The sequence below is a fragment of the Triturus cristatus genome, chromosome 9 (genome assembly GCF_964204655.1).
Source record: "Triturus cristatus chromosome 9, aTriCri1.1, whole genome shotgun sequence".
Lineage (NCBI taxonomy): Eukaryota > Metazoa > Chordata > Amphibia > Caudata > Salamandridae > Triturus > Triturus cristatus.
Window position 1 is genome coordinate 412,935,464 of NC_140592.1, and position 72,089 is coordinate 413,007,552.

The window sequence follows — 72,089 nt, forward strand, 5'->3', positions numbered from 1 at the left end:
TCCTGGTGTATGTTATCCCCCTACTTGCAGTCGGGAACTACAACTCTGGGTATGTGGACATTCTTTTCAATACCGTACATGGTACGCTTGCTGCCCCCATCTGTGCTGGACTCAGGCCTCTTGGACTCCAAGTCCAGCTTCCTTAACTTCAACTTGTGAGCTGAAAACATTTCCTTTTTCTTGGATAAGGCTCCGTCTGCCTCAGCCCTCTTCTCCTCCACCAGGGCTTTGCTAACCTCAATGCTTCTCTCCTATGCAGGTGGTTGAGCTGCAGCTCCAGGTTTCTCTCATCCTGTCTGTCCTTGAACTCCTCAGGGGACAGGATGTGGTAGGCAATACTGCTCCCATCAGCAGATCCAGTAGGGGACTCCCTCTCTGTGGGCTCCCCTCTCTCCTCTGGAGCCTCTGCAAAATACGTTTTCTCCTCATCTGCTTCCTTCTTAGGGACATTGCCCTCTTGGTATTCTGGTTTGGAATCCTCCTGGAGGTTTCCATGCCTTACATCCTTTACACTTCCAGAGGGGTCCTCCCCCTCAGCGTCCTCCCCTCATGAGGAAACAAGCTGGGTAGTAACACTTTATGATGACTCTGGAGTCATCATAAAGTGTTGCCACCCAGATTGTTTCCTCATAACAATACAGGGATGTCTCAAGATCACTCCTTGTGGATTTCCTCTTCACAGCCAGCACCATCACCTTGTAGAAACCTCTCAACTCCTTCACAGTATAGATGTTTAGGTGCCAGAAGTTAATTTCCATTCTGTCATGGTCTCACAGGTGCAACAATCAAACAGAGTTCAGAGTAGATCAGGATGAAGCAGGAGTAAATTTAGAGAAATTACCAATTGAGAGAAAAAGGAGAAAACAGTATACTGGTACGTAATGATCTGCGATATGAACGTAGTGTACACCAATCACTGTATGCAAAGTACAAACACAAGTCCTATCCTACCGCTGCCACCAATGTTAGAAATGGGAGGTCTAGTTGGCAATGGTTTGCACTATGTCCAAGTAGGAACCCACACTCTAGTCAGGGTAAGGGAATCACACAGCTGAAATAACCCCGCTCACCCCTTGGTAGCTTGGCACGAGCAGTCAGGCTTATCTCAGAGGCAATTTGTAGAGAATGGGTACTCGAAAACATCTTCCCAGGGGCCAAAATGTTGGTCTGTGATGTGCCAGAGGGCTGCATTGATGCCAGTGAGGTGGCGGTTGGGCGAGAGGTTTGGGGGAAGGTATGTGTATATAATCAACAGGAGAGAGAGGGATACCGAGTCACTCTTAGACCCCTACTTGTAATATCAATTAAACAACAGAAGAGTTCGGTCAACAAACCAGAGGAAAAGCTAAGAAAAAGTTAAGGTAAATTCAAGTGAAAGAAGCCAGACTAGATTTTGGGAGGTCTAGTTGTTTAAATACGAGTCGCACGTCGCAGCTCTATGACATCACGACGTTTGCGTCATGACACCTTCGAACCTGAAGGAAATGTTTGTTGTGCTATTTAAATGGCGTGACTCCAACGAGACAGCATCTCCGGGGTCCCGAGTGTGGGATAATGCAGGTTTACTGCGGGTGACGAACTTTGGCGTAGTAAGTAGCAGTTCCTTCTTTCATTCGCTGTATGCTATTCAGATCAAACCAATCTGTTACTAATCCCTGGTATCCCATTTTTCCTGGCACAGAGTGTGACTATAAATTCGCACCCCCCACCAGAACCCATGGGGTGTATTTACCAGATATACTAACTAAGCCTAGTACATTACTTGCTCGTCATTGTTGCAAGCTTGTCATGCGACTCTTAAAATTATCGATACAAGCAAGCTGCATTTTTTTTGTTCAGTCAAGTCCGATAAATTATTTTAATCTTCTTTTTAAACTGAAAACTCTCAGCACTAGCCGGTTCGGCACATTTGTTTTAAACGCTCTCTTTCACATAAACTATGTTGTGACTGAGATAGAGCAAAGTTTTTCAACAATGATACAAATATATTACGAAGTGCCTTTACCGCTCTACCGCCAATTGTTTGGTATTCCAATCCTTCACAGTATAACTCCAGTGGGATTGTAATGAGCATTGTTTTAAAACGGCTTGAGCTTAATCACTCAGGGGATTATTCAAGTATCACTAACTAATTGTATGTCTGTTTGTGTAACTTGGACTGTCTTTGTGTTTTTGTTTCTTCTGTTTTACAGATACACACAGCTTTCAATAATGTTGAAGGCTCGACAATAAACCCTAAGAATTACTGGGTTTTAGGCACCACAGGTTAGGGTGCGCCTTAGCATGCGCAGACCGCCGTGGTGCTTCTGACTTTTTGGTCCTGACAAAAGCCCCGCAAAGCAGCGATTAGAGGCAGAAACATGTTGACCACATCTTTGCACTATGGATGTGTCTTGTCAATCTAGCCAGTCTTTGGAACATCCGCCACACCGTTTTTAACAGTGCTCAGTTCACCGCGAATAAAGTTTGTTTATGGTTGAACCGATCGCTTTTTAATTCACCACTTCACTCAGTCACATTTGGATGTCACAAAAACCTGCTCCGCTGTAACACACCAGGGAGGCATTCGGCCTCTCTGGTGGGAATCCAATGATGAAGCATGTCACCAACTAGGATGGTGAGTGATGGTTCTTTTAACTCACAATGAGTGATGCTCTCTCGCCGTTTTTCTTAGCTTTTTCTTAGCTTTTCCTCTTGTGTGTTGACCGCACTCTTCTGTTGTTTAATTGATGTAAGGTAAGTGTAGGCAAAGCAAAGGATATACTTCTAGTGGCTGAATTGAACAATGTGAAACCAGAAAACCTGGTAATAATACCGGCTTTCCCACTTTTCCAAACTGTTTGATCCTAGGCAATTGTTTAATTTAACGTTCCCTCCTTTTTCTTCAGTGTCCCATATAAGAGTATCTAGAAATATATGACATCAGGATGTCTGCTGTACAAAATCTTTCTCCTGTGTTTGATTTAATAAACTATAATGTTCATGTATAATAGGAACCCAGGCCACCCTCAAAGTGCACATAATAACTGACTTGCCTCTTTAGTTCACTACTGGCATTGTTGTCAGCGTGGGGGGAAGAATTCATGTTTCTAAATTTATGTTTGAAAACTATCACTTTTAAATTATTACTTCTCAATGCACTGATATAATCAATTGCACTAAGGTGAAAAGGTTTTGCAAGTTAATTAAACACACATTTTGAATTTTGAAGAGACTGTCATACTTTGACACTTTTTCTGCAAGCTGTCTTTAAAAATGAAAGTGTTTCTAAAGTTAAGCGCAAGACTCCCTAGCTACTTCCTTTTTTTAACATCAATTAATATTGAAATAAATGATTCCCTGTCTATTTAATCTTTTTATTGTTGGTACTGAGTCAGTAAACAGCAGGTCAGTGCTTCTGTTGACCAGGGGGCTGCATGTAAAGGTCAGGAGGACCGCATGTGGCCCTGAGGTGTACTTTGAGTATCCATGGTGCAAAGCATTTGTACACACATAGAGTAACACAGTGAAAACACTACAAAAGGAGTCCACACCATTGTAGAAAAATATTCAATATTTATCTAAAGAAAACAAGAAAAATCCAACATACACCAGTCAAAACTTAACTTTTAAAAGATTAAGCAAGTTTAGTCTATTGAAATCAATGGATGCATTCGTTTTAGCACAAAGTACTTCAGATGCGTTAAAAATCAAAGACGGTGCACGGCAGGGCTGGTGATGCATCGGTTTCTTACTGCTAAGCAGGGGAGGCAATGCATCGGTTTCTTACTGGCAGGGTAGGTGATGCGTCAGTTCCATACTGGAAGTGGAGGTGATGTGTATGTTTCTGCACACGTGGCATCAGTTCCTCAGTGCAGCGCGTGTCAATGAAGAGTCGGCGTCGATGGACGATGCTTTGAAAATGAAGATGCGCTGTGTCAATGCTGCACAGGTGAAGCAGGTGCTGCGTCGATGTCACAGCCGCAAAGTAGGTACTGCATCAATTCTTCAGCTGCAAAGCAGGTACTGCATCAGAGTCAGAGCAGGTGCCTCAGATGTCGGTGACACGGTGCTCCAGATTCACCCTGCAGTGATTTTTCTGATGCACTGCAACGGTGAGCTAGGGCCTATGGTAAAAGCTGTGGTTGATACTTCCAGCAGGAACCACGCTTCGGTGCAGGCAGCGGTGATGCATCGTACCTTTGCAGTGGTGCAGCGAGAAAACAGGCGCTGGGGTCAATGCGTGAATTTTTCTTCAAGACCACCAGGTTACACTTCCAAGAGTTCAGTAACAGTATGTGGCACCACATGGCAAGTCAAAACTCTCAACATAAGAGCCCAGGCACTGGTAGGTGAATTCCTTGATGGCCCTGAGACTTTTTAACAGGAGGCAAGCATGCACAAGCCCTTGGAGAACCTTGAAAGCAGGATGTAGAAAGCAAAATCCAGTTATTTTCCCCACAAGGATAGAAGCCGCAATCATCAGGTCAGCACAACAAAGCTACAGGCAGAGTGGCAGCCCCTCCTACAGCATCCATCTCTTCTTCCTGGCATAAAGTCCTCTGTGCAGAAGTGTTCTGATTTTGGGGTAACAGATATCCAACACTTATAGTCCTTTCTTCCTTTGAAGTCGGCAAACTTCAAAGGCAATTTGAAGTAGGCAAACTTCAAAGGAAAGACTTTGTAGTGCACAAGACACTGCCTTTCCCTAACCTGGCTCCAGACACACTACAGGGGTGTGGAGACAGATTTGTGTGAGGACAGGCACAACCCTATTCAGGTGTCAGTGTCAACTCCTCCCACCACTCTAGGTCAGGAATACCCATCAGCCTCGTGGTGGCCCATCAGGATATGCAAGGCACACGTCAGCTCTCTTTGTGTAACTGTCTAGAGTGAATGCACAAGAGCCCAACTGTCACTCAACCCAGACGTGTATTCTACAGACAGGCTGAGGCACGGAATGGTTAAGCGAGACACTGCCCACTTTCTAAAAGTATTTATATAGAAATGGGCAACCCAATACACCCTTGTGGGCTTGGGTAGATAAGTATCGTGTAAAGGTACCTACAAGGGATTTATTTGAAAGGTATTTAGATACAAATTACTAATTACTTACAGGACAACTAATCATGACATCAGAAGACTAATTCAAAGCACAATGGTCTACATTATTTAAAAAGAAGAAATAAGTCAATGGAACCCGGTGTATGTCTTAAATCATTATATTTTACTCAGAAGAAGATGGTTTCTGTAGGGGTTCAAAATGAAAAAATACTTTACATTGATAACAGAACAGACAGGAAATTCTTGACAGTTAGGTTTTTCTAGTTATCAATGCACAACAGCCCATTTCCAATCACATACAGTATGGAGACTGTCCTAGGCATAGGAACAAGGTGTCCAGACTAAATCTGGGGCTAAAAGGAAAATGCCTTGTCCTGATGATGGTCTTGCAAATTGATCTCAGAAGAGACTGGAACATTGACGCCTTAACCCATTTTCCTTTTAGTCTCTGTTAAGATTTAATATGGGGGACCTTGTTCCTATGCCTAAGACAGTCTCCATACTGTATGTGATTGGAAATGGGCTATTGTGCATTGATAAGTAGAAAAACCTAACTGTCAAGGATTTCCTGTCTGTTCTGATATCAATGTAGTTGAAGTTTTTTTTCATTTTGAACCCCAGAAGAAATCCTCTTCTTATGAGCAAAATATAATGATTTAGGAAATACACCTGGTTGAATTGATTTATTTCTCCTTTTTAAATAATTTAGACCATTGTGCTTCGAATTAGTCCTCTGATATCATGATTCGACGTCCAGTAAGTAATTAGTAATTTGTATCTAAATACCTTTCAAATAAATCCCTTGTAGGCACCTTTATCAGATACTTTCTGAAAGTCGCATTTTCAAAACACACAATTTAAAAAACAACTTCACTAAAAGATGTATTTTTAAAATGTGAGTTCAGAGACCCCAAACGCCAAATATCTATTTGTTCCCAATGGATAATTACACTTAAATATTATTTCAAGGCAATCCCCATGTTACCCTATGGGAGAGATGGTCCTTGCAATAATGAATAACTAAATTAGCAGTATTTCTCTGTCAGGACATGTAAAACACACCAGTACATATCCTACCTTGTACATACACTGCACCCTGACCATGGGGCTGCCTTGGGCCTACCTTAGGGGTGACTTACATGTAGTAAAAGGAAATGTTTGGGCCTGGCAAGTGTGTGCACTTGCCAGGTCGAAATGGCAGTTTAAAACTGTACTAACAGACACTGTAGTGGCAGGTATGAGACATGATTACAGGGCTGCACATGTGGGTGGTACAACCAGAGCTGCAGGCCCTCTAGTAGCATTTGATTTACAGGCCCTGGGCACACTTGATGTACTTTACTAAAGACTTATTTGTAAATCAAATATGCCAATCATGATAAACCAATCCCCAGTACATTTTAGACAGAGAGCGTAGGCACTTTTGCACTTGTTAGCAGTGGTAAAGTGCCCAGAGTCCTAAAGCCAACAAAAACAGGTCAGAGCAAATAAGAGGAAGAATGCAAGATGTTTGAGGATAACCCTGCAAAAAAGGGCAGGTCGGGGGGGACGTGGCCAACCAAGATGGCTGGGTGGAAATGATCCACGAGTGCTCCACATCAATACTTCGGAAAAGCCAGGAATTTTCAGCCTAAAGTGAAGTTACAGACAGCAAAACAACATGTTGCAAACAGCACGTGAGTAAGGGGCTTGTTACAAGAGCAACGCAATCCTACTCCCTCTGATGAAGGAGGATTGCGGTCGACTCGAGGCCCAGCCGAATACGTGATCAGGCCGCCAGCACACCCTAGAGAAGAACACGGGCAGCTGAGTGTGGTGGCTGCACTTGGAGGTGCTGTGCCAAGTCTGGAGTGTCACTTGTGATTGGTGGAGGTGTGGTGAGGACCCCGAGACACACTGCGGGTCTCTGAGGCTGCGGGCAGTGCAACGGGGGGCTGATGACCCACAATAACATCTTGTCCACAAGATAAGGAGGCTGACGGGTGGACTGCTAGCTACCGTCTCCCACACAAGATTCAAGTGGTGTGGCTGTGCTTCGGCTACATAGAGGGGTCAACTGACCTGATCTGCAGTGAGTGTCATGACTGGAGCCCAGTAAGAGAACGGCAGAGAGCAGGCCAGAATGGGACCACAGCACCTTGGGAACGTCTGATGACTGACTTTAAGATGGTGGCGTGGTGAGGCATGGAGGCACCAGCGGGCCAACAATCATGATAATCAGGGACTGCTGGAAGGTATGTGATCTGGATGCCCTTAGGGAGCATAGCAGCTATGGAACACCCGAAGTTAGTAGCCACGCCAATCGTATGCATGAAAGCTCCATCAGCGATGGGTGTGCTGTGATGAGAAAACGGATCAGAAGTCAGGGGGAGAATACAGTGACCACTACTTAGAGCATATGTTCGTTCTGTCATACCTTGAACAGTGAAGCACCTCAAAACTAGGCTGCAGCCTGGCCCTGTCCTTTAGCCTCTATGCCTCTTAGGAAGACCCAAAATAGCAGTGTTTTAAGATACTTCATTCCAGTGGAATCCCGAGCCTTATTTACAGAATCCCCTCCAACCGATCCCATGGCTTTAACCAAGGAGGACTTTCTGGCCTCCTTGAGAGATTTCAAATAGGAGCTCCAAGAATAGCTGAAGCCAGATGTGGCCTCTTCCCTTAAGACACTTAGAACGGACATTTATAACCGCCTAGTGACACTCCAGCCGGATGTTGACTTAGAGGGTGCTAGAGCCCTGGACCTAGAAACTAAAGTGCAAAAGTTGGAGGGTTGCGCAGATCGACTGGAGACTACAACGAACCTCCTCAATGGTCAACTCAAGGCTACGATTCTGAAATGTGAGGACCTTGAAAAGAACTGCGGAATGGGAGTGGAGGATCGGCCAGAGCAGCTGACTCCTGAGCGCGGAGCTCACAGTTCAATCCCCGGTATCGGCATCATGTAACCCTGGCCAATAGCTTACTTAATCTCCCTGATCTCCCTCAGCGCCTGGATAACCTTAGGGGTGATAAGTTGCGCTTTACAAATCTGGAATTATAAATCTAGAATTATTGAAAATAGGTCTTGAAGGGACATTGTACGAATTCGTAGTCAGGTCGAAGGAGCCGAGGGGCCAGATCTGGATGCCTTCTCTGAGCTGCTCGGCGAGACTCACTTAAAAGTGAAGACTGATAGGGTACACAGGGTGGACCCTCTAATGACGGGTGAAAAGCGACTCCCAAGAGGTGGTGCTGTTCAAGCATCATACCTTCATGCAATTCTTCAAGCTGCATGGAAATTTGATGAAGTGACCATTCAGGGAGCATCATGTTCCATTTTCCAGGATATTGCCCCAGCTACGTTGGCAAGATGCAAGCAATTTCGCCCCGTGACTGATAAGCTACAGCAGGACAGCATTAAATATCACTATACATATCCATATGGGCTAGCCTTTGAGTTTCACAATAGGCTGCACCATGTTACAGAGTTTTAAGAAGCAGTTCAGCTTCTGGGACTGTCGACTACATTGGAGCAGCCTACGGGGAGGATGGGGGTTACCGGGCTCCACTCAAGGGTCTAATGACGACAGGCAATGACTGACCCAATCTCACCCAAAATCACAAAGGATACGCTGAAGGTCTCCAACTGTTTGTTTTCTTATGCTTCTTCTGGAGGCTGGGGTATTCTCCAGTGGAGAGCGGCATGGAGGTGTCTTCTGAGGCTGTGGGTGGTCGGTTGTTGGTATTGCTCTGACATTGGAGTATATTTGCTAACAAGTGTTTTCATCTGTGGCATAACCTCACTCATCCTCTTTTCTTTCTTCTTGTCTCTTTAAATTGCTGTATTTCCCGCTTATCCTCTGCTATGCACTGCGTCTTAGCAGGTTTTTGACCAAGACACCAGTGAAGAGGTAGCGCAATGTTGGTAATCTTGTATTTGAAAGAGAATGTTTGATTTTTTTTTCTTATTGAGGGGTTTGTTTTGTTTTATGTAATGGTACATGGGGCTTTTTGCATACGATCTGGGGCGATGAGAGGAGAGGATGAAGGCAATGTATTTAAGATTTCAGCATGGGGGCAGTGAGCAGGCGATGGTTGATGGGAAGGCTACAGGGTAACATGTCAATAGAGTATTCCTATTACAGCAGCTGAGGATGGACGTTAACATATGGGCGCCTATGTGTTTGTTGTGGCTAGGGTTCATTCATGCAATCAAAATGATTGTTTTACCCAAACTGCTCTAGCTGTTTTAAGACCTCCTGGTCGAGATAGATCGGGGATTCTTTTCTGGTCTGTGCTCGGTGGTGATCATCTTTGTATGTCAGAATCACAGGGCTCACCTTTCTTTTAAATTGTTGCATTTACCCAACTCCTCGGGGGGCCTAGCTTTACCAGATTTTAATGCTTACTATAAGGCAGCCCAGTTGAGGGTGATTCTGGAGTGGTCCTCCCGTGAGTCGGATAAACAGTGGCTCCACATGGACAGGGCAGTGGTAGGCAAATATATCTGGGATTTATTGTGGAAACCTAGGGCAGGTCGGCCTCCCAATGCATACCTAAGTACCCCCACACATAATACCCTTAAGGTATGGAATGAGGTGACCAAGTCAACAACATGGATGACTTTTCCCTCACCTCTCACACCAATTCATTGTAACTTAGCATTCCCTCCAGCATTGCATTTGGGACCCTTTGAGGCCTGGAGGGTGGGAGGTTGTCTCACTATCTCCGATTTATTTCATAATTGGGATACATGGACCATTGAAAACTGTCAACGGGATTTTCAACCCACCTCCACAGAATATTTCCTTTATAATCAGCTACAACACTGGGTGCTTCAACTGGAGATACGAGGAAGCTACTTGGGATCTTTCCCCTATTGAACAGTTGGCACGAATGGGCAGTGGCATAAAAGGATGCATCTCCTTCCTCTATACTCTTTTATTAGACACTCTACTCCCCCAAAGTCTGCATCACATGGAGCATTGGGAACAGACTCTGGGTGGCCCTAACTCGGAGGCTAATTGATCTAAATTATGGAGAGATATACCCTGGTTCAATCATTTGATGGGCATGAGGGAAGCTCATTATAAACTCCTAATTGATTAGTACCTATACCCCAACAAACTTAAAAGAATATGCCCTCAGACATCAGACCTCTGCTGGAGGGGTTGTGGACTGCTAGGAGACTTTAAACACATCTGGTGGGACTGTCCTATTATTCGTCCTTACTGGCCTGAGATTATGGCCCAGCTCAAAGAAATCGACCCGATCCCTGATGACCCTCGCTTTATCCTCTTGCAACTAACGAATGAATCCCTTAAATATCAGACAAATGGAGATAAGTCAATGATATGGCTCTGCCTGGGGGCAGCAAAGATGGCGGTGGCCGCGGCATGGAAACTCACAGATGCACCCTCACTGACACAATGGCATGCAAGCTTGTGGCATGCGGTTACGGTGGAGCGCATGGCAGATATTCTCTCAGATTCTTATAAAAATTTCAAATATGTTTGGGGCTTCCTAGTGAATTACCTGTTGATAGCTCCGCCTCTATGTGCATGCCCTACCAGAACAAGGGCTTTGCATTTATTTACATTTTGAGAGATTTTCTGCCGGAAGGATATGAGGGGGGAACAGTTAATGTCTGGATATCTTCATGCACTTTTTGACGTCCTTTGAGGGCAGCGAAAATGTACCTATGTACCATTGGTTGGTTTGAGAGATATGGTTTGGGGGAAGGGAGTGGGTATGTGTTTTTTTGGGGCTCTTTTCGTTCTTTTCTTCTATTATGGGTCATATGGTTGAATCTAGCAATTGATCAATTCCATTTTGTGAAAATTGTACCATTATAATAGCTACTGGGAACTCTGGAGGAATAGTAACAGATGCATTATTGTATTATATACCTATCTGGAAAACAATAAAGACAGCTTTAACATAAAAGGGCCCAGGTCCAACAAGGATAGTTGCACAACTCAAGTTCCAAGCCTGAAAAGGAGCAATAATTCCAAAGATTCCCCTCAAAAAAGACAAAGTGGCGATGACCTGATACAAACACACTCCAATTCTGGCATTTTGTACCAAAGGAGGCCAGGATAATGGAGAATTCACAGCACAAACCCAGCAAGAGAAAACAAGAGAGACAGAATGGTCAAGGCTGCATCTACAAGCTTTATTAATTGCAGGGAGCATAGAATAAAGTCAGAATGGATAGGGCCTAGTTTACATGATCTAAGCAAAGTAGGGAGCACTAAAGGATGTGAGAGCAACAAAGGTCTAATCCACAAGTCTGAACTTAAAAGGGAGCACAAATGTATACCACAATTGTCAAGACCCAAGTCACACACTTCAAGCACACCGTGGGATCAGAAGAGGAAACCAAAATGGTGACGATCTTATCTACAAGTCTCAAGCTCAGCATGTAGCATATCAGTACGTAGTGAGCCATCTCAAAATCTAGTATGGAGCATAAGAGAAAGTAGGAAATATCTAGACCTAACCATCAAGCGTTAATTTCAGCAGGAAGCCAAAGAGGAAACCATTGCAAAAACACCAAGTCCAGCATGGAGTACCTGAAGGAGTGAGGGTGGGGAGGCCAAATGCACTACACTCCATGCCCAGCAGAGACTACATGAGAAAGCCAAAGTGAATAGGGTCTAACACCTCAAGACACAAGACCAAAAGGATGTAGAGGAGAAAATTAAATTGACCTAGGTCTAATACATGAATGAAAGAACCAGCAGGAAATGTTCACAGAAACCCCAGTGGCTTTAGCTTGATGTCCCTTGCTCCATGCTCAGCAAGGAGTAGAAGAGGAGGCCAAAGCAATGAGGGTCTACCACCTTAAGCCCCAACACCAGTAGAAAGCCATGAGAAAACTAGAGGGACAAATGCTTCATCCATACAACCTAGATCCAGGATGAAGAACTTACAACTATCAATGCGGGGATGATCTATCACTGGTATAGTCCATGCCCAGTGTCTGGTCATTACTCACCTGTGCATCTAAATGTGCTATTGAAATTACATAGAACCTACCCTCCTCCTTACCCATTACCATTTCCAAGACTGTGCTCTACACCGACAGCAAAGAGGGAAAAAAGGGAACGAAAATATGAGAAAAGGCATTAAACCACTGCAAGGGAAAAGGAGGATTGGACACCTCACTGCCTCCTGGGACAAAATATTAAAACACAAAATGTGAAATGAATCTATTTGTTGAACAGAAGTTAGCATTTCATAAATCCCGGCCTCCAGGTTCTCAGGCACCTTGCGAGACAAAATAAGATTTGGATAAGTTGGTCTCATCCACATCATGTGGCATGCTTCATCATTGGCCACCTCATCCCACCCTGGCAGGATAAGACTACCAGGTTACACTTGACACAAATCTGTGGCAGAGTTCTTGAGATGTATTCGTTATCTGTACAGTACTGGGATCCAGCTAAAGTTTAAAATATCTCAATGTATATACCACAGGGTATCATTTATTCTTTGGTACCCTAGGTGTGATGAAAAGTAAACTTCAAACTAAGAGTCACCCTTTCCAACCAAAAGTGGCGTGGTAGAATATACACAAAACAAAAATGTCTCTTCTGTACGAATCAAATCTATGTCTAACCCACACTTATATCTCTATAACCCAGTAAGGATGCACCAAACATATGTTTCCATTTATTTATAATGATGGTATTACCCCAGTGCATATATTTGATTCTAATTCTGTCAATAACAATCGTATTGGTCAGTTATGATCCAATGTGTGCACGCTAAAAGCTATGTCACGTCACGTGACATAGCTTTTTGCACGAACACATTGGCTCATAACTGACCAATGAGATTATTATTAAGGTTAAGAATATATGATTTTAGTGTGAAAATGTTTTTATATGCATATTTGTCCTGATGGGTATGGAGATATGTGTGAGTGACACATAGATTTAATTTGCACAAAGGGAAATGTTTGCCTTTGGTCATTAAAAGTAAATACATTACTGGATATCTAGGAGTACCATAATCCCACCATCCTTAGCAAGCACCAACATTTTCTGCCCGCTCAAAATGCCAGAAAGTTGCTCAAGGGCATTCCTCAGGGCTATCAAAGGACTTCAGGTTTTTACTCTGCATTCTGAGACTTGAACTACTAGTTCTACAATGTGAAAAGAAGTCCAAGAATGGCAAGTAAGAACCTGTAATGAACGAGTTGATCAAGTACAGATTTCAGAAACTTGAAAGCTCTGCTGTCCTAGGTACTAAGATTGTTGAAGCAGCGGGTCAATGTGTGTGATGAGACACGTGAAAAGAAACCTGATGTGCAGACGCTCCTCTTACCGAGCCCAGGCTAGACATCTGGCTCCATATTTATCATTTGTTCATGCAGCCCAATGCAGCAAGCCAACTTGCTGCGCTGCGTGAAAGGCAAAGGTCAGGAATGTGCAGTATTTAACATTATATGGCACATTCCTGTCCTTACCTGGCGCTGGCGCACTTTTTGCTGCCTAGTGCAAATGCAGACCCCCTTTCGTCATGGTGCAAGTGTGTCTGCATTGTAGGCAGGATTGTTTTCCTGCAGGAAGGGCCACCTTCCTGCACATAAACGATCCTGAGAGGCATTTACCTCTTTCTATGTGTGCTGTAGAATGCGTGCAGCACACGTAAAAAGAGGAAATATGAAGATATTTCTCCTGATTACGCCTCATCTGAGGAGGCGTAGCATTTTGATTCCCAGGCCTACCACTAATGGTAAATCTGGGAGTGCACCAAAACCCACTGGTGGGTGCGTGAGAACACCCACGCTCCACCCATGGAACGCCTCCCTGGGACAGAGTACCGCAAGGCAGCGATTTCCACTTGTGTCATGAAAGTGGTCTTGCGCGGCTTGATAAATCTCACTTAGGTTTTGCGTCGCCCTTGCGCCTCCTTGCGTGGCAAAAGGGCGACACAAAACCTTCATAAATCTGACCCACAGTTGCTTTCCATGCCTTACCATAAACAGTGCCTATACATGCCGCACGTGCCACACAGCAAGGGTTCACAAAAGTCACTGTTGGCATTTAAGCCTACAAATGTGCTCCTGCGCGTTAAGCATATTACAATGAATAATGCAACAAAACAATGTCCTGGGGGGAAATTCCAGCATCTTGTAACTCAGGCACCAATGTTTGCAGAAGGGGGTGGGTGTGGAAGGAGAGAGAGGCTTTGATTAAGGGCGTGCAACTCCTCCAGAAATGCCCCAGGCCTGATCCCCTCAGGGCAGGGCTGCTTTATCTCTTTTACAGGAAGGGGGATTTCTTAACCTGTGTTTGCACGACAATTACCGAAGAGAGCTAATTTTTTCTGTCTCTAGGGGGACATTTCAGCACAGCTCTTCCTGGACAGAAAGGGCTATAAAAGGGGCGAGTGATGCGTGAAGCGGCGCAGAGCGAGTCCGAGGGCAGTTTGGGTGCTCAAGATGCTGCCATACCTTCTCGTCGTGTTCCTCCTTCAAAGACTTGCCGTGAGTATTACTCAAGCTAGGGCGCCGTGCCCCTTCACGTGCGTTACTTCCAAGCATTACACGTTTCTCGGCTCTTCCCACTTTCACCCTGGTCCTATATGTTTGATTGCAGCCTTCATTCGAATGCACTTTCCAGAGCTACCGTGTTTCTTTATCATGCCTAAATATCTCATCCGAGTCCGTTTTTTCCCCCTTTGGGGTCTGGGACACCTAGTTCTCACTTTCTAATGATAGAATGCAATGACTGGGATACTCACAGCTGTATCTTTGAATAAAGGCGCTCATCTTTTATTCAGACTGATATTTACACATCTCCGCGCCTGAGGTGTTTTTAAGTGCGTGTCCCGTTCGCTCGCACGAACTCGAGGATACCTCCATTGCAACAAGGCGGCCTTGGGCTGAGATAGCTCCTCTGGTTAATGCACCAGCTCGAGAGATCTGTGTGCAATCAACAGGTTCACGCTCTGCCTCCGGACCAAGCCTGTCATGCCTCCAAGGTAGACAACGTGAATCTTGCCCTATCAGTGTCACGTGCCAGTGTCAGTTCGTGGTGACTACATATCAATCTGACTAGCAGGTTTCATTTTTAGGAACATGGCTGCTTAAAGCTCAAGAATGCAACATAACTTTTTGGACCACAGTGTTCGCGTTGTATTTGGGTTTCTTTCAAAACTGGGAAAATACTTTTAAATGGCTTTGGATACCAATCTTGCACAGCTACATTAATACCCTATAATAGACGTGTGTGTTAACTGTGCCTGTTACACTCTCTTCATTCTATTGTATATCAAGTGTAGAACGGAAGAGGTGTGGCTCCGCGGCCAGGGCGACTGACTCCGGAATCTGGGGATCACGGTTCGATCCCCGGCGGCGGATGAGTCCAGCACCATGTGACTCTGGGCATTAACTTGTTTAATCATCCCAACGGCCTCCAGCGCCTAGAGACCATGGGTGATTGTTCGCGCTTGCAGGGAATGATTGTTTTGTGCAGAATGGGGCGCGCAAAGAGTGTTGCTGTGGGCGGTTGACCTCAACATCCATTGCATTTTGATGATTCCCCCAGATTTACAAGGATGTGTAAATCTGAGGCAGCACCAAAAACTAATACCATGCAATAGAAGGTGTTAGAATGGTGCTACAAGGAGAAATACGTTTATTTCTCCTTGTATTTGCTTTTTCTACGTGTGCTGCATTTGGAAGCACAACCTCACAAATAAAAAGAGCAAAATTCCAATAATGATTGGTATTAGTTTTTGGCACTGCCCTAGATTTTCACATCCTAGTAAATCTGGGGCAGCATCAAAATGCAATCGATGTTGTGGTCAAACGCCCACCGCTACACCCTTTGTGCGCCTCTTTCAAACTAAGGGGCATATTTACAAAGAAGTAGCGGAGTGAGGCATTAGCCATCATGGCTTAACGCCTCACGCCTCAGTCCGCCGCTTCAGAAACGAAAGGTTGCACCATATTTACAAGGATATGGTGCAGCCTTGCGTTTCCGCCTGCGCTGGCGCTGCAGTGTAGCACCAATGAAGCAGGCTGCGTGGATGGGAAGATTGTTAATGTGTAGGAAAGTGTCCCTTCTTGCACATAAATAATCTTTAAATGCCATTTTGTCACTTTTATGTGTGCTCCTTAATGCAGCACACATGGAAGTTACAAAATGTAATTGTTTTTTAAGGATTGTTTATGTGCAGAAAGGGTCACCTTCCTGCACATAAACAATCCAAGGCATTTTGCACTTTCCATGTGTGCTGCACAAGGCAGCACACATGGAAAACCGGAGAGAAATAAATCCTTTCTCCTCGTTTTTCCAAGTTAAGACCAGGTTTTCCCTGGTCTTAGTTTTGGTGCTGCCTCCTATTTACGCTGCCCTTGTAAATAGGGGGCAGCGTCAAAATCAATGGGTGTTGCAGTGGAACGCCCACCGCAACACCCACTGCCCAACCCTTTCACGCTAAGCATAGCGTGAAAGGGAGCCTTATTTACGAGGCAGTTTTTTATAAGTTTTTAAGAAGATATTTTTTAAAGCCTATCTTTTTAAAATACAATGTACGGACAACCAGGAATGCAATGCAGTTAATGTTTAACCTGGAAAGCGCAGATATATGTTTTTATGTAGCTACTTATATCCTAAAATGTATGAGCGCCAGAAAATCCATTGTTATCTAATTTTCTAGGATTTTAGCAAGTTGCACTTGTCACTTTCTAGTGCATCGTAGAGGTTTCTCTTGCAATGCCCTGTATATGTCCCGATATGGGAATTGCACTTTATACTGCATATTTTGCACATTACTTGGCACTTTAGCAACTAGGATATGTAAAATTATCGAGTTTATTAGAACCCTCATCATCTGTATTTACACCGAATATCTTATTATGAATTGGCTCTTTTATGGGGACTGTAATGTAGTTAACATGCCCTGTACATACCCATGCAATTGGTCTATACATTCTGACTTTTAATAGTTTCATTGTATGATTGCTGTATGTTTTATATTTTATGTCTGCTATATGGTTGTATATACAAGCCGAATAAAGCATTTTTGAACTTTTGAATGAGGCAGTGTTAAGCCACGTTAAGTGGCTTAACGCTGCCTTGTAAACAAGTCAAAGCCCCTATCGCCACGGAAACCTCACAAAAGTGAAGTTCCCGTGGCGATAGCGGCTTGTATGCCCCTAAGTGGTGTGTGCACAGGGGCTGTATTTACAAGGCAGCGTTGAGTCACTCAAAGTGGGTTAGTGCCACTTTGTAAATATGGAGAAGGGCATAGCACCACTAGAACGTCACTAAAAGTGATGTTCTGGTGGGGCTATCCTCTTGTAAATATTACTCTTAGGAGTTAACATTGGATTTTCAGCAACCAGCTCTACTGAGCTTAACACTTTAATGCACCCAAAGAAGTTAATTACTGAGTAGCTCTAAACAACATGTCCCGAGACCTGTGACTGCACACACCTCAAGATGCTATGTAGCTGCATAGAGCAGAAGGGCCCAGCATCATTGGGGGTGGTCGGCAAGGAGCAATTGAGGAACCCGGAGGTGCGGCAACTGAACATCTGCTTTGGAGTGCGCGACCGCCTGAGGCATCGTGAGTGCGGCGGTTAGGATATGCAGTCTGCCTGCCCCAGCGGCCCCTGTTAAATGTCAGCCTGAGGGGTAAAACGTCTATAGAGGTGGTTTGGAAACCTGGGGGGGGGGCTGAAAAGTGTAGCAGCCCTGCCCAGACTCAACTTGCCTGACTTATTTTTATGATTGAGTGAGAGGGATAGAGGAGGCTCCCCCGCCTGACCCTAAAATGGCTTCTCCTCTGGAGGCTAGCTGTCACTGGCTCTGACCTCTAGCTGCTCCATTGCTCAACAAACACCCCCTTCGAGCGAAAGTTAAAAAACGTGAACCAGCCGATTGCAACACCATGCTCAGAATTCCATTGCCTGACCCCAAGATGGCTGCCACAGTGATCCCTACCACATTGTGCTACCGCTCTAGGACAAAAACTGGACATCGACCACACCATGAACCTATCCCCCATCCCGCTTATCTATCAGGTCATACAACCTGTTGAACTCTCCTCCGACCATTGAGACCTAGCCATTTGGCCGATGCCCGGTGGAGCTACCTGAAAGCTATAGAGGAGATGGGCTGTGGACTTCCCCCTCGGCCGTCACCTACCCAGCCGGACTTTGGGCAGACTTTCCTTCGTCTCTCCGTCGTATCTCCCGCCTACCCCTTTACCCTGCCCCCTTACCCTTCTCAGCTTCATTTATCTTGTCTGCTATGCTCCTTCAATGTTTCTTTGTTGAGACCTAGCTATTTGGCCGATGCCCGGTGGAGCTACCAGATAGCTAAAGAGGAGATGGGCTGTGGACTTCCCCCTCAGCCGTCACCTACCCAGCTGGTCCTTGGGCAGACTTTCCCTTTGTCTCTCCGTCATATCTCCCTCCTACTCCCTACCCCCTCACCCTCTTTGCTCCATTTACCTCGTCCTCTATGCTCTTTAAATGTTTTTTTTCCTGCAACGGATGTAACCTGTAACTTACGTAATGTTGTGACATTGTGGAACCTCATGTAGAGCGCTCTGATACCTCCAGGTCGAGCCAGCGCTACATAACCGTGTTGACTATGCAACTGTAATGATTGTATCCATGAATATCTGCTATTCTTGTTCTTCCTGACCGCTGAGACCTGAGCAACATGGCTAATGCCGGGTGGAGCTGCTAGACAGCTAAAGAGGAGTCGGCCCTGGGCTCTCCCCTCGGCCGTCACCTACCCAGCTGGACATTGGGCACACTTCTCCCCGCTGTGTCATCTTCCTCCCCCTCCCTCCGACGGATTACCGTTACATTGTCTCTGTGCCTGTGTCTTACTATGCTTGGATGTAATATGTAACTTTTGATTCAATTAATTCTCATGTAAAGCGCTCTGATATCTTTTGGGATCTGGTTTGCGCTATATAAAACTTTATAAATAAATAAATAATAAATAAATAAATTGCTGATTGACTCAATTTGCACCTCATTTGTTATCAGCAAAGCGGTTGTGCTCAGATAGCTCACCCAACAGCTGTATAACCAACAGCATGAGCACCAGGGCTGGGCGTCATTCTGAGGACCCCGTTGTCTCGACGGACCATAAACAGGGAGAGAAACAGTACATGTCGCCCGAGTTAAAATGGCATTATCTGCCAGTAATAGTATTCTCTTCTCGGTCTATGATGCGTGCCTCTGCCAAAAAAAGTGCATTTTCCATAACAGAGGATTTGAGAGAAGTAGAACGCACACTAAGGGCACAAAGAGTAGCTGACTTTAAGCAGCAAGGCAATGGACGATACACTGAAGGCTGCAGAAGCAGGCCAACCTAAAAACACGATGTTAGAAACCTCACAAGAGAACAGTTTTCTGCATTGAGATATCTAACTAAAAGGTGTTGAAAATGGATAAGGACTTTGTGGAGCACGTAGTCTGTACATTTATTTACTGATATAATATTTATGACACTGTTTCTCCTGGAGTTGTTTTTGTCTCCTGTACTGAAGTAGCGTGCCTGCCAAAAATCATTGTAATCATTAAAATTGTAAAAAGTGTCATGCATAAGTATTACCAAGATACTTTATGAATATAAGCATGTACAATACTCCCTTTGCAACTAACTTGCTGTCAGAAACACAAGGGCAGATTTACAAGCCCCTTGCGCCACCGGTACATCACCTTTTGTGTCGTACCGGTGGCGCATTTTACTGCCCCATATTTACAAGGACAGGAAAAGCCACCCTGCGTGACTTTTCCTGTCCTTGTAAATATTGCCCCTTTGCACACAGCACTTTGCGTGAATGGCGTGTTCCATTGGTGTTGCTGTGGGTGTTCCCACGCAACACCCATGGAACCAGACACATTTCCAGATTTACTAGGAATCGTAAATCTGGTAATGCGTTTGAATGCTGCCCCTCCCCAGGGAAGCCGTAGGGAGACGCAACGAGGAGAAATGTATTCCTTTCTCCTCATTTTCTTTTCCTCTTTCTATGCGTGCTGCAGAATGTTTTTGTTCAGGAAGGGTTCCCTTCCTGCACACAAACAATCATTGAAACAATGACGTTTTTCAACTTTTATGTGTGCTAATGCAGCACACATTGAAGTTGAAAAACAGCATTTCAGATTGTTTTTGTTCAGGAAGGGCTCCATTCCTACACAAAAACAATCTCCCCACGATGCAGGCATCTTTGCACCATGGTGCAAGGGTGTCTGCGCCGGCGCATGGCAGCAGTTTGTTTTCCAGTGCAGGGGGAAGCACAGAGATGCGACATGCTGTTGGAAATGTGTCACATCCCTGTGCTTTGAAAGTGACTTGCAGAACGCACTGAGTCACTTTCTTGTAAATCTGCCCCACAATTTTTAACAAACCACATCTTCATGCTTTTTATAGTACTACGTTTCACTATAAACACAAAGCAAAACCGTATGACTTTGTCTAAGCTTGTTTCTGTTATCCCTAAACTCCTATACCCTCCGGAAGCAACCAGTATTCTTTGGAATGGTCCCCTGAACTGAGCCAAATGTCTGACATCTGTTTATATTTTCTTCTCTCTGCTGCAGGCTGGACAGAATGTCAGCGGTTCAGTAGATGACAACGGCAACTGCCTCTGCAAGGTGATACTCCCGGATAACACCTTCCCCATGCCTCGAATGGAGTCCCTGGAGTACACGGCCTACCATCTGAACATCAGTGTCCACCAGGAGCTCACAAAGGTGAGAGAAATACTTCCCCCACCCTGCAGGAATGAAATGTGTATTCTCCTTCAGTGGTTGAGACAAAATGGCTGCCCCCATTTGTAATATTTAGTAAGCTATCATTGGGGCAAGAGGGGGCGCATCACATACCACAGACACCAGATTGTGTGGAAAAGGTCGCTTTATTGAAACAGGTGCACATCACATAAACAACCCTGGGTCCTCTGCCTTACAAAACTAAAACCTCACTATACACAAGTGGTCACCTATGTTAAACTACCCCCCCAAATGTCCCTCCCCTACTCAACTTTAAATCTGCAAGTCTCTACTTTCTCCTGTGCTGATCTTCTGCAATTGAGATCTTTAACCTCTAAATTCAGGTTTACTGCATCTATTCACCTCTAACTAACTTCCTTATGAACGTTAAACTTTCTGCCTCTTCCAGGTGTGAGCTTGTCTACCTGGTCTTCTTCAGCCTGGATTGCCGTTGTCAACCAAAATAACGTTCGCTAACCCCTGCCAGCATGGAGTTGGCCCTACTTGAGGTCACGGATAACATCAGAATGACCTTAGACAGTGGCCACTCCACCATTCTTGTGCTGTTGGACCTCTCTGCAGCATTCAACATGGTGTCGCACCAGATTCTGCCTAGGAGACTGACGGAGATTGGACTCAGTGGAACTGCCTTTTAGTGGATGACTAGCTTCCTGTCCACCCGCCCTCAGACCGTTAATATAGGTCCTTTCTGGTCTAAGACTATGGAACTCACCAAGGGTGTCCCTCAGGGCTCTTGTTTGAGCCCTACATTGGTCAACATCTATATTGCCCCCCTTTCCAACCTTCTTAGGTCCCATGGTTTCCTGCCCATTTCTTATGCTGATGACACCTGGCTTCTCTTCTCCTTTAAGAAATTTTCCTCGCTGGCTTTGTCCACTATTTTCGAAGGAATGACTGCTGTCGCAGACTGGATGAAAAGTAATTTTCAAGTACTCAACGCAGGAAAAACTGGTCCAGGCGGCTGAGACATGGGAATAGATCATCCATTTTCCAAAGAACTGTCAGCCACCAAGATTGAGACCCTAGTATCACCTGAAGATTGGTTAATACACTTTGAACATATATTTAACCCCAAGAAAGAGTGTTAGAAATGGGATTTCTGGTTGGCTAGGTCAAGCGCCTCAGCCAGGCAGAAACCACCACTCTAGTTAGGGCAAGGGAGTTACACACCGAAGATAACCCCTGCTCACCCCCTTGGTAGCTTGGCACAGGCAGTCAGGCTTATCCCAGAGGCAATGTGTAAAGCTTTTGTGCAACTCACTCACACAGCAGCGGCACACTAGGCACACCACAAAAGAAACTCCACACAAGGTTATGTAAAAAAATAGCCTTTGTATTACTCATAAACACATTAGGATGTAAGCGCATAGGTACACTGTGCCACCTGGCACTAGGTATTACTTTACAGGGGATTATATACATTACAGGGCCAATCAGGCCACTGTCATAACCAACATATCTCACAGTTAGAGGAAACAACCAGTAACTACTGGTAAAGGCACCGAGCATAAACACATTATGCATCATCACATTAGGCATTAATCACATTAGGCCTAAACCACATTATGCCTACATATAATCAGTAGTGCCCCATAGTACCCCCTAGTAAGTTGCACACATTATAGAATCTCTTCTGATAGGAGAACACTCCATGTACATTTACCTCAGGGCAACACAATCATGATACTGTACATGGGGTACCAGAACCCTGGCAATGTACTACCCTACGCCTAATACAGTCAGGGCACAAATGCGAGGGTGTTAGCGTGATGTATATCCCCTCCACATTACCACCACCCCATGGTGCCTTCCCAGCACAAAACGCTGTGCCTCAATCACACTGACGAGTAGGCAGGCGCAGCTTCCATGCCACGGGAGAGGGGCCCGGCCACTACCTCGGGCCAATGGGACCAATCCTGTCCCCTCTTCTCGTGCACCGGTACTCTACAAGCTCCCCGGTGGATGGCCCCAAGTGGGCAGGTTCCCCCAATTCAAAATGGGCACTCACTTGTTCCCTGGCCAGGAGGCAGCTGCCCGCGATCACGCGGTGCAGCTGCCCAATACTAAACTTGCTGGGACGGTCGCCATCGCGGCCCGGGTGTAAGCAAAAGGAGGTTTAGCCCCACTCACCACTCCTCAGGGGGCTGAGCGAATGCTCTCCCATCTAGTGGCAGAATGACCTGGAAGCCGGGACAATTCCTCCCTCGCGTCGGCTCCACTCACGGGGGAAGTGTAGGAAACAGCCGAGGGGAGCCCACGAGGCTCTGGTCCTTCCCTCACTGCCGGTTTTGCTTTCCCCAGTATCGGCAGCACGTGGGGCTCTCCTCTAGCACAGGAGCCCTGCCTACAACCAGGCTTAGCCTTTGCCTGGCTTCTGGCTGGTTTTTGCTTGCAGACCCGCCCACAATGACGACAGCGCTCCCTCTGCTGCAGAGGATCTCCAGACCAGAAATCCTGGTCCTCCTCACTCTGTTGGGCAGCTTGGGCCATGTAGCAGAGCCCCGGCTGCACCCCTGCATGGAGCGCCTTGCTTCTTCTTGTCCCTCCTCACAGATGCGGTGGAAACTTCTCTCGGGTGTGCGGTCTCTCTCGGCCCCACCCACGACCAGGCTCGGCTCCTGCCTGGCTTCCTCTCTTCTGCCAGTCACACCCCACGTCAGGTGCTCCTCAAATATATCAGGCACAAAAGGAAAGCTGCCATGCCAGGGACTCGCATATATCTGGCACCATAGGAAGGTTGAAGCGCTCCATGTGCACTACTTCAGCGGGGGCCCACTCCTCTCCACAACCACGGAGGGAGTTGACACGGCGCTCTCGCAACAGCACAATTGCTCTCTCTACCCCCACAACTGCAGTCCTCCAACAGGAGCCCTCATCAGAGCTTCCTCACTGGAATCAAGCGCTCACTTAGCGCTGAGTTGCCTAAGCATGGCAGGGCAGGATCCTCAGCCCTGACAGATCCCTGTGGCAGAGGACAGGGCCCAGGCAGGCCAGCATACAGGGTCCCCTAGCAGAGGGGCAGCCTTCTCAGCCACCCTGCAGGCAGCAGGTAGTCCCAGGTGGCGGTAACTCCTGGCACACAGCAGTCCTCTACCAGTATCTTCCTCCCCAGTAAGCACACTGCAGCACCACACATGGGGTAACAGCCCTCATACTTATGCAGATCTGCCTATTCAGCCTAGCGCTAACTCACCCAGCCTCTCTGGAGCCACTGCATCTCCCCAGTTCCTGTCACTCCAGAGCCAGACATGCAATACACATCAGGCAGGCACAAAGACACATAGGAAACAGAAATGCCCACTTCTAAAAGTGGCATTTCTAAAATAGTGATAATAAATCTGCGCACACCATTACGCAGCATTTATTTCCACTATTCCAAACATGCCAAACTTGATCCCTCTACTCCTCCCAGGTCAGGAATTACCACTGAAGCACATATCAGGGAATCCCCAATGCATTCCTATGAGAGGGCAGCCTCATAGTAGTGAGAAACCAAAATGGCTGTTTGTCACTACCAGGATATGCCACACAGTTAAGGCACATGTCCTACCTTTTACCTACAATGAACCCTGCCCATAGGGCTAGCTAGGGCCTACCTTAGGGGTGACTGGCATGTAGCAAAAGGGGAGTCACAGACGTGGCACTCACTTTATGTGCCACGTCACAGCGGCAGTAAACTGCGCGCGCAGGCCCTGCAATGGTAGAGGCCTGTAACAGGTTTGAAAGGGTACTTTGGTGGGTGGCACAATCAGCGCTGCAAGCCCACCAGTAGCATTTAATTTACTGGCCCCAAGTATATGAGATACCACTTTACTGGGGTCTGATAGGTAAATTAAATATGCCAAACAAGTGTAGACCAATCTCACCATGTTTACCACATAGACAGCACATGCACTTTACACTGGACAGCAGTGATAAAGTGCCCAGAGTCCTAAAACCACCAACACCAGGTCAGAAAAAATACCAGGAAAAAGGCAAAAAGTTCAGGGGTGACCCTGCAAAAAGGGCCAATTTCGCTCCTATCACTTTAGATGAAATCAAATCTGCCTTAAATAAAAGTGCAAATGGTAAGGCCCTAGGCCTTAATACTTTTAAGTCCAATATAGACTTTTGGTCCCCAATTTTATTAAGAGTCTGCAATGCTACAACTGGAGGTGTACTGCCTGCAACCTGGGTGGAAAGTGTCATAGTCTCAATCTTCAAGAAGGGAGATAAAGGGGACGCAAAATGCTACCACCCTACATCCCTACTTGACTCAACATTGAAATTGATGGGTAGAATCCTTTTAGAAAGATTAGAAAGCTGGGTAAGTGAAAATAACATTTAACAGAGTCTCAGTATGGATTCAGAAGGGGTATAGGGACTGTCGAGCAGTGCATCAACCTCGAACTGTTGATTGGGAAATATACCCTTTTTAAAGAAGACCAACTACATGTCAGATCGTGGACAGAGAACCACTAACCTGTCAAGCCGGATACAGCGGGAGCGATGATGGATGTCAGGTAACCCTGTCCCCACTGCGGAGCAGCCCGGGAGCATATATATATCCCTCACTGGACTACTCCCCAACAGGGGAAAGGGAAAAAAGGGACAAAAGAAACAAGAAAAGTGCGGCTGCAAAATCACTCTCTGCGGGTAGGTAACAGACCGTGATCCGATTCTGGGTCTCCAGCTGTCTAGCCCCGTGTTCCCTGCAGTGAGAAACAAACACAACACAACATATGTACCAACTGCAGCCAGCAGTGAGGTGGTATACGTTTACTGATAAACAGACATACACTTACAGTGACTGGTTCGGGGTACTCTAGCACAGGTCCCTATCAAACCACCTCTTGGATCGTTGTTAAACCAATCAGCCGGCATGCGAGCCAACTCCCCATCAATATGTAATGAACAAGTACTTAGCTGTGCAGGAAGGTGAGTCGCTTGAGCAGGAGACTCCAGGCACTGTAAGTAGCTTGTTTGTAGGAATATGCGGAATCCCCGCAGTGGCAGTGTAGCGGAGAATGCAGTCTTGCCTTTGCACACCAAAGAGCAATTCCGAATGTAGTATTCTGCCCTCTGGTACGGCGAGTGAAAGTACACACCCAACGAAATAAGACGAGCCTTTCAAAACGGCTCGTAAATTCCCCTCCTCGGGCCAAAGAGTGTTGTCGAGAAAACGGGATCCGAGCCTTTCAAACGGCTCGCCGAGGAACACCCTCTCAGGCGAGAATGCAAACTAATAAAGACACGACAATGCGCGGTAAAGTAAAAATAAGCACAGCGCTCTTCAACGCGCTTGGGGTAAGTTGCGGAGACGGAATCCCAGCAACGGCTCTTGCTCGCGCAGCAGCGCAAGCGGTTACGGTCTCGCGTTCGAGATCCCCGTAACGGCTTTCAGACGCGCATTCAATGCGCGTGGTGAATTTCTCGGTTTCCGGCTCAGGAAGGCCGACTCGGAGTGTAGAGAGTCTCGGCTGGACGCCAACGGGACACGTAGGTTCTTTAAACGATGAAGGCAGGTCAAGCTGGATAGCGAAAATAGCAGGATTGACAAGCCCCGAGCAGCCTCAGGGCGGAGCTTATAAAGGCAGTTCCGAGAGGAGGCAGGTGACGCCTCTTGCAGGATTCTGGGAGGTGTAGTCCCCAGCATACAAGACACATGTACTCACTCGCACACGCTCACCTCTAGTGTGATTCCCACCTCTAACTACGCCGGGACGTGACACTACACCTTTGTTTCGTAGATCTTACGAGCACATTTGATTCAGTTAACCATGCAAAACAATGGCAGACCTTAATAGGGATTAGTGCCCCAAATGATATTATAACGTACCTGTCACAAATGTATGCCTTACTAACTTCAAAAGTATGATATGGCCCTAAAGGTGAATGCACCTCTCATTTTAGAGTCACTCATGATATAAGGCAAGGTGGTGTTCTTGTACCACTTTTCTTCTCTCTTCACATTAATAATGTCATATATCCTTGCAAAGTTTGAATGCAGATGCCCACAGAGTTGGTAATCGTGTCACACCAGTCCTTTTGTATGCGGACGATGCAGTCCTGCTATCAAGGACAGCAAATTAATTGAAAAATGTGCACAATTTATGAATAGAAAAGATTTAATACTCAACCTTAGTAAAACCTTTACAATGACGTGGAATAGGGAAAATAAAGAGTATAAAGCATCACATAGAAGGTGTACATATTGAAAGAACATCATCTTTTTCATATTTAGGACTTCTTTTTAACGGAAATGGAAGTTGGGGCGCACACATCGACTTATACAAACTGAAATTTATATGATGAGTTGAGGCCATTTTTAGATTTTCCAATAAAATTGGGAATAAACCAGTCAAGGAAATTTTGACCTTATATAGGAGTAAGAGCCTCACAGGTACATGTTATGGTGCGGCACTATGGGGGCTGGCAAATCCTACTTCACTGCAAATACAAGAAAATACGTTTTTTGGAAGGCTTTTAGCAGCTCCCAAACCAACCCCCTCATATATAGTCCATAGCGAATTGTCTCCCTTCAATCGTTAAATTACAATTTACCAACACCGGGTTCCTCTACGCATGGGAGGCCAAACAGGGTAAACAGACTCCTGCTGAAAGAACCAGAACACCTAATTCTTAGGGCCCTCAATGGAAGAACTGACGGTGATTCCCCCCCAGTGGCAAGCTATCATACTGAAATAATAAGGTCGCTCTTAGATTACACGTTTGTCAGCCTCTCGTTGTTTCAATATGTAACAGGCTTTAAAATGGGAGACATAGGGGACAGTGATCACCGTCCACAAGAGATCACTCTAGCAGCAACTGATGCGATTAGTATTCATCCTGCCCCACACCTAGGCTGAAGCTACACAACGAATTATAAGAGGATCAAGTTTACAACAGAAAGCATAGAGTCCCTAACAGACACTGCAATCAAGCTTCTATTAGCTCAACTGCCCGGAAAGAACCTGATACAAACCTGGGAATGCTTCACAACTAAGATCAGCAACTTAAAGGCAACAGTCACAAAAACAAGGAGCGTTCCGGCGCAGCTACAGGAGAAAAAGCTAACTAAGGACCAAAGAGCACAAATAAAGGCAACTAAGAGATTGATAAACGGCTCCATAAGATCTCTACGCCATGAACCAGGTAACACACTGCTCCTTTTATCCCTGCGGCTACAAAGAACTCAACTAAAGAGGCTGAAATGGAACATTAACAACAACAACAAACAGGTTATCTGGGCAAAACTCCTCCACAATATAAAGCATAACGCCAGTGATCGTTTTCGGAAAACAGCAAACACTATCATATACCCGCATCGGGGGGAACTCACTTCCTACATACTTGAGGAGACTTGGGCAAGCTATCTAAACTCCCACTTTAATAGTCAAAGCATTTATCATCCGACACTGGAGCAGAGCAGAGCAGCGACGGACGCACAAAATACCAACATAGGAAGAAGGGAAAGAGGTAAAAACTACTTCCCTGACAGCTCTGCTGCCGTTAGCAGCTCCAGGGCAAATGTCACTCTGAATTTTTCTGACTCAAGTCATCATGAAGAGGAAAAGCCACCCGCCACCGATCAACTAACAATTAGGAAACAGATCAGGAGGGGAAGAAAGGAAGGAGTGCCGGCCCCGAATGGCATTCCACCAGCAGTGCTTAAAGAAAGGCCGGAAGATTGGGAAGACATATTCCATCCACTATTCTTGAAAGTAAGATGACTGGGCATAATCCCAGACTCGTGGAAAGGTTCAACGATCATTCCAATTCATAAAAGCGGTAGTAAGCTCCTGCCAGCCAATTATCGGTTAGTTGCACTGATTGATAATGAGGCCAAATACTTTGCGGGAACACTGCTGGTGGAACGGATAACTTGGGCAGAAAATAATGAAATAATGCCGCTAAACCAGACAGGATTCCGAAAAAACTCTGGCACGATATCCAATATCATGGCAATATCATTAATAATGGATGCAACAAATCTGAGGAAAACCCAGCTGCATGTCTGTTTCATCGACTTCAGCGCTGCATTCGACAACGTGGTGAGGTTCAAATTGTGGACCAAGCTACCCAGATGGGGGATTCCAAACACCCTTTTATCAATGATAATGCTTTTACATACCGATACCTGGGTACAGGTTAAATTAGGCTCAGGGTCCCACCTCTCAAGAAAAGTTAAGACAACGAAAGGACTGAAACAGGGCTGCGTGCTGGCCCCCATCCTATTCAATTTATTCATGGCAGATTTAACACAGACATTGAACATCTGTAATTCCCACGCGCCTAGAATAGGGGGCACTGCATTGTGCAATCTACTTTACGCGGTCGATGTAGTCCTACTTAGCCATACAGCAGTTGGCTTGCAAAATCTTCTTAATGGTCTGCAGGTCTACGTAGAAGAGAACAGCCTTTCAATAAACCTAAACAAAACTAGGACCATGACAATAAACATCAAACGGAAAAAGAGCCACCTATGGTACCTGGGTGACAAACACATTGAACCAGCGGAGGCTTACAAGTACTTGGGAGTCTATTTTGACAAAGATGGATCATTCACGCGCCAACAGTAAGAGATCAAAAGGAAAGGGATGATCCTTGCTCTAACCATAAAAGGCTTATCAGCCAAACTACTGGGCCCTACGCTGAGTCCTCTCTTGGTGGTAGCATGGGCCAAAAACCCTTCCTACTATTACCTATGGTAGTGAAGCATTGCACGGGAGAGATACCAATCTTTTGGACAAAACGCTCGTAAAAGCATACAGAACTATCTTCAGCCTCCCGACCTATACCTCTCCGGCACAAATCCGATTGGAGTTTTTTTGCATAAAGCAAACTTGGGCCAGCTACGGAGTATATATTAACTGTTGGAATAAAATCAGAACATCAAACCCTAAAACCTTAAACCACCTGCTGTGGCAAGAACTACAACAGAGGGAGAACTCGCCAGCTAGACGGTTCTTGCAGGAGGCTCTGACAAACACAGGCTTATTGCCCCTATGGGATATACACTGTCACCACTCAGTTTTCAAAAAATTAGTGTGGAAGGCGCTGAAAATACAGTCATTGGTGGAGGACAAAGCTGCCTTCTCTGCCAGAGCACATGCTTGGATGACTTTGAACTCGTATAGGACTCTAGCCCCGCAACAATATTTTAATTTGGGCTATTCAAAAGCACTGAAACTAAAATTCTTAAAGTTACGACTTGGAGTGATGCCATGCACACAGCATCTCCCCCCATGGAAAAGGGACCTGACCTTTACAGTATGCAGTCTATGTAAAAAAGCAAAAACAACAGTTGATGGACAGAATGCAGAACAATGTCATACATTCACCCAGTACAGAGATCTGGGCCTAAATCCATCGTTTTTTTGCTCACCATGCCACTCCAGTTTGAACCCAGCCATATGCAAATCAGTCTTGACCCTCTGCCTCATGGGAACAGTCCAGCCCGAACTGCCAAGCCAGATCCTCCCTGGACTGGAAACAAGCATCCTAGGACCGGTTTCGGGGTTACACCCCTCTTCAGCCAGGATAGCTTGATTCCAGTGGCATGGAGAGCACGGGACTCACGTCTGAGCATACCCGTACCACTCGGGGTGACAAATGCAAAAATAACAGTTGATGGACAGAATGCAGAACAATGTCATACATTCACCCCAGTACAGAGATCTGGGCCTAAATCCATAGTTTTTTTGCTCACCATGTCATTCCAGTTTGAACCCAGCCATATGCAAATCAGTCTTGGCCCTGTGCCTCATGGACTGGAAACAAGCATCCTAGGACCGGTTTCGGGGTTTCACCCCTCTTCAGCCAGGATAGCCTGATTCCAGTGGCATGGAGAGCACGGGACTCACATCTGAGCATACCCGTACAACTCGGGGTGACAAATGCAAAAACAACAGTTGATGGACAGAATGCAGAACAATGTCATACATTCAGCCCAGTACAGAGATCTGGGCCTAAATCCATCGTTTTTGTGCTCACCATGCCATTCCAGTTTGAACCCAGCCATATGCAAATCAGCCAGGATAGCTTGATCCCAGTGGCATGGAGAGCACTTCACGTCTGAGCATACCCTGCCAACTAATGGCAAACAAAGCGGTACAAAAGGGGGTGGTGATGGACGGAGCATCAGAACCAAACACTCACACCTAGTCAACAGATCTGGGTTTGATCCATTACCGTTCTTTAGCCCACTCTGCCACCCCAGTTCAGACATGGCCAAATGCAAATCAGTCTGACCCTGTGCCTCATGGGAACAGTCCAGCCCGAACTGCCAAGCCATGCCTTCCCTGGACCGGAAATAAGCTTCCTAGGACCGGTTTCTGGCGTTTCAGCCGTCTTCAGCTAGGCTTGCTTGAATCCAGTGGCAAAGCGAGCAAGGGACTTTAGTATATACTTATATGTGTATGTACTTTGTGGGCTCTGGAGATCAGCCATAGGGCTTGTCTGCTTCCGCTTAGTGACTTTTTTTCTGTATAACTGCCTCTATTTAACTGTCTTGATAGAAAATGACCAACAGCGGTCAGTAAAATACCAGAATCCCTTTAGCATTCTCTAGATTCCAGTCCATAGAAATTGTCTTCCACGAGCACCCGTAGACAATAATATTTCTTTCAAATCTTGTATTTTCAGTGATATGACCATTATAGTAAAAACAGAGCTTTGGACTAAATCATTTACAGCTGAAAGGAAATATTTCTCTCCATGTGTTCCCATATCTGGCGTGTCACGCAGTTTGGTGCTTACTTTCCCTCCATGTTAAAGAACAGTAGATGTTTCAGCACCCAGGCTAATGTGCTGCATAGCTAAATACATATAAGGTCCCAAAGGCGAGACCGATTGCATTGCAAATGCTTGTTTTAAGACAGCAGCAGCGGCAGCGGGCACAGAGAATGAGGGGGGGCGGGGGCAGGGCTGTGTTGCCAAGGAGTGGGCAGTGCACGTGAGAGATGTAATCTACAGGCCCGCCCTCATGCTTCCAAGCCTTTGGTTTGCTGCAGATTGTTGGAAGGAGACAGTGGTGCACGTGGAAGCCTTGAGTGCACAGACTTGAAAGAAGGGTGAATGGACTGATGTATGCACACACCTGGGGGACGCTGGATTTGCCTCACCGGCAGTGAGTCAGTTGTGCTTTGGAATGTGATGAGCGGGAGGATCCTGCTCTGTGCAAATGATGGGACATAGAGATGACTTGACAGTCCTATTTCTTCTATTTTTGAAGATGATGGATTTGCAGATGGATTTCAGTCCTCTTTCCTGTTCTATTCAAAAGAACACTTTCTTACCCTGTTTATAAATGCGGCCTTGATTTCTCATTTTTAGAGGCGCAGACTGCAGTCAATCTAAAGTGCTTCAGGTTTTGTCTTCGCAAATGTACATCTTTCATTGCAGGACAGGAGAGTAATCAGTCGCTAATTATCATTTTTTTCTGCAAACCCGTCATTGAAGCACTGTGAGTCTGCATACTTTAAGGATTGGAGATGGGCAGGCTCAAAATATGCAGCTGACATTTAATAATGATTTGCTTCCAAAGCAATTGTAAAATGTAATTTAAGAGCGGGTGGTGCTTTCAGACACTGATGATTTTGTTGTAGTTTCTCCTTTAAGTGGTAGTTCTGTCTCAGAAGGTGATGACATGGGTTTACAGTGTACAAGGGATTGAAGGGACAGTTGGAGCTGAAGCCTGCTGTCATCGCTGTGTATTTGGTGGGTGTTAGCAATAAACATTTCAAAGGGTCTTCGTTACAATAGATTTCCTGGATGGAGGCAAACATTTTTCCAGTTTATTACCCATCTTGGATCTGGGACATGAGTCACATACTATTAACACTGGTTAGTTCTGTGTGTCACACAGGTTCCTGCAGTAGATTAAGTTTCAGATTTCTAAATCCCCTGATACCGCCAGCATTGAGCGCAATGACCACAGCTACCTAGATTCAAGCCATGCGCTGCATTGACACATATTTAGATGCTATTGCAGTCTAACCATGTTTCACGCGTCTTCCTGAATAGGAGGTGTGCTTTCTAGATCTTCCTAAAGTCTTTTTCTGCAGGTCTTAATGACATAAATTCAGTTGTATTTCTCTTCCCATCATACATCCGTTGTCCTGGCAACGAATCCCCCCTTTTTTGCCTCTGAATGGGAGTAATGCGGGTTGTTCGCCGTAGCGAACCCTGATTGTTCAAGACACAAAGGGACAGGCATGTCAGTCTTTTCTAAAATCTGAAAACTATTGTTGGGAAATAAAGAGAAATGTTTTTCTTCTGGATGTATGACGTAACAACGCGAGTCATTACAACGCGTGCAGTTACATCGCGGTCGTTACAACGACTGCGATGTTACTACGCTATGCCATTACAACGCAAGTCTTTACATCGACTTGTGCTAGATGGCGTGCTAATATTAGAAAAGCTTAATTTACTATTCCAACTCCAGTCCACTTAACAGTAGGGAAGGTGTTGGGATAGTAAACTACACTATTTGTAATGTTAGCACGCCATCTAGCGCAAGTCGATGTAAAGACTTGCGTTGTAATGGCATGCGTTGTAAATCCACTTGCGTTGTAAAAGTTTCGTTATAATGGTAGTGCGTTGTAAAAGTTGCGTTGTAAAGGTTGTTTACCTTTTCTTATCCCCTAAATGTTTTTCTTTTTACAATGAGTGTGAAACCCTATTTTACTCCCTCCTTCTTCATAATAACTCTCCCAATCGCCAAGGGTTCAACTTTCACGTCCTCTGCACGTGTGCCTTTTTACCAGTGCTTGTTTCTAGGGGTGGTTGGCATGAAGAGGGCACCTTGAAACTTGGAAAGTGGAGAACAGGCTTCAAGCCGTTAGCTATAGAAATTATGCTACATGTTTTGCTGCTGTTATAATATGCAGCTACTTCCAAAGCATTAACGTGTAAAACAAATGCCTGATTTAATCCTTCACCTTCCAACCCTTCAAAAAACAATCAGGATTTTTATTTTGGATATTGCTTTTGTCTGCAACTTTATCGCACGTCACATTAACAAAGCTTAGTGAGAGACGTGGAAGCGCAAAGTCTTGTATTCTGCCTCCCCATTGTATTAAAATGTACATTGATAATTCTTTTGTGCTACATATGCTAAACACTTATAAGGTCCCAAAGGCGAGACCTATTGGCTATGCCAATGCTTGTTTCTACATGTTAACACTCCTGGGGTAAAAGTTTCACCTAATTAGTACAGTTTTACACCCATATACAGCAAGGAGTGATCAGCCAAACGTTGTGAAGGGCCTTGGCTTGCGTAGTAACTTGTCCACTGTGCTTTTAGTCATTTTTGATCAATTTGGGCCCAAAACACATTTTGTTTTTGTTAAAATCTGCAGATTATGCAGCAGATGCTGAATTATGCAGCAAATGTGACTAATCCATAATTATGCGGTAAAACACCACAAACGCGTACATTTTCAGTGGTCCTGGACATCATGCACGTGTAATAAGGTGGACAGGATATCCGTCACATTTGTGAAGGAGTACCTATTGTCAAACTTTAAATTAGGCCCAATGAACTGATTGCTGTTATGTGGCAGTCAGAGCAGAATGAACAAATGCTCATGCGGTTGCCATGCTGTCTCTGTTGCCGCTTAATAGGCTTGAGGTGAGTACATTTTACAGTAGATATCATGTTCACCCCATGAGCAGCATAGTAAAACCTTTTGGGGATTATAGAGGAACTATAGATATCTGTAAAATATACTAAGGACTATATACTTTGTTATGACCTACTTTCCGAGTGCTTGATTATTAACAGGGTTTCCATGGACTAGACCGTGTCTTCTCACACTTTTTTGTGACCTGTCCCATATTTTTGCACCTATAGATACAGAGCTACCGGCGCAGCTTCAACTTGTACCTGCAGCGGCTCCAGAACCTGACCCGCAGGGTGGAGGTGATGGAGTTGGGTGGTGTCTCATACACTGAGCTGGACTTCGAGATGCTGAAGGTCGAAATGCGGGAGATGGAGTCACTTGTGACACAGCTGAGGACGTCCATGGATGGCAGCAACGTCATTGTGGAGACACTCTACACCGAGGTACTGTACGCTTTTCAGCTTTTTTCCATTCAAGGTACAATTTCCGTGGTCTACCAACTATGGGGCCTATTAGAATGGCGGCTAGCGTTGCCGGGACCGGCCGGCAGTGATGCGGCGGTCCCGCAAAGGCAATTAGGATGCCACCACCACCATGGCGGTGGCATCCTCTATTCCCAGCATTGTGGTACACGTCATGCCTTGGCATGCACAAGGTGACAGGCACCACGCGGTGCCTGCCACTTTGTCCATGCCAAGGCAGGGAGGTACCGTAGGTACCCCCCATGTGCCCCCCCCCAAAATCCTGGGGGCCCGCAACTGGCCCCCAACTGAAAAAACCACATGCCTTTCCATGGCAGCAACGCCGCCACGGAAAGGCTGCTTCCCGCTGCCATCATGATATGGATGGCGGTGTCTAGCAGACACCTCCACCATATCAGGCCCCTTTTCCGCCCGGTCACCTGTGTGACCGGCGGAAAACCAGCAGACGGTCTTTCCGTCCGCCGGGGTCCCCCCCGCCATACTAATATGGCGGGGGGAAATGGCATGGAGGCGGAGGAGAATGCCGGGCGGATCGCCACCGCCATGCGGGCGGTGGCGATCCATCCGACATTCTAATAGACCCCTTTGTATCTTATCATAATGTTGGCAATATCAGTAGAAATCTGGAAACCATCCTCCATGCAGAAGGACTCATATGACTTCCACTAGTGCTTAGAAGGCACAATGAGCAGGTGGGCTTTGTGGAGAGGAACTAAGAGGACACTTAGGGCTGAAGCACAAAGACTGAGGAGGAGAAAGGTTCTTTCCAACAAGCAAATATTTACACAGAACTGAAGGGAGATTTTCTTTCTAGGCCCTGTCATCCTGTGCATCAATTCACTGGCAACTTGAAAACATGCTGAAAATCTCTTAAAACCATAGATTACAACACAACAACCAAAACTCTAAAACTCAATTCATTATGACGTCCAAATAAAAATAAGTTAATTCGAGATGGTTATCAGGCAAATGTAGCACCACGTTAAAACTGCACGACTTAGTGTTAAAAGTTATTCAAGTAAAATCACTCATCGTCTGGGTCTGGCGACTGGAAACAAGTGATCTTCAGTAGTGGACCTGAAGAGATGCCTTTCTACAAGGCCTGGAAGAAATCTAGATTACACTGGCATCATTTTGGGAATTTTGTGTAACGCTTTTGACACAAAATTCTCCAAAATTGCATGCAAAAAAATAGCATTAAATGATGGTTTTGCATTTCACGTAATTATGTAAAGCTATGTTTCATTTTCTTCAAATTTCACGTAATTACATAAAGCTGTTTCATTTTCTACAAATGTCACGTAATTATGTGAAAGCAAATTAATTATATACATTTCACCTTCACCTACCCCTTAAGGGACCTCTGCTTACTAGTATTAGGCATGCAGTCCATCTGTGGTGCACTTTAAAGGCTCATATGTGAGCCTTAAACTGCACCACCGCAGGACCACCAGTGCACGTTCCTGCACGGCATGGACTGTTAGGCCCATGCCGTGCTGGAATGGGGTGCATACACACAGGGGGCACAACATGTGCCCCCCTGCATGCACCCACGTGCCCAGGGCCAAGAGGGGGCCCTGTAGGGCCTCCTTTCTTTCCTCACAGCCAGCAGTTTCATGGAGTAAAAACCTCCATGAGACAGCTGGCGGTGAGGAAAGTAGCAATATGCTTGGTGGTGCTACAGGGCACCACTAAGCATATTGCGACCTCAAGACTGCCACACCACCACCAGGAATCTCTGATCCCTGACAGTTTCTGCAGTCCCACGGTGGTCCGACTGTCCAAGTTGTTATTCGGCGGTCGGACCACCGGTGCAGCAGTGGCCAGATCGCCACCGATGTGCCACCGCAGGTTTGGCGATCCACGGACACCCAAACTTGAATTCAGGTCATAATTCAGTACCAACAGGCTGAATATTGTATGGTATGAGAGCTCACTCTGTTCAGATATTGTTGCCAACCAGATATATGGCAATTAATTTTCCTGCAAATGCCTGTAGTCGCACAAGACAGACTCTGGGATACTCCTCATTGGCAATGCATGCCACCGCTGATCTCACCCCATAACCTACTGAACTTTGTACTAATATTGAATTACTATTTTTATCTGGCAAACACCACTCATGCTCATCTTTACAAGCTACAAGTGGTCACTGCGATGTCCAATCCCAAAGCTGTGTGTACACACCCACTCTAGCTACCTCCTCCATTCATCACCCCTACATTTATTAATTCAATTGCCTCATGAAATGAATGCAGTTTTCCTTGTTCCTTCTCTAAAGCCCATTGAATCCTTTTCGGGCATTGACAGTTCTGTAGAAATTTGTATTAATAAATATAAAAGTTTGTATGAATAAATGCAAAAGATTTATGAGTACATACAAAAACACATTTGGTTGCGCCATTGGTACCCCACCACAAATGGATTGCTTTAGTCTCTTGTGATGCCATTTAAATTATATTTTCTTGCAGATAAAAAACATCTCCTTGATGGTGAATCAGCTGGAATCTTACGACAAAAACAACGTGCTAGTAGTGCGGCGTGAAATTATGGCCCTGCGGAAGCGACTCCAGGACTGCGAGACAAACCAAGGGAAGCCCACTTCTTTGACTCCCACCTACGGTGAGTAGTGAGACTGCTTTTTAGGTGTCGCCTGACCCAGCGCATGCGATGGTCTGGCGAGACTTATTGAGAGGGCACCAAACAGTGCTACCAGGCCAACCTAGAGCTACAGTGCATGTGCGCGGGCGGGCGCGCGCGCCGCGCTTTACCGCGATTACTTTCACTTTCCCGGCCGCAGGGCCGCTTTGATGTTTGATGGTGATCGCGCTCACGATCACTTTCACTTTTGCGGCCGCTTTGCATAGCCAATAGGTCTCGCTGTTGGGACCTTATAAGTATTTAGTTATGCAACTGTTGCATGGCTAAACACTTATAAGGTCCCAAAGGCGAGACCTATTGGCTATGCCAATGCTTGTTAATTTTACTGCAGAGTTACCTACCATATTAACCCCTTAAGTGCATCCGTCAGCGCACTCCCTCACCAATGTGTCTGTCAGCCATTGGCCGACACTGGGGAGGGTTAAAAAGGCCCATCTGGTGCTTTGCATTATAGGGTTTAGTTTTTCTTATGCAGCTCGGGCTGCATAGGTTGTGGGGGCCTCCCGTCTCTGAAGTGTTTCCCTAAGGAAGTTGGGCTGCTTTTGAGAAAAAATATTTTCTGTTTTGAAATGTAATCATCGGTGTGACTGCAGCCAATCACAAGGGGTCACAAATTGCAAACTGCCAAATGAATACCAGGTAGGTAGGTCATTCTTCATTCCCTGCAATTCATTATTTTGTGAAGTGGCCTATTCGTATACACTTTGTTATGCAAAATAAAATAGTGGTTGAAAGATGTCAGTATACAATTGGCGACTGCTGTTTGTGACCGCTTTCATAGTACATTTGGCCCAAAAGCTTCTTAAATGTTCCTGCTTCAACAACGTGGAATCTCATAAAGTGAGGCATTAAGCAGGGAATGAGCATGTCCTAGAAGTAAACAATATAGTTTAGGCCATTTACAAGACACACCGTTCTGTAGAATAGAAATTAAGACACTTATTTAAACAAACTCTGTTTCAGTCAATAGTTTTAGCTTATGCATAGTTATGCATGAACCTGTGCACAACATACAGCCACATATGCACAAGAGCAAATTAATAAGCCTTCAACAGTTTTTAGGGAACAGAGATTGAAAGGCATATTTACAAGGAAGAGGCGAAGCGTGTGGTTAGGCTAATGAACGACACGCTCTGTCACTTTAGAAACGCAGGGCTGCACCATATTTACAAGAATATGGAGCGGCCCTGCATTTCCCCCTGAGCTGGCGCTAAATTTAGCAGAGAAGCGCCAACGCAGGCACCCTTGCACCATAGTGCAAGGGTGGTGGCGTTGAGGGGAGAAATTGTTTATGTGCAGGAAGGTGACATTTCCTGCACATAAACAATCTTTAAATGGTGTTTTGTAACTTCTATGTGTGCTGCTTAATGCAGTACACATGGAAACAGCAAAAATGAGAAGAAATGAGGCATTTCCCCTTGTTGCGCCTGTTTAAGACCAGGTTTTCCCTATCAGATTTCAAGGCACCAATTCTAGGACTCCACTGCATCATATCCTTACACCTGTCTCATAGCAGGCGTAAGGGTGATGCAGTGCTATAACCATAGCCCTCCCCCCTGCATTGCTGGAGTTGCGTCCCGTTTCCGACACAACTCCAGCAATGCTCAGTTTAGCCCTAACAGATACGTCAGTAATACTGACGTATCAGTCATTCCTTGCGACATGATACGTCATACAGTAAATATGATGCATCCATCGTGCAGCAAGAAGGGTGCAGTGAAAACTGTTGCATCGCTGTTTTCACACAGCGATGCAACGGTTTTCATAAATAAGGCCCCTGGTTTTTAGAGTGAGTATGCATTACATGTTACATCATTTAACTTAACACAATGTTGTGTCTCACCAGTTCACCGTAATAAATAACATTAAGGAAAACTTTCATGTATAAACCATGCAGACAAACATTAATCTAGGGAAAATTTTAAATCTTACTTTACATACCATGAAGTGCCATAGCACACCATAAAAACAGAAGGTCACACCACACCATGCTGAATGTATTTCCTTGTTTGTCCCCTACAACAGGTTCCTGCAATCATGGTGGATTAACAAATGTCAGCAAACCCTTTGTGGTGCAGCTCAACTGGAGAGGTTTCGGCTTCAAATATGGTGGCTGGGGTAAGGACTCCTACACCGAGGCCCCTAATAAGGACATGTACTGGGTGGCCCCATTGAACGCAGATGCGCGGATGATGGAATCCTTCCGCCGTTACCAGTCCTATGATGACCTGCTCCTGTACAAAAGTCCAACAGACAAGACACTTTCAAGATTAGTCATCCGTAGCTCGTATGACTACAGCAGCTGCGGTCAGGGTGGTGGCATGATTGCCTTTAACAATTCCCTTTACTACAACTGCTACAACAGCAGGGATATGTGTAAGTTGAATTTGGAAACCAGTGCAGTGGAGCGCAAGACCTTGGTCAATGCTGCGTTAAACAACCGTTTCTCCTATGCTGGGGTCACCTGGCAGGATTTTGACTTCGCGGCCGATGAAGAAGGCCTGTGGATCCTTTACTCCACAGAGGAAAGTGCAGGTAATCTTATCATCGGAAAGCTGAACTCATCCTTGTTAATGGATAACAGCTGGACCACCACTCAGTATAAACCTGGGGTGACCAATGCCTTTATGATCTGTGGAGTTCTTTATGCTACCAGGCCGGTGAACACCAGACGGGAGGAGATATTCTACATGTATGACACCAAGACCAGCAAAGAAGGGAAACTGAGCATAATGCTTGACAAGATGATGGAGACAGTGCAGAGCCTGAGCTACAACCCCAACGACCAAAAGCTCTATATGTACAATGACGGCTATCAGGTTACTTATGACACCAACTTCTCCCCGGATACTACCCCTAACTAAGGAACCCGTTATGAGCCCCATTTTAATACCATTGAGGCAAAACAGCCGGTTTTGGCCCCATCAAGCTAAGAGATCCATAGTAACCCTGCGGATCCAGTGTGTTTCACCGGGACACTTCAACTTCGGAAAATACAAGGAATTACTAGACTAGTTCCTGCTGGAAACCCTAAATGTGCTGAACGAACTTTGGTGCACTATATAGCTTTTGGCACTGTAATATGCCAAACAATTGTCTAATCTCCTACAGATTATCTCTCATTCCTTCAAAGTGTGAAATGGTACCGAGTGAATTAGCCTATGCTTGATCATAACACACCAGCAATAAAGTTAGATTTTTATATATGTTGCCTTTAGAGTGCTTTTTATGTTTTTAAATTTTGGAGTGCATCCTAAAGAGTTATTTGGAATATGCCCCTGAACAAATAGAAAGAACCTAAATGAAGATGGCCTGTTACGCAGACCCATTTAGGGTTTAGTAGCCTAGCTACCAAACTGTTGCTTCTTCTGTCACACTGGTGGCAATTGTGCTGCCAAAGTTTGAGTTGTCTGTCATTGAATTTCATATTTTTTTTACAAAATGTTACCCCGCCTGCATGGCAGGAGCAGATTTGGTAGATAAAAAGGTCATCATGGGTTATCTGTCATGTCATGTGTGTCACATTTTTGAGTCATGGCTAAGGATCCCCACTTTGGGAGAGGGGATGTCCAACACTCGCATAACATGTGTCTTTGATGTGATAGGTGTTTGTTCTCTTGAGCATAGGAGGAGGGGGCTTTAAAAAAGCACCTATGGCAGCTCTGTTATTGGGAACACCTTCTAACATCTCCCTCCAAATTGGGCATTGATATGTTTAAGTGCAAAAAAGTGTTAGCTTTTTTATTGGTGAGAATTCTGCCTCTACTCTACTCTATTTGAGGCTTGAGTTTTACTAGCAATGTAAAATCCTTTCCCAAATCCTCCAGACATACAATAGTTATAGCTATGATGTCAGATGTGTTGTAAAGAAGGACCCTAAAAACAGCAATATCCAACCTCTAGAAATGGCAGACTGCATTCACTGCTGCAGAAAAGAGAGTCTGTGAGCTCTGCTTTTTCCCATCTACCAGCTGAAAGGACTCTGAAGGTCGGAAATAGACCATAGAATCCCTACTCTCCAGCAAAGGCAAACGAGATTGCATTGTAGAATATTTAAGCCATCTCTTCAGAGGGACACCCTTTCAACATGCCTTACACTGAAATGGGAAAATACACATTTGCTAAACAACCTACAAGTGTAGATTTAGAGTGGAGCAAGACAGTGCACTTCTATTGTCTTCACCGTGAAAAGTAACGTTTCCTCTTATTTCTTTCTGGAAAAGTAACAGTTCCTCTATGTACTTCTATTCCAAATCACTGAAGGACGGCTCTTTTCATAGGAAATTACAGCCAGTCATGCACTGAATGGTTCACCCAACCAAAAATATTTAGGTCGAGCCTAGCAGCACACATGCACTTTCTCGAGACACATGCTGTATTCAGTCTATGGGCTTAGAGCCTGCCCCCTGCTTTAGATTGGCTTTTATCAATGCCATTAAAAAATCGTAGCCTCTAAGTGGCTAATGATTGTTGCAAGTCCCACCTTTTTCTCAAACATTAACTCCAATGGAGTATCCCCGCAGGACTTGTACGCTTCCACTTTTGTTTATAAATATTGTGTCTGTGGCACTTTTTTCAATGTGCGTGTGTTTCAGTTCCCTTGCTCCCATACCCCACCCTGCTCGTTCTGGCTCGCTAGCAGCATTCCGTATAGCTGCTTTGAAAAACCCCGGCCTTATCTCATTCCCCACCCACCCCTGTGCTGCTTCATCTTCCTCCCCTGCCCTCATGTCTGTTTCTCCCCCCACCAACCAGCTCATGCTGGCCGTCCAAAAAGGGCAGTGTGTACAAGCGGCATAGCCACTTTACTAAAAGTTCAACAGCACTTAAAAAGGATACATCGACAGCTGGTGTACGGAAGTGTAGACATGTACCAATTCTCTTTAATCACTCAAGCAATTGAGAAGCCCCTTTGTGGCAGAGCAGTGTTTGTACGGATACTATATCAACCCCCCCTTCTTCTGTGACTGTGTGTGTCTCCCTTATGACCTAAAGTCCTGCCTCCTACAGGACACTAGCATCTGCGTTTTCTCTATTCTTGCTTGACATGTACAGACAGTTGCAGCAGCACATCGAACAGAAGATGAGCTATGAGCAACGAGGAAGGCTTTTTGTTTGCAGAAATTCAGCTTTGAAAATGCAGATAGTCGTAATTAAACTGATGCGCCATAAATCTGCCTCTGTGCGCCAGGAAATGCCCACAAATTGTCAGGAATCAGTAAGTAGTTGTGATGTCACTGCTGGGTTTAACAAGGGAATACCTGACAAGTACATATCTGACTCAGTACTTGCATGAACATTCAGTGTGTTTGGAAAGAAAGCTTGTGTGTGTGTTTTTGTTTTACCATTTTGGACACACACTGATGTCACTGTCTGCTTTCTGCCTCACAGACATTGCAGCTGCTTATTTCCTAGATGAATCACCTGTTTTCTGCTGCACAACTCTAGTTTCAACCATCAATATTCTGTACCAGTAATGCTGCGGTACACTTATTGCACTCACCCATCCGGGGTGTACTGTGGTGCTGGTACCTGTACTTTACATTCTGGGGACAATAACACTGCAAGTTAGAAAATGTTTATGGTTGGTCTCAAGTGGCAGAGTTTCATTGAAATATATAGCCAAGTTTGAAAATCAGACTGCACCGCTGACAATCCACTGTCTGTGAAGGTTACTGTTACAGTTAACTGAATGAATCAAATTGAAATGCTGCTAAAGTATCCCTGTAGGAATTAATATATAAGTAATCAATGTCAACAGAAGCTCGTGCATCAGCAAGGCTGTGATGGGTTTGCGATGAGTGCAAGCACTTACTAGAGGTGATGTGAAATAAGTGGTGTGCGAAATAGCGTATATTTTTTCTCACAAACTTTCCTTAGTTTTTGCAACTACCACGATAACAAGCCACCATATTTCTGAATATTTCTGCATGGAAGTTCTCCAACATGAACAATTGAAAACTTTCCTTCTCTTTTTAAGTTGCTGTGAAAAAACAGATCGCTAAAGTCTATCCACTTTCAATGTTGTGAGGAAAACTGTTGAAATACCCTACGATACAGCAACACATCCAGTTTCACAGTCAACCAGCATTTACAAAGAAACAGGAAATTAATTATAGGCTGTAGCCACCTTAAAAGTGTCGCTCATGTGCTCATTAACTCTTAGTTAAGGTTTTAGTTTCAATATACACAGTGATGTACTGCAAATTATGCCCCTTCCTTTGCCTTGCAGAATGTGAGTTCTGAGTCTCCCATATCTCACAGATGTTTGAGGTGTGTTACAAAAAGGTTTTGGTGGAAGCAACATGTTTTATTTTTGTGAATTTGAGTGCAATGAAAGGCTGTCTTTCTTTGTAATTATGTTTTATCATTTTTATACTTGGTAACACAATCCACACAAATACACTCCACACCATGCCACATCATTCCAATCAGCATAATTTCACAAATCACCACACACTTCCACACCACACACTTCAACTATACACATTTCCATTCCACACCACATAATTCAACAACAAACCACATATTTCAACTCAATAACACAATTACACAACACACCACATACAACCAATCCACAGCACAGAATTCCACATCATGATACGAAATTCAACAGCACACCACATAATTATACTCCACTACATAACACTCCACAACACAGAATAACAGTCCACATAATTCCACTCCATGACACACAATCCCACTCCACATAATTACAGTACACTCAATACCACATAATTACTGTCCACATAATTCCACTGCACACCACGCCACATAATTCCACTCCAGAAATCCACTCCACACCACACAATTCCGAAAATAACAATTTCAATCCAACCCACATAATTTCACTCCACACCACATACATCCACTCCAAACCACAAAACATGGCTAAAAGACATTGTCATCTCCAGGGCCAATAACTAACTCTAACAAATGCGAGACCTATTGCATTGCAAATGCTTGTTTATTACCTACTATTATTGACATTATCCCTGCATTTGCATGACAACCAGAAGCACTGTGCTGGGGAGAGATGTGAAATGCCTATTGTCTTTTATCATACACCATTCCCGTGATACAGCATGGTGCAGAGAAACAGGCATTACTAAAACAAGACACAATCTTACTGCTCCCATCACAAGGTAATTAAAACACAGAAAATCAATGTATGTTAGTGGGTTTCTGAGTGTCCTTAAGGCATTCATAAACTTTTTAAGAAAAAGTCACAAAATCTACAAAATCAGCTTATAAATGTTCAGTGAATCAAAAAATACAGAAAGCAGATGACATGAGTGTGTGGAGACTGAGGCAGCTGACTGCAGCAGAGCACAGGGTGTGCTGTAGACCTCCTGACTGCCATGTGGCTTGACGTAGACTGGAGTCGGCCGATCTTGATGAAGGGCGCTGCAGCACCCCTTTAAAGTTTCAGGTCACAGGGTCACCTAGGACTCCGGGCAACTCTAAGTTGAGGCTTTCCCTGCCCCCTTAGATCTTGGATTGTACCCTGCTCCTCCACAGCTGAGGGGCCACCAAAGGAACTGCAACCAGTGGCCCTCCCAGCCCAGCCCTGCCAAGTAGCATGCATCAGGCATTAGACTAATGCATTTCAGTGTGGTGGTCCGCATCACCACACTGAAATGCAAAGTCACACATAATAGTAATAGCCTCTCCTCAGCTTTAAAGCTCTATTAGCGCTGCTATTAATCATGCACCATTTGAATGCTAAACTAAAACTGGAGTGTCAGTGCACCATATGCACTGCTCCAGGTGGGTTTTGGGGCTCCGGCTGAGCTGCTCTGCAGTTCTATCTCAGTTGCTACAATATACCAATCTCATTCAATTCCTGACACCACGGAGCAGCATTACAGATTGGTTGCACATGACTGACTGTGACATCAGGGGAGGCAGTGCCCAATGGCTACTACCAAGACATCAGCAGGTGACTGGTCAGGATGAGTTCTTATGTGACACAGACTTTAATAGACTGCCAGCCCGCGGGACACACGACAGTGTGAGCGGGTGGCTGCAGTTCCTGAGATAAAGTAGTTGTGGGAGGCTACTGTAGCAATGAATAAGCACTGTTCGCGCCGCGGTAATTATTTTTTAAAATGTGATCTCCGCTACCGGCAGGCCCAACCCCATGAACCGCGTCGGCCGCTGGAACCCAGAGCACACCACTGTACAGCTGCTCCAAAGCAAGTGAGTCAGTGCCTGAAGTGAGCGGTATGTCTCACTCTGCTTCAAATTAATAGTTACTTACTAGCGCTTAGCATGCGAGTCATCTTCAGCTGCCTGCACTGCTATGTTATAGCTGAAGTTCTGCTGTCACAGTGAGATTTATTAGTCTGTTTGTCGAGTCACTGTATGCTCAACTCATTTTGGGCCAGTCGGGTTGAGCCACTTTGATTGACTGTGGTGGCGATGCCGGTCCAATTACAGGCAGCGGCTTTGCTAAAGTCAGCAAAGCCTGGTGTAGCTCTGTGATAGCCCTGCTAGTGTGATCTGTGCCACTGGCTGCGGAGCTCAGCAGGTAGCGGCACACCAACTGCGTCTGACTGCTTGGGGTAATAATGATTTTTATGAGGGTTGGCTTGACTTGAGGCGGGAGTAGTTTTTGAAATATGGCACCCTGGCTGCCTGTGACCTATGTGTGCCTCAGCCTGGGGCTTGCCAAATTAATGCCTAGTGCTGGCTGCAGTGGCTGTTGAGTCCACGAGTCAGCTGACTGTGTGTTGGGTCTAATAATTAGGCATCTCATCTGTGCCGCTGGCTGCAGGGTTGGGTAGCTAGTGGCGCGCCTACCTGGGTGGACCGTGTCGCTCAGGGTTAATGATTTTTAGGGTGGAGTCATTTTTAAAATAATACAGTTTTGTGTTAAGTCTTCTTTATTCAACCCCAGCATTTGACTAGTTTCAGCCACATGAGCGGCTGCCTGTTCATCATCAATCCTCTTACAATTACTAATACCCCTCGAACCATAAAAACCCAACAGTGCCCATCCATTTCTGGTGCTTTGTAGCAGTTTTAAGATCTTCTTAGAGTTTCCCAGTGCACACAATGATGTAGTTTCTGATATTTATATGTTTCCTTCATCATCATTGCTTGTTTTTACTCAAGAGAAAGTGTCACGCATAGTCGTTGAAATGTCACTCATAATTACCCTGAAAGTAAGAAAATGGAAACCCATAGTAATCTGAACACATGTCGGCCATGCCAGACACTTGCTTGGTAACAGCAGTGAGTACTGGCAGGCCAGGGGGCAGGGTACGGCCCTCCTTGGTGGGCAGACTGGGGTCTCTGGAGTGGTTCTGGGTCATCGATGGGGTAATATGGGGTATCGGAGAAGTCCTGCCCCCTCTTCCTTGCTCTTGTATACCAAGGCTCGAGCCACTGATGGCCGAGGTGTGGCTCAGCATAAAGTAACTGGAGATGTGCAGGAGCTGTACTGAGGTACTACAAGTCCCAGGCTGTACCAGTGGCCGGAGAAGGGGGAGAAGGAGGCAGTCCCTCAATGCGGTGAGCGCTACTTAGTGCAATACTTAATCCGAGTATTCTACCCGCTGTACTTGATGTGAAGAGATCGTGCCCAGACAAAGCCCGGGCCAAGGGCAGCCCATCCGTGATCAGCAGAGCATGGAAGATGCCGGGCAGTGTCACCCCTCTTTGCCTTGCCATTATGGACCACTGTCCCTGTAATTCAAGTATCTTGAGGAAACATAAAATCATGACTGCAGTGGGTAAGCAACTCCCTACAGCCAACACCATTGTTAACTTCCTCAATAATGGCTCATTTATAGCAACACTCTCCAGAGTGCTGCTGCTGATAACTTTAATCTAAACAGTGACTCAAATTCACAACTGCTTCAAGAAGCAGAAATAACACACAGAGCATTAAACCCTGTGTATTGGATACACCAATCTCTATTGAACCAGCTGACGACAATAGGCCCAAACTGAGAGCAGACTCTGTGCGTGTTGCCTTCACCAATAGGAGAAAAAATTCTGTTGACACGTCCTGGCAGGCGAAGGGGAAATCCTCGAACTAAATTAAGCGGACATCAATGTCTGATAAAGGTACTTGCAAAGCAAAGCGGGAGCCAATGATCAACCATCGATCTTCACTACACTATGTCATTTTAGAGTCGGCTTTCAGCATTTCTGGAGTCTGTCAGAGGGCAGTTAAAAAGCAATTGAGGAGAGTATACGGGGTTTTCACAGCAGTGGTGCTCGGGATAAGATAACGTGCTCTAAGGATGTTTCAACATCTAAATCAAAGGATTGGTTGGATCCTGATCCCGGTATTGGGTCACTTATTTCACTTGTTAAAACTGAATCTAGTAATGCTTCACCATATCCTGCCCCTGTCCCTTTTGTGCAGGCTAGTAATGATGTTACTCTCATGCCAACAGTGCCTCTAAATCAATTTTCTACTCCTCAGTTCCAACAGAAGCTACACACTTCATCATTTCTAAAGGGGACCCACTTCTTAGACCGCTTTGTATCAACACGAGGATCATCTGAACAAAGTCACTCACTGGATCAGGGGAAGAATAGGTGACAGTCATTCTCTGCATAACCAAATCAATATGGTCTGGCGGATTCCCTGTGTATGGAACCGCCCAAAGCCTGATGCCCAATGACTGTAATGCAATTAATTAAAGAAATTAGTCAGTTGTACAAAATCTGCAACCCACGGTTACCTTTTCCCCTTCAGGTCATAGTAAGATAGAGGTGCTGCCTTTGGGTTTTGTGTAGGCCCCTCCCATGTTCTAGACCCGCTGCTAAGCCAAGCTTGGACTCTGTATCAGCTCACCCAATTGGTGTGCATTTTTGCCACAGAGTAATGTGAAGATAAAAAGTGCCTGCCCTTGCCTAAAGCCCCACTTGAATGTACAAAGATGAAAAATGTTTCTTGTGTCTCACTAATAACCTCACGCTCAGTGCTTTGTAAATTTGTCTCCTGGAATATTGCGGGATTGGGGTCAAAGATAAACAACCAAGGGTGGTTGAGCCTTATAAAAAGGTATAATGTGATTTGTTGCCAAGAAACCTGTGCTACAAGTCGCGTCCACATTCATGAATTTATGTCAGGGCCATAGTAGCTACATCGGGTAGAGCAAAGGGTTGACTTCTGAAGCAGGTTTCCCTTTCCTTTCCCAGGCAGAATTATTGGTCTAATTTGGCTTTACCATATATTCAACTCTTTTGGCTTCATCTTGGAATGAAAGAGTTTCTGTTAATCAACTTTTATATTCATATTTTTGACTGCAATAAAGCGAGCATAATTATCTTTCTGAATGGGGAGATAGGGAGATTTGTAGAACCCCAAACTTGTCCTGTATCAAATGTTTAGATGGGGCATTTTAATAGCAAAAGTTGTCATCTGTCCAGCACTATATCATGTGGGAGCTTGGATCCTTTCAGTGAAGCAATGACAAATCTCAGGCATGCCAACTACGGCGAAGCTTAAATCTACTTTTAATAACTATTGCCTTCGTTTTGATTCTGATATTTCCTCCTATTCAGCTGCATTAAGGTCAATCTTCACAGGCAGGGGTTGTTCTAGATAGGGTGAGCAGTCAAAATATCCATTTTTTTATATCGACCTACAGTAAATATTTAGTTTTTAATATTGTAGGGACATAATACCGATGTCAAGAATATCGCTGACCAGAAAATCTACCTAAAGGTAAGTAATATCGGGTTTTTTTTATATCGAAGTAAGTAATATCGAAGTTAGTAATATCGAATTAAGTAATATCGTTAGCAAAAATGTTGTTGTTAATAATGTTGATATTTCTATTAGTGTTAAGTAATTTAGTATGTATTTTATATATATGTTTAACATTTTTTGTAATGTATTTTTATTATTTTTAAATATATGTATTAAATGTTTAGAAATTAGTAATTCTTTTAAAGTAAATTTTGAGTTTTAGTATCAGAGCGGGTTGTGGGTTTATAGGGGAATATGGTGGGAAGTAAGTTAATTATAATAAAAATAAATACATTTGTTATTGATTATTAATTTATTGTTAATTAATTATTAATTAGGTAAAAAAAATACTTGATTAATTTATCATTATATTAATTATATTTTTATTATTACTTATTGTTATTGTTAATTAACTTATTGTTAATTAATTATTAATTGTTAATACATTTTTTATTAATTGATAATTAAATTAATTATGTTCATTTTTATGTGTAACGGGTTGTGGGTTTATAGGGAAATAGGGTGTGAAGTAATTTAATTTTATTTAAGTAAATATTTATTTTATTTTATTGTTATTTATTATTAATTTCTTAGTTAATTACTTTTTAATGTTATTTATTTTTCAAAACATAATTAATAAGTATGTTAATTTAACCCCTATGCTATCCTATATTTTCAACACTGTTATACATTCACTGGAGTTGAAATAGTAATTTTATCCCCTATACTATCCGACACTTTCCCTACTGTTGCACTCTCTGGAGTGGGAATAGTAATGTTAACCCCTACGCTATCCAACACTTTCCCTACTGTTGCACTCACTGGAGTGGTAATAGTAATTTTTACCTCTACGCTATCCAACACTTTCCCTACTGTTGCACTCCCTGGAGTTGGAATAGTAATTTTTATCCCTACGCTATCCAACATTTTCCCTACTGTTGCACTGTTTGGAGTTGGAATAGTAATTTTATTATTACCTCTGCTATCTAATATTTTTTTTATTATTTTAGTTAATGTAGTATATAATTAATATTAAAAAGAGTCTGACATTTTTTTTTAAATTTGTTATTGTTGTATGTGTATAGATGTATTTATACTTTATATGATATATTTTTTTAATTATAAGTTATTAAAATAATTATTAAAAATTATTAGTAAGTATATATATTATAGATGATATGTATATGTTTAATTTATTTTTACATTACATATATATTATTTCTAATTTTTAAACATTTAAAAAAAATTAACTATGTTTATTTTAATTATATGTATTATTTACTTTAGTTTACTTTTTTTTAACTTAAATAAAAAACGATATTTTTAACAACGATATCTTTGGGATCGATATTTTGTTTCCAATATTTTTATACTTATCATAATGTAGATAGGATGTCGATATTCTGGACTTCGATATTCTTGTGTCGATATCTCTGCAGGTCAATTTTCTGTCCGTCGATATTCTGTCAGACATTTTCTAGATAGAACTTTGATTTTGTGTGGTTTTCATCTGATATGGATGAGTGATTTTCAGATTTTCAAGTTCTCGACAATAATTTTTGCGGTCTTGATTTATTCGTGATTTCCTTTTCCACGGGCCATCTCTCTAAGCCCCCATAATCTACCCCACTTCCTTTGGTGTTTGGGAAAAACTGAAAAATTTCGATGAAGTGGGATCCTAATGACAAAACATGCTTACTCACTGATCTGCTGAAATCTAAAAAGGCAGGATTATTTTGCTGACTGAATGAAGAGGAGGATGTGGAGATATTATCAGTTATTATGGGCCCTGTGTGAGTTAATTAGGGAGTTTGAAACAGTATCTCAAGAATTTCTTAGGCCCAAGCCAGTTAGATGGTTCGGTTCACACTGTCCTGAGACTCATGGAGACTTGCTAACTGCTCTAAAAACAGCACCAAGGAGCATGGAAGTTGTCCACTCGTACAGTAGGGCATAAAAGGACGCTATAAATAGTGGTAAGGTAATCTTCATTGTACAGTTAATTAAAACTCACAATTTAAAACTCACAGTTTAAAACATTCAAACATTAAAATACATAGATCAGCCTTGTCTCTCTTTTTACATTAGTGATTAAGATTTGCACTTCCAGGTTAGCTTGTTAATATTGTGCTATGAACAAGAGTCTCAGCTCCATTATCTATACTGTCCTTCCAAGTATATAAGTCATGGATGAGGCTCATTATGCTATTCAGGTCTCTAAAAGTGAATAAGAGAAAAGACAAAATAAAGTGCTTGTGCTTCAAGGTGCCAAAACTTGGGCAAATAATCCCGCTTTGGGTTGGCTGTTGGTGTGCTCTGTAAGGTATGCTAGCTGCCTGTTATTCTGCTTCCGCGTCTTGCTGGTGCTTTAGTCCTCCAGCCACTAAATCAAAGTACTTTGCAAGACGGCAGTTTAGCTGGATCTCTTCTGGGTAAAAACATAATTTTACAGCCTGCCTGCTCGTCCTGATGTCCTTCTGGTTCCATTTTACTCAAAGTAAGGCACGCCTTATGTCCATCAAACTTGGCCAAATGCAGATAATGTGTATTAGATCCTTGGTTCCTGTTCTGCCGAGACGACAGGACTGTTCTTCTTGTCTCCTTTTCCAAGGTGTCAAGTGAGGGAGAATTGGTAAAATGCCAAAACGCAACTTTAAAAATGTTTATTTTATCTTTTGTTTAATTCCCTTTTTCAAATAAGCTTGTGGCGTAAGAGCTTTATAGTCATTCAACACTATCCATCTGTGAGCCCTCTTGGCCAGGGTTTCCTTATCTTCTGTTAAGGATATAATTTTCCTTACTTCGGTTACAACCTTTTTGAAGCTCTTATGATCTGTTGATGATTCCCAAAGATCGGTCAGTTCGAGGCTTTCTAATGATTCCAACAGGTACTCCCTGGCAGGTGATTTCTCTAGTTGTGACAACTCGGTCCAGAGGTGGGCATTTAGAGATCCTTACTCTGCACCTCTGATCTTGTGCCAACATTTTATATAGGCACCCCTTCTTTCCACTGTTCGCTTCTGAAGGCCAAATTCGAGGCATTTTTGGCAAGGTGATACGTAGTTGGGTAGCTGAAAAATTGCTCTGTATATACTGCTAATCACTTTATCTAGGACCAACGCATCTTTTCCATGCGTTGGTTCGCTCCCATATGTGAGCATTGGCTGCAGTCCTGCTCTGATCACTTGTAAGAGAGGGTCAAGTGTACAGTTTGGTAGAACTTTCTTCAGGGGCTTCATCGCGAGATAACGCATGGTGCCCTTTCGGCGCAGTGTCACTAGTTGAGGTTTAAACCAGCCTCTGCTGTCCAATAGTACCCCGAGGTAGTTACTTGGTCCAGTTTCCACCCTTCCAAGAACCAAGTATTTTTCCTGGACTTGTTATAGTTCACTGTCATAGTTTTTGTTTTATTTAAATTAATGCTTAGTCTGTTCCATTGCGAGAATTTGCTAGTGGTATCCAGAAGGTGTTGGAGGCCAATTGGAGACCGACTTATTAAGACCAAGTCATCCGCATATAGGAGATTGGACAGCGAGATTTTTCCCAATCATGGGGCATGTGATGTAATATTGTCCAATTCCCCCGGAAGGTCAGCTAAAAGGAGATTAAACAGCATGGGGGCTAGAACGCACCTTTGTTTTAGGCCTTTGGAGGTATTAATCTGCCTTGAGAGATGCGTCTCATCTCCCAACTTGATCTTGGCCCAGGTGTTAGAATGTAATAAGATCAGCTGTTTCAGAAGAGGTCTTGGTATCCCCACACTTTTCCAACTTCTGCCATAGTTTGGCCCGATCCACATGGTCAAACGCTGCGCTATAATCTATAAAACATAAAAATAGCGAGCTTTTTGCTACTTTTGCCACCTCTGTCAACAGGGATAGCCCCATGATGTTTGTTGTAGTAACCTGTCCTCTGCAGAACCCTGTTTGATTTGCGGGGATTATACGTTTTGACGGTGCCCAAGATGTTAATTCCTCCAGGACTAGGCCCGCATAATACTTTGCCTCTATATCAATTAGGGCAACGAGCCGATAATTGCAAGGTTTGCTCCTGTCTCCCTGCTTATAAATTGGACTTCTTATTGAGCCTTTCGAGGATTCCGGGCAGGTCTCTGACTCCTGAATGCCCTTGCTAACTGGTACCAGTATGTTACTCCAGAATTCAATGTCATACTTATACATTATTGGGGGTATTCCATTTGGACCTGGGGCTCCTTCGGACTTGCCTTTTAATATTTGTGATTTTATCCGAGCCGCTGATATATTAATACTATTTTCTTTACTGCTTGGTGGTAATTTTGGGTTTGTTTTTCCTACCACCTCATCGTCCTTTTGTTTATGCCGTTTCTCATCCTGTTTGGTGTCCTCGCTAGTCCCTTGTTTAGTCTTTCCTATGTTGGAGTCATTCTTATTCCTCTTAATGATCCATGATTTCTCTTCAGTTGAATTCCCCTCTTGAATTTTGTCATTAAAGTGATTGTACAGATGATTTGCCCAATCTGCCTCTGCTATATGTGACCTTATTCCTTGGTGACCTGGCCGTTGGAGATTATGGATTGTCCTCCAAAACCTGCCGCTGTTTTTCAATTTCGAGTTGTGCATTATCTTAGCCCAGAATTCATCATTCACTTGCCTTTTCTTTTCCCAGGTCACCTTTTTTAGCTTTGCCTTTTGGTTCCGTTGCTCCCTTTGCAGGGCTTCGTTTTGTGGTTGTGTACGAAGCCGTCTTAGTTTGATAAATTTTCCGTTTAAATCTTTTTCTCTCGGTATGTTTGACTTTCCTAATAAGTGACCCAGAGAAGTCCCTTTAAAAACCTTTGGCTTTGTTGCATGTTTTGTCCCAAAGGCCATTGAAAATTCCTCCCAAACTTCAATTGGGTTTGTAATCAGGTTGTTATCTTGATGAATAAGTTCCTTCACACTTGTTGATAGCTCTTCGATCTTGTCCGGCTTGCACCTTATTCGTATAAAATCCAAGGTGCACTCAGTCCCAGTGCTTATCCTTGTTTCCATGTGGCTCCCTCTGGTTACGCTTAGAGTCACTTCTTGCAGTAGGTGGTCCCTTTGACCATTTTCGCCTAAACGATTCGATGATGTCAAACAAAGGAAGGGTTGCCAGAGTGAAGTCTAGGTAGGAAGAGATAGTTGAGGAGTGATAAGTTGATGCTGGCGGGGTGTCCTCTTTGAATCGGCCGTTCAATGCCCTCAGGTTCAGTTGTTCTAGATCCTTCAGTAATTGAGTTGAGCACCTTGTTTGTTTATTTGGAAGTGCTTGGGCTTGATTTGGTATTCCCCAAGCTATGTCGAGTTCCTGTGCTAATTCGTCTTCTAATGCAGTTCCGAAGAGGAAGAGATTGAAGTCGCCTGCCAGGATCAAATTCTCCACATCCCTCTCTTCTATGATTCTTGCCGTTTCTTTGACCAGTTCCTTTGCTCCTTTAAGTTTGTGCTTCGGATGTATATATGAGCTGATTATAATAAGTGGCTGGTCCACCTTTTTAATTTTGATTATTATGGCCATTGCCTGTATAATGCTTGGGGCTGTAGTTTTAACCTTGATCTCTTCTGTTGTTCCTAGTGTAATAATTGAGGCAAATGTCATCAGACCGCCTGAACGATGACCAAAGGTTGAGTCTCTAGTGGCTGGGACGATTTGTGACGTGTATCCTTGTAGAGCTATCTTGTGTTCTTCCCAGGTTTCTTGAAGTAATATCAGGTCAAATGACTTTAAGTAATTTAATATTTCCGGATCTTCCAACTTATTCGTCAGACCATTGATATTCCAGATGCATATTCTAATGTTATTTGGAACGGTGTGTAATGAAGTCATGGCGGCTACCCCTTGTCACTGCCCGCCCCTGTTTGTTATTGTTTGCCGTATGTTTGCCCAGATGGGGACAGATGATTGTGTTGTTAAAGATTTTGTGTATAAGAGGTTCCCGTTAGGCCCTGGAGAGTGGCTAAGCGCACCCTTTAGAATTGATGTTAATATATGTGAGTGCTCTTTTTTACATTCTTCTAAAAAGGGTGTTAGATAGGCTGGTCTTTTTCCTGGTTCCAGCTTTATTCCCCACTGAGAGAATTTGTTAAATTCCCCCAGGATTCGGTCAGCCAAGTCATTTGATTTCCATGTTGTCTTTCTTGCTTCTGGGCTTTGTTGGTCAAATGTAGATTGAACTTCGATTGCAAGCAAATCTGTTGCGTTGATGTCCTCCAGTCCTTTCATTGAGTGGATGAGTCTCAATATATTTCCTCTATTTAGAGTGTCCACTCTTCCTCTGGATTTCTGTTAAGTGACAAATAGAATAATGTTTGTCTCCTTTGAAATGGTGGCCCATGTTTCCTGGAATGAGGATGCCTCATAATGTTTGACCCTGTCAGAGAGTTGGTTGTTATTTTCGTTATTTAGTATAGCAATTCCGGCTCCGTTGGATTCTTCTGGTGCCTGCACTACAGCTAGTTTATTCCCGCTTTTTATTTTTTCCATTGACAGACTTTCTGTCTGTCTCCTTGCTCTACTCGGTGTGTCGCTTTCTGACTCATTTCTTTCCCGTTATTGTGTGCATGTTGCCATACTACTCTCCTTCAGCCCAGGCTGTTTGCTTGTTGTCTCAAGTAATTCAGTTTGCATTTGGATTTCCAGTATATTTGAATTCCTTGTGGTTTTCAGTTTCTTGTCCAGGGGGGGGAGCCTGCTTGACCTGCATAGAAGTTGAAGTTTTCTATGCTTGCTCTTTTTTCCCCAGGGTTTCCACTGGCTGATTCTCCTCAATGTTGCTCGCTGCCTTTATTTTCCAATTCCTGCCCTTCCTTTTTTGTATCCGGCGGGCTCGTGCATTCATAAATGCCTTTGCGCTGTCTCTTTCTTCGTTTGAGTTGATTAGGATAGAGTTTTCTGGGGTGTGTCTAGGGTTGGTGAATAAGTTCTCTTCTTTTTGATATCTGGTCTGCTTGTTATCAGTTTCTTTTGTTTTATTTAGTTTCATGTCAGCCAGGAGGTTCCCTAACATTGTCGGTAGCGTTGATAACTTGTCTATTATTGGGGCACAGATGCAGTCGGTTCTTACAATTTCGGTGAATTGTGCTGCTTCTTGTTCCCTTTTGATAAGGCCATTTAGATCTCCAAGTTTCCTCTCTATCCAGGAGGTGAATTCCGCTAGTGTGTGAAGGACTGTTAATTGCATATCTAATTTATCAAATTGATATTGCAGTGCTGTTATGGATAGCTGAATGGTATTTAATAAAGTTGCCCAAAATTTATCTGATGGGCCTTTGCTCCCTTCTCCATGCATGATGGTGAGTCCCTCTGCATGAAGATTTTTGGTGGGTTTTAAGTTGTGTGAAGCCACCAAATCATCCCATTCTAGCAACGCGAGAAAGGTCATATCGCTATCTATAGTGTGCAGGTCCTCCTGTGGCAAATGCGAGGAGGAATTAGATCAGTCGGTTTCCCTCTGCTGGTTTAAAGCTGTCAAAGTGCCAGCTTGTGCAAACTTCGCCATAAGCGAACAACTGTTTTTTGACTGGGGTGTTAGTCATTCCATCCTGTCCTTTCTGTGATTTCTGTTCTGGGAGAGGTTTTGACTGGTACCCCCTTTCGTTAGATCCCTGATGTTCTGGAGTGCTTTCAGGTTCTATAGCCCTCTCCCTTTTAACCCAGCTGGGTGTTGTTTCCTGGTCTTGTGGGCTTTTTAATGAGTTGTCTATCGGGCTGCTGGCCCCCACTACCCATCCAGACGTTTTTCCACCTACGACTCCATCCCCCACTGGCCTTTTTGACCAGCTTGTGGTGAATGCCGTGTGACTGTTATCCACGTGTATGTCTGCAACTGTGACCTTTGGTGTTCTCAATGTTTGGAGTAATGGATATTCTATTCTCCCGGGCTGCAATGGAGTTTGTAAGCCCTCAATGTTCTCATTTTTTGTGTAAATTGCTTTTCCAGGGTCTTTTAAAAATGCACATTTTGTGTACATTTTTGGCTGGTAGGATTTTGCGATTTTTCTCGAGGTCTCTCCCTCTATGTTTATAAGCTCTTCTATTCTGTCTATTTTGTCCCTCTTAAGTATGTTGTTTGGTTGGTTTGCATGTTTTAGTCCTTTTGTGACTGCTAGACTGCTGTCTTTGCTAGCTTCTATGCCAATGGTCAGACAGTAGCTGATGTCTTTGCAGGTGCTTTTGTTAGTGTTTTTGACTTCCTCGTTGTCCTTTATCGCTTGTTTCAATGGTATCATTGTTTAAGACTCATGTGTTTTCGCTGTCTTTTAATACAGCCTCCCTTTTATTCTGTTTTGGTATTGACTTTGTAATGGACCTTCTTATTCTGCCCGACCTCATGACTGACCAGGTGGGCAGGTAGTTGGTATCGAAGGCAAGTGCCAAGTTGACCAATTGCTGGCTGATTTCTGTCCCATTTTGGTTAGTGATTTGGTTGGTTCTTTGGGTTTGAGCTTCAGTTACTTAAATTAATTACCTTGCGTATTTTAGTTTTGTTTGGGTGTTTAAGTAATGACTGTTGTTTGTCTCTTCAAGTACTGCTTTGATAGTTTTGATCAACTTGTTTAGTAACTTCTTATCTGCTGTCCCTTCTTTTCACAGATGTTCTATGTAAAGGTGGGGATCCTTAGTTTGTGCTTTCCTTGCGCTCCAGTTGGTTGTCCATGAATTATCCGAGTCCTTTTTCCTGTTAGTTTTTGAGTTGTAATTGAGTTTAATAAGTTTGATGAATTGACAGAGTTTTGAAAAGACCTGAAGGAGTGTGGTTAGTTTTTTGGTTTGTTATCTATTGATGTTGTTTATTGTTTTTTGTTTTTTTGTTGTTTATGTGGTTTTTTTTTGTTTCTTTATTATTGAGTGACTTTATTTGTTGTTGCTTCCTGTAGGATTTCCGAGCTCCCTTCAAGCTCCTGTTCAGTTCCTGTCAAGTTCTGAATGTTCTGTGTTTTTTATGTTTGCTCTGTGGTTGCTCTGAGCCTGCTCTGGGTATCTTCTGTCTTTATGCCTGATACCTTATGCTTCTGGCCATTGTCCTACTCCTGGCCGTAGTCCTGGTCCCTGGGGCTTTCTGTCCCATCCTTCTCCTCCTCTTGCTCCCCCCCGCTGCTGATGCCTCTCACTTGGCAACACTGCTATTGTTGTTGTTGAGTGTCCGAGTGAGCTCAGTTTGGATGCTTGGTCAGGGGTCTGCTGAGGTATTGCTGTAGATTTTTCTGTAGGCAGCTGTCCCCCCCATGAATAAATGCTGTAGATGTGTTGTAAATTGAAACCACGATGTGATTAAGCATTTACTGAAGACATGAATTCTCCTTCCTTAGAACATGTCTCTTTCGTTATGTTGACTAAAGTCTGGACTCCATTTTGTATTGTCAAGTCTCCACGTGCTCAACACGAGAAGAGTCCTATCTTCGTGTTAGTTGCTCTTGTAATCTGCCTAGTAACAGTCTATAAATAGTTCCTTTGTCCGCCTGGCGCATGCCCAGGCTTGACCACATCTGTTATCAGTTAGTCCTTGCTTGACCATGTTTTCGCGGGCTCAAGGAGTGTGTCAGCTCCGCCCACATATTGATCTTGTATCGAAAATGTCCATAAAAGGTAACATTCCTTGCCTCATGTTGTATCCACCCACTTATGAACCCCTCTGTTGTGTATAAAAGGGGACCGTGTACGCAAGTTCTGTGTGCTACTCTATGCAATACTGAAGGGTGTTGTATGGATTGTAGGACCACCCTTAAGGGTTAATAAACTTTGTCTTTGTACTTTGCAGTTTCCGTGCCAACTTCCTTATAGATTCCATTGCAGGAGAGCGAACCCTTGTGTCCTGCGGGCCTAGCTGGGGCCTGTATTCATCAATTGGCGCCCGTCACGTGGGGCTCATCGGCGACTCGGATGCTCGAAGGATTGGTCGCGACGAAGGTGAGGAATTTGGCCGGGGATGTGATCACTGCCAGAGGCGCTTTAGTCCTGGCATCCCGAGGTTCTTCTTCCTTCCCTTCCGACCTGACCATCTGGGTGGCGCCGGTCCTCGACTGAGACCTCTTCTGTCGGTCCTGCCGTGACAGCCGTTTGGGCGAATTTTGGAGCTTGGCAGTTGGAATCTGGACTCTTGATTGGTAAGAACCGTTGTACGGTACTTGCTCCGAGTTTTTGAAGCCTGGTTTGGCTATTTGAGTTTGATTTGTGATGACCGGTCATATCTTGTATTGATTATTGTGAGAATATATGCGTTGCAACACATATAGGCAGGTAATGTGGAGATATTTCTCCGGAACTGTGTAACTTTGAACGGCACAACGTTTAAGTGCCATTTTTGATAATACTGCATATTCTGCATTATTTTTGAGCATGCCTGCTTTTAGCGCACTCCGTAAGTGGTGCTGCTGCTTTGGAAACCGGTTAAACCTCGAGGAATCTGCTCCAGCTCCCCCAGAGGGGACTCCTAATAGGGATATGTATGTGAAGCATGGTCTTTCTTCCACAATGTACAGCACAGTATGGAGGAAATATACCAGAAAGGATCCTGAGTTACGGTGGCCATTGTATGGGTCGTTTGATATGCGTAAGATTGAGTATGTGGAACAGTGTATGTGTAAACGGCGTGCTCGTCAAGACATGTTTGAATGTGTGCGATTATGGGTGAAGGAAGTGCGTGAGCGAGAGAAGCGTGAGAAAGCGCTGTTTGATAAAGAGCAACGAAAGAATGATCATGTGAGAGCGCAGGAAGCAAAGCGTCGGGAGGAAAGAGAACAGGCGGAGAGGCAAGAGAAAGAGCGTAGGTTGCAAGTCTCGGGTCAATATGCTGTTCGTCAGTCACTCTATCCAGTCCTTAATAATCATGACGATGATTTCTATTTTTTAGATCGTTCTCCGCCTCCTTATGTCGGCGCGTCTGCCCCGAGGCCACAAGATTCTGGATCGGGTTCGGGTAAGGTAGACACGCGGTCCATGTTATCGGCTGAGCGAATGGGTGAGCTTCGGCAAGTTTCCTATCGTGCACTTAAGGGCAAGTTATCCCTTGCTGAGTTGTTGGATTCTTGGGAGTTGTGGCAGGATAGAGAAAGGTTGTATTTTCTGGGCCACTTTTCTGAGGAAGTGATTGCTGCTTTCCGGAAATATTCCAGTGTCTTTGAACCTGACGATGTGGTTTCAGATGCTAAAGCATTGCGTAATGGTGTTTTCTCTCCCTCTAAGGCGCCTGATGCGGTTCGGCGGCTGTTTGCGTTACGGGACGCGGTGAGGGACCTTAAAGAGAAAGCACGCCAAAAAGCTGAGGAGGAGAAGCGGTCGGATTCACGTACCGGAGATGGCCATTCATCCACCTCTCAGTCAGATAAGAGCGACCTAGTGCATGCTAAACCAATGCGAGAGGCGGCGCCTTTGTATGTTCCTCCTAAAGGAGCGGGGACTAGCTCGGATATTACCTCCGCCGATGCTAAGGGATATTTTGTGTATAATTGGGTTTATACTCCCTGGCACAGGGCTGACGTCATGGCGTTAAAGAATGCGTTGCCTGATCCCCGCAAGAATCCAGCGGCCTTTTACGAAGAAGTCGAGGGGGCCTTGAATTCTTGTACTATGACCTTAGCAGATATAGATTTGTTCTTTGGGCTTATTTTACCACCAGATATGTGGCGATCTGTGCGGAAGGTGGACGATGTTGCCGCTTTTAAGGCTCGGTGGTCTGAGCTTGAGGATGAGGATAGGGAGAGGAAGCCCGCGCAGAAACCACCTCAGCTTATCTTAGATCTCCCTGCTGCTATTCTGACTAAGTTGAAGACAATCATTCCCCCTAAAAAGATTGACTGGAATATGCTAGCCTCGTGTAAGCAGAAAGTGGATGAATCAGTTGCAGATTTCTTTACGCGCTTTGAGGAGACGTTTCATGATTTTAGTGGTCAGTCACTTACGGATGATACGGGTCGACACCTCTTTGCTGATAAATATGTGGCGAATTTATTACCGGCGATCGCAGCCCGCCTAAAAGCGAGTGAAAGTTCTTGGTCCACTGTGACCCCGACAGCCCTCCCGACTATAGCTCAGTACTATGAGCGCCAGGAGCAAGAAGCGAAGGGGCAGGAGGAGAAGAAATCGAAGGATTTAAAAACGAAGGTGATGTTAGCACAAGTATATGGTCCGCCCCGACGGGGTGTCAATAGAGGTAGGGGAGGATTTTATGGTCCTCCCTCGGGCCGATCTGATTTGAATAGGAATCAATGTGCGTATTGTAAGCAATCGGGACATTGGGCCAGAGATTGCCCGGCGTTGCATGCTTCGCGTCAGGGACACAATCAGGGTGGCCCGAGAGGTAGAGGGGGTTTCTCGAATTTTAGAGGGAATTCTAACGATCACGCTCGTTTTGACCCTGCCGGGCAGCAACGAGATAGGCATAATGTTTTCGATCGACAAAACCAGTATCAAGTGTCGGGGATTGACCGTTCTGGGTACCATGATTCTCAGCATGCATAGGAATGCGTTGGATGGGGGTTAGAATCAGTTGAGGTGCCGGTTGATCAGAAGGGTCCTTACGTATCAGCTGAGGTTTTGGGTTCTACTGATCAGTTCCTAGTGGATACAGGAGCGACTCGTAGTGCGCTGTCTAAACAATTGGTTCCGAGGGCTCCCCCATCTGGCTTAATGGCTACATCGGTAGGGTTTGATGGTACACTCTCCCGAAGCCCTCTTTCACGGCCCCTCACATTTCAGGTTGATTCTTTTTCTGCACCCTGTCCGTTTCTGCTTGCCACGAACACGCCGGACAACATTATGGGCCTTGATATGTTAAAGTACTTCAGAGCTACGATCCGCTGCTCCCCTGCTGGAGTGCGGGTGATATTAAATGACAATTACCCCCGGCCTGAACGGATGTGTGTGGTTGCAGAAGATGCTGTGTTAGCTACCCTCCCTTGTGCTTTGTGGGCCACTTCGGATACTGATGTGGGACAGATGGTGATTCCGCCTGTTCACATTAGTGTCCAGGAGGGGGCGGTGTTACCACGCCTTCCACAGTATCGTATTTCGCAGGAGGGGGAAGAGGCTCTTATACAGATTGTGCAGGATTTGATTAAGGTGGGAGTAGTGGAAGAAGTTCCCTATAACGTCTGTAATAGCCCGATTTTACCCATTTTGAAAAAGGATACGGATGCTAAAGTCTATCGGTTTATAATTGACTTGAGAGAAGTGAACAAGATCGTGATACCTCAGTACCCAGTGGTTTCTGATATCACGACGTTGCTTACTTTGGTCCCGCCTACGGCGACCACGTTTTCAGTTATTGATTTGAAAAATGCCTTCTTTTCAATCCCTATTCATCCTGATAGTCGATACCTTTTTGGTTTTACTCTAAATAATAGGTCTTACCGATTTTGTAGAATCCCTCAGGGCTACACGGAAAGCCCTAGCATTTATAGTCAAGCTTTGAAAAGACAATTGGACTCCTTTGTTCTGCCCGAGGGTGTCGCCCTCATTCAATATGTCGATGACATCTTGCTGGCGGCTGACACTCCGGAGTTGTGTGAAACGAGTACGTTGTCTTTGCTTTCCTTTTTGGCATCCCACAATCACAAAGTATCTCGGAAAAAGTTACAGTTCTGTAGACCAAAGGTGACTTATCTGGGTCACCTTTTGTCTAAGGAGGGGCGTGCACTCACACCAGATCGTGTCCAAGTAATTCTGGACACGCCGACGCCGTCCACGCAGAAGGACGTGCGTGCATTTTTGGGTCTTGTTTCGTTTTGTAGGCAATGGATACTAGGGTTTTCACACATAGCTAAGCCATTGTTAGCCCTTTTGACAAAAGACACACCTATTCCGCTTCCTTGGACGAATGAGTGTGACACTGCCTTTCAGAAATTGCGACAGGCTCTCTGTTCAGCACCAGTGTTAGGGACTCCTGATTATACCAAACCTTTTTCGCTGTATGTGCATGAGAAAAATGGATGTGCATTATCAGTTTTAGTGCAGATGCACGGCGACAAGCAGCGCCCTTGTGCATATTTTTCGGCTGTACTTGATCCTGTTGCCCAAGCATTGCCTGGTTGTTTTCGCTCGGTTGCGGCGACAGCTGTGTCAATACGCCAAAGCGAGGGAATTGTGTTATCTCATAAGCTGTTGGTATTAGTCCCTCATGCTGTTGATGCCCTGCTTAATCAGACAAAGACGCAGCATTTGACCAGTGCCCGTTTAACGGGATATGAGCTGACGCTTTTGGCTCCTCATATTACGTTAAAGAGGTGCGTGACGTTAAATCCGGCCACATTGTTGCCATACCCCGAGACTCAGTCTGAAGCACGGAAAGCACATGATTGTATTCTTGTGACTGAGAAACAAACAAAGGGTCGTATTGATCTCCAGGATACGCCCTTTCCAGATATAGATGGAGAACTGTGGGTGGACGGGTCATGCCTGAAGCTACCAGATGGTACGACTTCAGCGGCGTATGCAATTACCACATTGCAAACAATAGTGGAGACAGCACGCATACCACAGAAATCAGCTCAAGCAGCGGAACTGATAGCATTAACACGAGCGTGTGAACTCAGTACAGGATTGTGTGTGAATGTTTATACAGATAGCCGGTATGCCTTCGGAGTAGCGCACGATTTCGGCCTGCTCTGGAAGGAGAGAGGGTTTTTAACGTCACATGGAGTACAAATAATGCATGGGGAGTTAGTTCATAATCTTTTAACTGCATTGACAAATCCGAAGAAAATTGCCATCGTTAAATGTAGCGCCCATAGGAAAGTAGTCGATAAAGTTGGAGAAGGGAATGCGTTAGCAGACCGGGTGGCACGGGAGACTGCGATGCAGCCCGGTGCTACTGCCATGTATGTAGTGAAGTCGCAAGTAGAAAGATGGCATGATGCGAAGGAAGAAGTGCGAGAAATACAGAGGACCGTTTCTGATAAAGAGCGGGAGCAATGGTCCAGTGAGGGAGAATTGGATGATGAGGGTTGCTGGAGAAATAAGCAGATGGATAGATGGAAACTACCCACGGCTTTTGTACAACCTATGGTTCAGATGGCACATGGGCTAGCACATGTTGGAGCTTCCACAATTGTAAAATTGCTTACCCAAGTCTGGGAGCATCCAGAGATTGCTAGCACGGCAAAGAGGGTGGTGCAGACCTGTATGATCTGCCTGAGGTACAACCCAGGAAAGGGTACTCGCACTCCAGCAGGAGGATTTGTAACACCTACTGCACCCTTTGAGGTTCTGCAGATGGATTACATCCAGCTTGAGCGCTGTAACAATTTGAAGTATGTTCTAGTAGTGGTTTGTGCCTTTAGCAAATGGGTTGAGGCATACCCTACGAAAGACAATACTGCAATGACTACCGCCAAGATGCTGTTGAAGGAGTTCTTCCCTCGATATGGCGTTTGTAGACTTCTGTGGAGTGATAACGGACCCCACTTTATAGCGGATGTTATAAAGTATGTTTTGAAGGGTCTGGGCATCACCCAGAAGTTCCACGCAGTGTTTCACCCTCAATCTGCAGGACTAGTCAATAAGTATAATGGTACGCTGAAGCTCAAGATCGCTAAAATCCAAGCTTCGACGTCTTTGACTTGGCCAGATGCTTTACCGCTGGCGTTATTGTCAATTAGATCGGTACCGCACTCTCGAACCGGTCTTACACCGTACGAGATTGTCTTTGGACGCCCAATGAATATTTGGGGTCCACCAAAACCTAAGACTGTGTATAATGTACCTTGTGTAATGATGAATGATTATCTGGCGCAGTTAACGGATAACTTGGTTTCTATTCATCAACAGGTCCGGGAGGCGCTCCCTGATCGGTCCACCGGTGAAGGACATAGTCTCCGGCCTGGCGACTATGTCATGATAAAAATCTTTGACAGGACGAACAGCTTGGAGCCGAGATGGGTTGGTCCTGAGCAAGTCCTACTTGCAACGAGGACGGCTGTGCGAGTTTCCAACAGAAAGAATTGGATCCATTCCCTGCACTGCCGCAAAGTACCGCCCGGATTGGTGGAGCCTGCTGTATTGACCGATCAACGAGAGATTCTGACCACAGAGAAAGGCCGTGCTGTGGAACCGAACGACGCTGAGGAGCTCTTTCCGGGCCACGCGACTCCTGGAGGAAAGCGATATCATTTCAGGCCAAGAAAGTGAATCCTTCAGTATCGGGACATGTTGTCAGAACGGCCCTTGGGTTAGTGAAACGGAGAGCCAATGAGGCAAGGGGGGGGGGATCAGCCCTGCATTAGTGTAGCGACACCCGTCTTGGCCCGTTGGTGAAGAAATCGACCGCTGCCTAAGGGGAAGAGTTCTGACAAACCTTTTAGTTTCAGGAAGATATTGATTCTTTATCTTGACATGGAGAAAAAGAAGATCCTTTGTGCAACAGGTTTTATGCTCACAGTAGCTATTGTTGGGATAACCACATGGTTTGTGGAGGATGTGACTCCTGCTCGAGAGTTACTTGTGTTGACCACTCCAGTGCCTGAGGAGCACTACTTCTATACCCTTCCGTATCAAGAATTGAAGCATCGTCAGTCTTATTTGAATAACACTTTCATTCAGATGTTGCATCATACCCACGTTGCCATGAATGCTACGAACTGTTGGATATGTGGTATGATGCCAGCTCATCAGAAGAAAGGAGGAACGCCATTCATACCTCTTCCTTTCTCTCATAATGGCTCTTGTAGAGCATGGTACACTTTGCTTTTTGCCACCCGGAAACCCACAGTGGGACGATTACTCTTCAGACTCAATAAAGAATGTCATCAGTATAAAGATGGATATCCGCAAGCGAATGGGACAATTTGGGAATGGGAAGAGTATCGACCAGACAATGAATCGATTCCTTATATTTTCACGAATACCAGAGACACTGTGGGAAAAGACAGATTTGTGATTCAAGTGGCACAAGCTCAAGCGGACCTGTGTGTCCAGAGTGTGGGTTATATTCCTGTTGGTGTTAGTGATTGCATTACCATATTAAACATCGATGGGCTGAATAACAGTACTTTCTTAGCATCCCATAATACATACTTCGTATGCGGAAATAAAGGTTATTACCGTTTGCCAGCCGGTTGGTCCGGAGTATGTTATGTAGCATTTCTATTGCCTCCTGTATTTTTGGCACCTGCATCCTATCATAAGGATTTGAAGTTGCTAAATAATGTGACTGTAAATAGGTATAAACGTACTCTATCAATTGATGATGTGGATCAGACTGACACCAGTCTGCAGCAGTACATTGATTTTAATTTAGGACTGTTTTTCTTCGTTGGAGCTGCCCTAAATAGTAGGAAAGTTCGAAGATTAACAAGAGTGGTAGAGGCTGTGACAAACCAAACCGCTGCTGCTCTTGGGAATCTTACGGAAGAATTGCAGATTACTAGAATTGTTGCATTGCAGAATCGTATGGTGTTAGATGTTATGTTAGCTGATCGAGGTGGAGCTTGTAAAATTATCGGGAGTAGTTGCTGTGTGTTTATCCCTGACCACACACCGTCAGTCTATAATGCTATCAACAGGTTGCATAAAATTGCAGCTGAAATCCATACAGAAAACGGCACTTGGTCCTTTTCTGGATGGTTCTGGGCATTGATCACTGCTTGGGGTTGGAAGGTTTTAACTGGTCTCTGTATAATTGTAGCAGTTCTGTTTTCTTGTTGCATCTGTGTCCAATGTGGTCCCTTGCTCTGTTCCTTATGTGTATCATTCTGTATTCCCGATAAGAAAGCTATTGCCAATGTCACTTATCAGAAACGTTTAGCTAAAGAAGTAGAAGAAATGATGACAATTGACATATACGATGATTATCCTAACAAACCGGATGTCTTCAGTAAATGCTGAAAGGGTCGTCTGTTGTAAATTGAAACCACGATGTGATTAAGCATTTACTGAAGACATGAATTCTCCTTCCTTAGAACATGTCTCTTTCGTTATGTTGACTAAAGTCTGGACTCCATTTTGTATTGTCAAGTCTCCACGTGCTCAACACGAGAAGAGTCCTATCTCCGTGTTAGTTGCTCTTGTAATCTGCCTAGTAACAGTCTATAAATAGTTCCTTTGTCCGCCTGGCGCATGCCCAGGCTTGACCACATCTGTTATCAGTTAGTCCTTGCTTGACCATGTTTTCGCGGGCTCAAGGAGTGTGTCAGCTCCGCCCACATATTGATCTTGTATCGAAAATGTCCATAAAAGGTAACATTCCTTGCCTCATGTTGTATCCACCCACTTATGAACCCCTCTGTTGTGTATAAAAGGGGACCGTGTACGCAAGTTCTGTGTGCTACTCTATGCAATACTGAAGGGTGTTGTATGGATTGTAGGACCACCCTTAAGGGTTAATAAACTTTGTCTTTGTACTTTGCAGTTTCCGTGCCAACTTCCTTATAGATTCCATTGCAGGAGAGCGAACCCTTGTGTCCTGCGGGCCTAGCTGGGGCCTGTATTCATCAGATGGGGGGTGCAATGGGAGGGTGAGAGAGAGGGAGAAGTGGCCACAGTGTTGCAGGGCATTTTGTGTATATGCCCCCTTTCTTCCAGGCACCTTATCTCTTGGCGGGACTCTAAAACAAATTTGGCGGTTCTAGTATTTACAACTCATAGTCGGGCTCTTACAGAATTTTTGCTGTAGACTTTTGAGAGGGCTTGCGGGGAGGAAAGGTGACTGGGGAGAGTAGCGGGGCCAGCGGGGAGACTATTAGCAGGTTATCTGATTTTGTAGGTTTAGCAGTGACTCACCTCCACTTCCTGCCTCAGTTGCACTTCTCCCTCTTCCGCGCTCCCTGCTCTTCCTGCCTCGCGCTTGTAGCGCTTGTAGCGCTTCACGCGCTCACTCTGGCAGCCCCCGGCTGCACAGTCACGTTTCCGTCTCCCCTCCTCCTCTGTGCTGCTCCGTGGCTTCCTGCGGCTCCTCTCTGCCCCTCTGCACCAGCAGCAGCTTCGGCTGCGCAGTCTCGTCTCTCTCGTCTTTCGTCTCGGCTGGCTGACAGAGGGTGCTTCAATGGTCTCAGGAGGCAAAGCAGGGGGGGCACGGAGAGCACCGCCACAGGTGTTCAGGTCCCTCACCTCACCTCGGGCTCCTCACTAACTGCTCCAACTCCCAAGATGAAGGGGCGAAATAGCAGATAGCTCGTCTGTTTACTGGCGATGGCAGTGGCCGGGTTCACCCCTGTGGCTCTCTCCGCGGCTCCGCTCGCCGCGCTACTCACAGCTCGCACAGCGTCATCGCTGGCTGATGCGAAAAGTCCGAAAACACGGACTGGCACTCTCATGCAGTGGTGTCAGACAATAGCATACAATATTGAGTGGGAGATTGGCTCCTCGAGCTACAAAATAGGAAGTACACCATCAGGGAGGAAGCTTGTTATTCATTACTAGCAGCTAGTGCCCCCCAAATAAGTTGCACATTTTGGCGGGATGTCAATCTATTCTATTTCAGAGATGTTGGTGTGTCTACACTCAATTATGTTATCCCCTGAAAAGTGGGTGAGTCATTTTACAAAAGTCTATCACAAGCCATTGGTCAATAATGAACAACCTGTAGTGACATAACATGACACATCCTGCAGGTATAGAAAAAGAACTTGTGGTGGCGGCCATTACCAGGTGACCTAAGTTTGAGGCCCTGGCCCTGACGGAGTACCAATACACTTATTTAAAGATAATATATCTCTATGGGCTCCTTTATTGACCAATGTTTTGAAGAGCGTAGGCAAGAGTGAAGTGCCTCAGTCCTCGCCCCATGCTGTTATAGTTCCAGTTTTCAAGAAGGCCAGCAAAAGTGACGAGTAATGCTATCGCCAAATATCACTTATTAGTTTCACAGCAAACATAATGGGAAGGGCACTCTTGAATCATTTGTAGGTGTAGACCTAGGGGGATCACATCGATTCAGATCCTCTATTTAAATTTTGGGTAGGTCTTGTCCCCCTAGATCAATGCCTTAAACTCTACCTGCTGATAAATAAGTAGACAATGGCCAAGCAGGGCAATATATACTTGGCATTCATGGACTTAAGTTCTGCTTTCGACTTTGTAAATCATTCGAAACTGTGGAACATTATGTCCACATTATGTCCATTACCGGTTTAAGGATAAGATCATATGTTTTTTAAGACACCTTCACAGTGAGGGGACAGCGAACATAAGAGACATCTCAAGTGGTGGAACCAATGATTCATTTATATTTTTTGCTATATATTAACCTGTATCTCTTATAAAACAACATCCAATACATTTCCTTAAGCAAGCTACTTTTAGACAATGCAGGCCTGCTCTGCTATTTATTCAATCATTATCCTCAATCTCAAATTGAGGAAAGCATTTCGGTACTGATGCTTTAGAATTTGTCTGCATTTTTGTGACCTTTGCAATTTGTACTAAACTGTTCTATTGTGTTTATGCATTATCGGAGGTAATTTTAAAATTATTTTATTTGAGCTCCTATGGATTCCCTGCAGATTGCCTTTTCTGTGAGTTTTAGATGAATTATGCAATTTGCACTAAATTGAATAATTGCGCTTTGTACGATTGAAGGCAATCCTCGGAACGTTCTTAAAAAGATTTTTATGCATGTCACACAGATCTGAATTTTATGTGATAAAATATTGTACTGTGTTGTGTTTATTTATTAAATCTTTCATGATTAATTTTAGTCGAAGAAAGACAATTTGATGATGATAATGATGATGATGAGTGTGGGCATTTGTTTTTGCTAACAAGATAGCTTAGGGTGTTAATATCGGATCTAGTATCTCTGAGGATCTGTTTATAACCTGAAAATCTTTGATTTGAGCCTCAGTTGGTGGTTAGCTTAATATTTCATCCTTCTGAGGGGTTATAAGCAAGCCAGTTTGAATGACTGATGTACGCAAAGCAATTCAGCCAAATACACCTACAACTCATTCAGAAATCAATATCTCACCCAAAGACTACCCACTGTTTCAACACTCACAGATCAGCATTATTTAACTATCCACCTGCAAACTCACACAAGCTAAACGAATGTGTGGACCAACCCAATTTAGCACCCCACAATTCCTACGACCACCAATAGAAAAGAGTTCCCTCACCTAGCATAACCACAGAAAAATGTGCAGTCTCACTGTCCCCTGCCCTACAATTGGACAGTGATCACTCACCTTACAATCACCAGCCACACAGGAACCACTCTCACTCACCAGAACAAACAACAAATAGAAAACAATAAGGCCCCAACCCAACATCCGTTAAAAGCTGACTCTCCATGCTGCTGCCAGTGGTACAAAGCCATTCAAACCTGTGTGAACGCACATAACAAATTTGTAACAAAAACTGTCACGGGCTTCCTACCCTCCAATCAATGTTTTCACTTTATCCTGCTGCCACCACAAACGTGTGACTTACACAATGCTGTCTCTCACACCCAACAACGTTACAATAGAACGTGTACTTTTAAATTATATTCACAACTTGGCTTGGTACACACAAGCACAACAGCCTATTAGGACATGTTAGGCCCAAATTCACTTTCATTAAAAGACCCCTTGTGTAACTCTTACACTTCGCCCGTATGTGCAATACAGTACTCAGCCAATTCAGGATCTTTGTGCGATAAAAAATCGAGTGGGCATACAAATTACATCCATAAAACCTTTAAAAACAATAGAATCAACCAATCTAAAAAACATTTTTCTGAAGATAGATAGTAACAGTATATGACAATCCATCGGATTCAGCTCGATTACTTGGTAGTCACCTTACAAAAGACTAGGGTGCATATTATCAAGGGCCGGCGAGAAATGTCGCAAATCGCGCTTGCATATTTATCGCCGGCTATCTCTGAAATGTATCGCCCGGTTAGCGCCTTATCAACAATGCGCATCGCAGAGGCGATAAAAATTCCAGAGATAGTTGGGATATCGCCGTTTTCCATGGTGGAAAACGGCGATATCCTAGATGATAGGGCCTGTGGTCTTAGCCACACAATCCACCCCCATGTTAGGTATGCCTGAGTCAGGAATTTAACAGACGTTAAATTCCTGCGTTAAGGCATACTTAATGCGATTTTATATATCGCTAACCCTCCTTGATAATATCACAAAGCTGCCTTCGCGATATTATCCCATGTTGTTTTCACAGCCACGCCTCCTTTGTATCTCATTATCGATGCGAGGTGTGTGAAAAAGGGGCGATACGTCAAGGAATCACGCGGTAGCGTGCCCTTGATGATAATACGATAATATTATCGCCGCTTTAGAGCCCCCCGTTGATGATATTCCCCTAAAATCCCAAGAGCTTCCTCCCCCTTATGCAGGCCCATAAGAAAGTGACTATCGAAAAACAAATAAAAGGGTCAGAAAGGTTCTGTGAAAACATATAAGGCTGTTCTGCATTGCCAAATTGTATGCCGTCTTAAATCGAAATTATAAAATGATCTTTTTCTTTCTGATAAAGCCCACAAAACAAAATTATATATAGGTCAGACTGCGATGAGGTGTTATCGCATGGGCACGGTGTCAATTCAGTATGCCTATACCTCCTCGGAGGAAAACCCAACAACAGGGGGATTAAGTTCCATTAGAACCTCAGCAGAATGTATTTATGCTGTAATGATCCGAGACTCTCTAAATAGGAGTACCTCCCTCTAGGATGGGCGGCGTCAGCTTGTATAAAAGGACTGTTTATTTTGCACAATTACTTTCCTGTCGGTCATAGGCGGCCTTAGATAGGAAGCTAGCTTTTAGTTTCTGCTTCATGATATTCTTACACGCGCTTGGATCAATTAATAATTCCACTAGCCTGAGAGCGGTAAGAATTGACCTTACGTACTGCAGCCACATGCTTTTATGTATATTATC

General features: G+C 44.5%; 1 protein-coding gene across 1 annotated transcript; it reads left to right on the top strand.

Annotated features, from left to right (window-relative positions):
* The first annotated feature begins 14,417 nt into the window (after nt 1-14,417).
* LOC146798061 (olfactomedin-4-like) lies at nt 14,418-40,765 on the top strand. The gene is made up of 5 exons (XM_085625284.1): nt 14,418-14,524; nt 20,615-20,767; nt 34,647-34,859; nt 37,370-37,520; nt 39,585-40,765. The coding sequence occupies exons 1-5, from the start codon at nt 14,480-14,482 to the stop codon at nt 40,421-40,423; spliced, it is 1,401 nt and encodes a 466-aa protein (XP_085481410.1). The 5' UTR covers nt 14,418-14,479; the 3' UTR covers nt 40,424-40,765.
* The last annotated feature ends 31,324 nt before the right edge of the window (nt 40,766-72,089 follow it).

What these genes read in the sequence shown, in the direction of transcription:
- LOC146798061 (XM_085625284.1), top strand. Translation starts at nt 14,480, where the DNA reads ATGCTGCCATACCTTCTCGTCGTGTTCCTCCTTCAAAGACTTGCC. An exon ending in TCCTCCTTCAAAGACTTGCC is followed by an intron (nt 14,525 to 20,614) that starts GTGAGTATTACT and finishes TCTCTGCTGCAG; the next exon opens with GCTGGACAGAATGTCAGCGG. An exon ending in TGGAGACACTCTACACCGAG is followed by an intron (nt 34,860 to 37,369) that starts GTACTGTACGCT and finishes ATTTTCTTGCAG; the next exon opens with ATAAAAAACATCTCCTTGAT.